The sequence below is a fragment of the Garra rufa genome, chromosome 1 (genome assembly GCF_049309525.1).
Source record: "Garra rufa chromosome 1, GarRuf1.0, whole genome shotgun sequence".
NCBI lineage: Eukaryota > Metazoa > Chordata > Actinopteri > Cypriniformes > Cyprinidae > Garra > Garra rufa.
The window spans coordinates 74,802,914-74,853,548 of record NC_133361.1 but is presented as its reverse complement, the minus strand read 5'-3'; the positions used below and the strand labels follow the sequence as shown (position 1 = coordinate 74,853,548).

The 50,635-nt window shown below is 38.4% G+C and overlaps 1 protein-coding gene, 1 long non-coding RNA gene and 1 pseudogene across 2 annotated transcripts in view; 1 reads left to right on the top strand and 2 right to left on the bottom strand.

The window, feature by feature from the left end:
* Positions 1-15,996, bottom strand: part of LOC141339345 (uncharacterized) — a 299,598-nt gene extending 283,602 nt beyond the window's left edge. Inside the window, exon 1 of the long non-coding RNA XR_012355950.1 lies at positions 15,958-15,996. This is a non-coding gene — a long non-coding RNA (uncharacterized lncRNA). The remainder of the gene's footprint in view (positions 1-15,957) is intronic.
* A 21,548-nt stretch (positions 15,997-37,544) lies between these two features.
* LOC141320007 (protein NLRC3-like) lies at positions 37,545-41,775 on the bottom strand. Its single transcript, XM_073833284.1, has 3 exons — positions 41,712-41,775; positions 41,500-41,628; positions 37,545-39,367 (listed from the first exon to the last, which is right to left on the bottom strand). Exons 1-3 carry the CDS (start codon positions 41,773-41,775, stop codon positions 37,545-37,547), a joined length of 2,016 nt encoding a protein of 671 aa, XP_073689385.1.
* Positions 41,776-42,111: 336 nt separating this feature from the next.
* On the top strand, positions 42,112-48,255 carry LOC141319991 (GTPase IMAP family member 4-like; annotated as a pseudogene).
* The last annotated feature ends 2,380 nt before the right edge of the window (positions 48,256-50,635 follow it).

Here is a 50,635-nt window from a genome sequence, read left to right as displayed (position 1 = left end):
GGATGTCTTCGTTTGAGAAAGATTTTCAACAATCTTACACACGTCGACAATGTGAGGAAGATCTCGAAGAGATGTGGTAAACCTTCGCGCATCCATTGCTACTGCAGAGCGGAAATCAGTTTACGCTACTATTCAGCAGCGGAAGTGACGACACGCGGACTGTGATAAAGGCCTATACCCTTAAAGGGACTTTATACGCCTTATTCAGCCCGCCGCCATTTTGAATCGAAAACGAGGCTGTGAGGGATAGCAGTCCAGCAGCGCCCACTGTGGCATATTGTTGCGTACCGGGATGTAGATTGTATAACCGTAAAATAATACGTCATTTCACATTTTTCCACAGGACAAAGAACTCCAGAAAACGTGGATTGTTCGACAGGACATATAACCTAACTTTCAGGTAACAATATTGCATTTATTTAAGAAAATGACTGTGGAAAGACTGCTAATTTCTAATGGGAGCATGTTTATCTTCCTTTAAACGCTTACATAGAGTTTTTCAAATGATGTTATATAGATTAAAATGCTTAATGGTTTGTGTTAAGAGTCTGCAGCTAGGTCATAAGCGTCTTCCCGACCTTTATTATGAAATTACGATAAACATGACGTTTTCCTTGTCTAAAGCAAAAAAGAAACAAAAAATAATGTTCTGAATATCATTTTGCGATTTTAAAAGGGGTTGACCCCAAACTCTACACGGCAAACTAATAAATAAATGTTATCTTTTGATCGCTTTGCATAAAAATAAACTTTCTACCCACTGTTTTTTGTATGACTTAACATGTTGTCTGAAAGAGGCTTACGATCTAACTGCAGGCTCTTAACACAAACTATTAAGCATGTTAATTTTTAAAACATCATAAAAATAATATCTTTTTCATTTACGATCGCAAGGTTTTCTTTTCGTGAGGTCTTTGAGTTCAGGTAAACACAGACGGAGCTGAACCCTCCTTAAGCGTCCTAATTCCAGTCAGTGTTTTTGAAAAACAATCCTGAGTAAAATGTTAGGAGCACACTCTTGTGTTCTTTGTAATCTATACAAAATGGAGATATTTAGTTTTGTTGTTGTAGTAAAACATAACATTTTAGCTCTGCGTAAACTTTTAAAGGAAGATAAACATGCTCACATTATAAATTAGAAATTAGCCAACCGGCTAGTTTCCACAGTCATTTTCTTAAATAAATGCAATGTTGTTACCTGAAAGTTAGGTCCTATGTCCTGTCGAACTTTAATAATACACATTTTCTGAAGTTCTTTGTCCTGTGGAAATTAGTGAAATTATATTTTCTCTTTATTTTTATGACTAAACAATCTACGTCCCGGTACGCAACAATATGCCACAGTGGGCGCTGCTGGACTGCTATCCCTCACAGCCTCGTTTTCGATTCAAAATGGCGGCGGGCTGAATAAGGCGTATAGCGACCATAACCAGATACTAGTTGTCATATTTTTATGTTTTTAGTCTTTCTGCAATCTTTCTCTCCCTGTAGGAGGTTGAATGAGTTTCAGTAAAGACTGCATTCAAGAAACACGATAAAAATGTATGCTGAATGCAATTCGTTGCCTTGTGTTTTTTTAAACATTATTTTAATCTTTTCTATTATGTTAAATGCCATTTTTGCTTGCCTTTTATAATATTCACTTATGTTGTATATTTGAATATCATAAAACAAGAGTAAATTACTTTTTTTTTTAATTTAACATTAAATCGTTAAATCGAAACATACTGTATAAAAAAGAGTGTTTGATCATGTCCAAATACACATGCAGATGTATTTAACCTTAAATATTACACTAACTGTAATCTAAATACTATATTAGAAAATGTTATCTTTTAAATGGTCAGGATCATTATTGCACATATTAAGTACAAAAAAACCTCCTCAAAATATTTACTAAATAGAACTTAACTATATATATTACAATTATTTAATTGAATAAAAGTTACACTTAAGGTGTTTGGTCACATTTGACTGCCAAAGAGTATGAGAACATATTAAGTCTCTTTATCACTCCCCAGAATAAAATGCGATTGTAAAGCGTATTCAGAGAAGTTATCAATACACAATCAATGCACATTATGTGTTAATAATTACTCGAAATTGCTGCAAATATAGTAAAACTGCTGTCTATCCTATTTAACTCCATTCAAACACATTGACAGCGCGGAGCTGATTGGAACTATTGAGAGCTCCATGAACCACGTGACCGTGCGGCGGCGAGATCAAAGCGTGTCGCAACTCTCTTTTTATATGGCTCTGATAAATACTAGACAGAATACAGTACCTTGGGTGAGTCCTGATATTTTACAGCTCCTAAAAAAGAAGGCCTCTTCCTTGAAAGCATACAGATTATTAAAAACATCTGAAGCTAAGCTTACTTTCATACAGTTTAGAAATAAGTGAAAATTTGAATTATACAAAGCAAAACAGTCTTATTATGAAAATCAAATTAGCCGAACAGTTTCCAACCCAAGAACATTATGGCCAACATTGAAATCAATAACTGGTGAAAATAAAATTTAAAATAATAATAATTTACAAATATCTATAAATGGTATTCTTCTTACTGATCATGATAAAATTGTATTTTATTGCATCTGTACAAGAATTATCCTCTAGATTTACTATTCCTCTGTCTCTCACATCAGTACCAACATTATCTCAGCAATTCTCTTTTTCTGAAATCGTACACAATGAAATAACTAATATTTTGTGTTCTCTGAATGCTACTCATGCTTGTGATATAAATAATTTAAACATGACTCATTTAGTTAATTTGTGTATTAGACAATCAGTATTTCCTGCCATGTGGAAAACGGCCCAGATCACCCCGATGTTTAAATCTGATGATCCAATTAATATTTCCAACTACCGTCCAATTGCAATTCTCCCAACCATTTCCAAGTTGCTTGAAAAATATTATATAATCAACTAATTAACCACCTTGAAAATAATAGCCTGCTCAGTGATTGCCAGCGTGGCTTTCGACCCTTGCGGTCAACTATGTCGGCTTTGCTGCTTCTCACTGAGCAAATACGTACATCTCTAAACAAGGGTCAGATTACTGGAGTTGTATACACAGATCTTCAGAAAGCTTTGGAAACAGTCAATCATCAAATTCTGTTAAACAAACTTCTTTCTCTTCATTTGTCATCTTCCGCAATAGAAATGTTTACATCGTATTTAAGTGGCAGATGTCAGATTGTAAGAATCGGCACAGTAACATCACAGCCACGAGTGTGTTCTATGAGTTCCTGAGTTCCACAGGGCAGTATTTTAGCTCCTTTACTTTTCCTTATGTATATTAATGATCTTCCTTGTGCTCTGAATTTTTCTAGTTCTTTGCTATATGCTGACGACACTGTTATTTTTCTTTCTGGTTCTAATATCGACACAATTAATTACAAACTTAACTGGCTGCAAGATAATCATTTAACACTTAATGTCAAGAAAACACAATGCATGTATTTTTATTCATCTAGGAGACAGTTATCCATATCCAATTCTATTACTTTTTCTAATCAAACGCTTTCAATTGTATCAGCATATAAGTATTTGGGAGTCTATCTTGACTCACATCTTACTTATCAAGAACATCTTCAAACCCTAACCAGAAAATGAAAATCAGTTTTATACTGAGCCAGGCCCGATTGTCCTTAATCTTTTCCTGTTTTAAAAAATAAATAAATAAAATAAAATAAATAAATCTCCATTTAAACACAGCGGTGTTTCGTTTATGAATGAACGTGCGTTTTTAAACAATCTAGTGAAATGATTCAATTTCCCATTCATAAAGAGAGTCATTTGCTTTATTCAGGAATGAATCAGCTGTTCGAACGAATCAAATGAATGATATGATTCAGTAATTAAGTGTCTTGCCGCCATCTGCTGGCAGGTCCTCTCAGTTATATAAATCATTTAAAAATTCTGTATTCAAAATTTTATTTAAAACATTAAAGTTTCAGATTAATCTCAAACTTTAATCTCAATCTCTTACATTTTTATGTAAACGATTAACAGTTTTTATTCCATGGAATGTCTGGATACTGGATTCTGATTGGCTGGCAGGTGTGCAGTAAAACCGTTTAATGCACAGGTAGTTCCAAGTCAGTTTAATCACCGTTCTATATTAATGCGCTGCTTTAATTGATGCACGCAAAAGCACAGAGAGAGAGAGAGAGAGAGAGAGAGAGTCATGATCCACTTGAGCTCCTAATTTTTTTTGCAATCTTTTATCTCTAGAGTGAAGCAGCCTAACAAAACATATATCAAATCAAAGAAAAAGTGCGAGGAATATTAAGGTGACCGTGATAGCTGTGAATTTGTTTGCGTTTTCTTCAAAAAAGGCAACTAAAGAGCACTGCAATCAGGAGGAAAACTGCAATCAGGAGGAAAACTGGATAAAGCAGAAGCTACTGGAATCAGTTCATTTCAAAATAACAGGCAAGACTGAATCTCCATCTACACTGCATCTTAAAAGACTATTACAAATTAGCAAAATAACTAAGAAGTTGTTTTAGTTAAGTTGACATATAGTAAAGTATAGAAAACTAGTCTGAGAGTGACAGTTAAAAAGTGACAGTTAGAGAAATACAAAAAACAACAACAATGGAAGCCACTGCAGGAGAGCCCCTCCCCCACTCAATTAAATACCCACAGACTATTAAGAGTGTAAAGGACAAGAAAGCCTATAAATACAGCCTGCTGAAGAACAACCCAGAGACCCTAATGGCAGACGTTTCACAAAAAGGGGACAGAGCCATCATCACTAATCTGCTCCTCTACACAACAGAGTGCAATCTTTGGCACACGGTCATCTGTAAATTCTACAAATGTTATAGAAAACTAGGCATCTGTAATGGCAGACAAATCCAAATTTATGAAGAAAATGACATTAATAACGCATTTCTAACAGTAAATATCTACCATAATGGAACCATAATGTTCCAGGGGACTGAAGCATCTCTCAGCTCTGTCCAGGCAAACTTCACCAGTCTAAAAGCTCTGGCAGAGGCTGAGAAACAAACACAAGGAGCAAACAGTGATGCTGCAGGAGGCTGTGACAGCCAGAGCTCAAGAGAGAAGCTAGAGGAGATGGAACTTAACTCTGCTGAACACGACCCACAGCTAAAACAGTCTGTCGATCAGATCAGAAACAGCCTCTCCCTACAAGAGGTAGAGCTGGTGGAGCTCAGGGAACTAACACTCTCCCATGCAACATCCAGTGAACGCCTACAACAGCTGGAAAATAAACTTAATCACCTCACACGTGACTTTGAAGCTAGTGTCAAGGAGCTAAAAGGAGAGATATGCAAGTTGCAACAAGATAGGGAGACCCTGAACAAAGAACTGAAAACAGTCAAACAGGAGCTGCTGCTCAAAGAAGGAGTAATACAAAGCCTGAGACAACAAACAGAGAGCCTCACACACACCTGTAAGCAGCAGCCCAGCTCTCCCACCACCCAGACAACAGCAGCCCACAGTCCAACACCTGAGTCCAGCATCACAGCAGCAGCACCACTGACACCACAGACAGAGGCCCCTGAGGGACCCCAAGAGCAAGGAAATGACCCACAGAATGCAGAAGTCATCCTCTTAATTGATTCAAATGGCAAATTCATCAATGAAAAACAGCTCTTCCCTGGCCACAAAACATTAAAACTCTGGTGCCCAAAAACAGATATTGCCCTACAACAATTGAACAGGGAGAATCTGGGTGAACCCAACCACATCATCATCCATGTGGGCACAAATGACCTGCGGGCACAGCAAGAGCGAGTAGCAGACTCCTTGATACGGGTGGCCATAAAAGCAACACAAACCTTTCCGACTTCAAAAGTAGTTATCTCCACCATCCTGCCCAGATCAGACTTCCATCCTCGCACCATACAAAAAGTAAATGCAGACATTTCACGTAGATGTGCTGGACTGCCAAATGTTCACTTGGCACATCATCCCACACTGGACCTCTGCCATCTCTACGACCATGTCCACCTCCATAAAGACAGTGTTCATGTGTTTGCCAAAACTCTTAAAGACGTGGCCCTGGGTCGAACCCCAGGCAGCCCCCCAAAGAACGCTAGAGCAGCCACTACCTTTCAGCCAGTGAGACGCTTTCCCCCAACAGCACCTCAAATCATCACCCCTCCAGGCTCTACAAACCATACCCACAGGCCTGCACCCTATGGCCGAGCCACTATGTCCCCACCTCACTGCCCTGGACCTGTACCTCGACCTGGACCTATACTTCGACCTCAGCCTCCACAACCTGTTCCCTACTACCATCAGTCTATGCCGCAGCCGCTTAGATCCCAACAGCAGCAGCACCCTACACCACAGGGCACTCTCTCCTTTGACCAACATCCGCAAAACCACAAAAGACCCAGAGCAGCTCCAGCGAGGAACAACAGCATCTCAACAGAGCAGCAGCCTGGTCCACATCCACAATCCCACCGGCCAGAACATCAGGAGCAGAGGAGTTATGCCGCAGCCCTAAAAGGGCCAAACCACACCAACCTAGTAGAGATTAAGGATCTGCTCAGATTTATATGCACACGACTGGAACAGTAGTAGTGAGTAAAAGACATACACACAAAATATGTATACAAAAAAAAAATGTATGTCTGTTTACACATGTTCTCGTTGATCCTTGATACTGTGTTGAAGATGGGTTTGTTTTACTCTAGAGCAATATTAAGATTGTTGAATTTTACATTTGTTGACAAAATGAAATCATTAATTATTACAATGTGGAACATACAAGGTATTAATTCATCCAGTTTTGGTTACAAAACCCAAACCTCAGATTTCAGAAAAAACATATCAGGCATGGACATAATAATACTACAGGAAACATGGCGCAAAACTGATGAAGTCACTCTCTGTCCCCCAGGATACTGCGAAATATTTTTATCCTCTAGAAAACATGAAAAAATCACACGTGGAAGAGATTCAGGGGGCATCATAATCTGGCATAAACAAGAAATTGACAAATACATCCAAACAATTAGAAAAGAAGATTCACATATCTGGCTCAAAATCAACAAGCACCTTACACAAACCACTAAAGATGTTTTCTTATGCGCCCTCTATATTCCTCCCTCTGAGTCTCCATACTATAATGAGGACATCTTTGAATCTCTCCACAGTCAAATTAACCACTTCCAGGCCCAGGGAAGTGTGTTGATCTGTGGAGATCTAAATGCCAGGACAGGATCTCTTCCCGACTACACCACAGATAATGGAAATAACTATATTTTTGGACAGAGCTTCCCACAAAACATTGTAAACTCCCCAAGAAATAATTCTGATGACCAAGTGAATAAAAGTGGAAAGCTTCTGATCGAGCTCTGTCGAAGCCTCGGTCTGTACTTCATTAATGGCAGGGTGAGAGGGGACTCTCTTGGAAGGTACACCTACGGTTCATTTCATGGTTGCTCAACAGTTGATTACATGATCACAGATCTAGATCCATTCTTTTTCGGAGCATTCACAGTCAAACCACTAACACCCCTATCAGACCACAGTCAAATTACGGTTTACCTAAAAAGGACAACAAATACAAACTTACACTCACAGCCCAGTAAGCTATACAACATTAGACAGAATTACAGATGGGCACAAAACAGCACAGAAAAATATGTGACAGCAATTGGCCATCCAAACATATGCTTACTTATAGACAACTTTCTAGGCAGAATGTATCCTCACAATCGAGATGGTGTCAATCTAGCTGTAGAGAACATAAATTATATATTTGAATATTTGGCCAATTTATCTAACCTCACATCCTCTAAGAAAATCCATAAAACCACACAAGAAAATGAAAAATGGTTTGATTTAGGCTGTAAAACCATGAGGAAAAAATTAAGGCAATTATCAAATCAAAAACATAGACAACCAAACAATGCAGATTTACGCCATCAATATTGTGAAGAACTTAAACAGTATAAAAGTACACTCAGAAAAAAGAGAGAACAGTACATTCAAAATCAACTAAAAACTATTGAAGAATCTGTAAATTCTAACAATTTCTGGGACAACTGGAATTACTTGCATAAAAAACATCATGAACAAGCAGCCATACAAAATGGAGACACCTGGAAAAATCACTTTGAACAACTTTATAGTGAAATTAAAATGAACCCAGAACAAACCCAGGAATATGAAAAAATGATTCATATGGAACACACATTTGGTAAATATCAAAACCCATTAGACTACCCTATTACAGAAAAAGAACTGATTGATAAAATCCAGGCCCTAAAAAACAAAAAAGCAAGTGGACCAGATGGCATTCTCAACGAAATGCTCAAGAACACAGAGCACAAATTAAGATTGGCCCTTCTAAAACTGTTCAACTTTATTCTGAGTGTTGGTCATTTCCCTCAAACCTGGAATCAAGGACTCATAACGCCCATATTCAAGAGTGGAGACAAATCAGACCCCAACAATTACAGAGGCATCTGTGTAAGCAGTAATCTGGGGAAGCTGTTCTGCAACATCATCAACACAAGACTTGTACACTTCCTTACAGAGCACAATGTCCTCAGCAAAAGTCAAATTGGATTCTTACCAAATTATAGAACAACAGACCACATCTTCACCCTTCACACCCTAATTGACAAATACATTAACCAAAACAAAACCAAAATATTTGCTTGCTTTGTAGATTTCCAAAAGGCCTTTGATTCAATCTGGCATAAAGGTCTGCTGTCAAAACTTCTAGAATCAGGTATTGGGGGTAAAACATACAATATTATTAAAACAATGTATTCTAACAATCAGTGTTCAATTAAAATTGGAAATAAACAAACAGAATTCTTCACTCAAAAACGAGGTGTGAGGCAGGGCTGCCCACTATCACCGACCCTCTTCAATATTTACATCAATGAATTGGCGAAACTCCTAGAACAATCAACAGCACCTGGCCTCACACTACATGACTGCAACATAAAGTTCTTGTTGTTTGCAGATGATCTGGTTCTGCTGTCTCCAACAGAAGAGGGTCTACAGCAGAACCTAGACATTCTGAACAAGTTTTGTCAGACCTGGGCCCTGACTATTAATCCTAACAAAACTAAAGTACTAACATTCCAGAAAAGACCCACATGTCAGGGAAAGAGATACAATTTCACCCTTGGTATGACCAAAATTGAATATGCCCCAAACTACACATACCTTGGGGTGAAAATAAGTGCAACTGGTAAGCTGAATTTGGCTGTGAATGAAATGAAGGAGAAAGCAAGAAGGGCCTTTTATGCCATCAAAAAATCTATCCAAATTGAAATACCAGTTAGAATCTGGCTCAAAATATTCCAATCAGTCATAGAACCTATTGCATTATATGGCAGTGAAGTATGGGGTCCTCTCCTAAATCACGAATTTGAAAAATGGGACAAAAATCCGATTGAAGTTCTGCATACTGAGTTCTGTAAGAGTATTCTCAGAGTACAGAGGAACACACCGAACAACGCATGCAGGGCAGAATTAGGCCAATACCCTCTACTAATGCGCATTGAGAAACGAGCCATTAAATTTTGGAAACACCTAAAAACGAGTGACCCCAACTCTTACCATTTTAAAGCCCTTAAAAACCATGAAGTGAACCCTGAAAAAAGTCCCCTGATTCAGATGCTCCTGAAGCTGCAAAAACACACTAACATAAATAACAACATCCAGAATCAGGAAAATGAAATATCCATTCACAAAATTCATCCCAACCAAATTATAAAAGCACACAAAGAAAATTATCTATCCTATTGGAATGAAACGACAGAAAAACAAAGTAAACTTGAATGTTATTTGGCCCTACATAGAGATTACGCAACTGCAGATTATCTGAGTACAGTGAAAAACTGTAAATTAAGAAGACAAATGACGAGGTACAGACTGAGCAATCATTCTCTGACTATAGAGACGGGCAGATATCGACAGCACTGGCTGCCCAAAGAGAGCCGCATCTGCCCATACTGTAATCATGGGGAAGTGGAGACAGAGCAACACTTCCTCACCAGCTGTCCTAACTACCAAGAAATTAGAACAAAATTTTATCCAAAATTTGAAACACTTTGCCCTGGCTTTAAAATGTTAAACAAGAAAACACAACTTCAATATTTATTAGGTGAAAAACAAGATTGTATCTTACTAGCAGCAAGATACATTGATGCCTGTCACAAAAAGAGGGAGGAGTCAACAAATCAGTGATGCGCCCGCCACATACACGCATGCACACCCAAACACACTCACACACACACACACACACACACACACACACACACACACACACACACACACACACACACACACACACACACACACACATCACATTGAATTTTAAATTGTTCATAGAATTCTAATGTGTTCATTATTTGTCCTGCTTTTTAAAAATGTATATACATGCATGTTTCTGTTGCATACATACCTGTTTTACATTCAATGTAAACACTCTGCTTTGGCAATACACTGTAATAATTGTCATGCCAATAAAGCACATATTGAATTGAATTGAATTGAGAGAGAGAGAGAGAGAGAGAGAGAGAGAGAGAGAGAGAGAGAGAGAGAGAGAGAGAGAGATTGAGAGAGAGAGAGAGAGAGGTCGGAGGTCGCATTGTGCTGCGCACATACATAAACTTCTTGTCAGCGTTTGCCTGCGATCCTTATTAAAATAGCCTAGATACTAGATCGCTACATTATATTCCTCAGCAACGGGGCGGTAAAGCTGCTGTTTGTGAATGAATTGTTGTTTGTAGAGAGAGACGCACAGCATGCAGACAGGTAACGTTACGCACACACACAACTGTCATCTCTCCTGTCTTCACACTCTCTCTTGGTCGATCGATAATCTACTGAAGTAAATGCTAAATTTCATTCAAATAAATGTGATTTTACCGGACTATTTAATCTCTGTGTCTGATTTGAAGCGGACAGAATGCTAGAGCTGTGTGTCATAACTGACAAAAATAACCGTTTTTTTTATCCATTCAGTCAAATTTTGCGCTGCAAATATCAATCCTAGTTTTAATTTGTCTATAACCATGGAATAAGCGGGATAATCAACGGCTTGCCGTGCGTTAAAGGATTTAAAATGCACTTCGCGGAGGGCGGTCGGAAAACCGTTGATTATCCCTTACTTATATTATCTGTTTTATATATTTAATACGGTCACACGTTATATTAGGTGGCCTTAATGATTATGTGCTTAAAGAACAATGTACTTAATGTGGTCATATTGCATTGCAAAACACTTTTGCTTCTATTAAGGTGGGATATGGGTAAGGTTAGGGGCAGGTTTGGGGGTATGGATAGGTTTGAGGGTGGGTTAGGGTGTAAGGGTTGGTTCAACAGTGGTAAATACAGAAATTAATTACTAATGTAATTACATATAGGTTTTTAAAAATATATAAATACAATGTAAAAACATGTACACAATAAGTACACTGTACCAAATTATTAAATTAAATGTAAGTACATAGTTGTTAAGGTCACCTAATGTGAAGTGGATACTTGGTCAGTTCGATTTGTTTGGTTAACTTTGGTTAAATCTTTTATTATAATACTGTGCAGTGCACAAAATCAAGATCCGAAAGATGGTTCATTGTGTTCATTGTTCTTGATGTTAAGTTTAGAAATGATGGGCATCCACTTATTATTAGTGTGACATTTTAGCATGCAAATAAAGGGAAGAACTTCAAGATATCGGCCCTAAAAATCGGCCAAAAACATCGGCAGCACATATCGGCTGACCCTGACCTCTAACCTCATTACCTCATTACCTATCGTCATTACAACAAATGTAATAAGATCATTCTTGCTGAAATTGCTCAACTGCAATACACAATCTATTCTCTGCTCTAGTTTTACTCGTCCATGTCTCAGTCTGCCGCTGTCTAAACATCGATTATGAAACTGGTTCCACATGTGTATCACACTAATGTACATACTATATTTCCTACAGCAAATCAAAAAAGGTATTAATAACTATGAAGGCACTATAAAGTATGCCTATAGAAATAAATGATGCTATTTTGATGTCATTTAACGACTTTTAAGTCCCAGTCACATCATGCACCATTACTGTCTGATCAATTTAGTCACGCAGCATCGTCTTTTAGTTTCACTCTCTCTGAAAATCCTGCATCAAACTGTGTCTTGTTTAAAACAAATATGTGATAAAATGAAGCGAACAAACGACCAGATTCTTACAGACGCGGTCAGACACTTTATTAAAGATAAAGCAGCTCGTTTTAGCAGCTTGCCTTCAATATAAGCTGCTTTTAGACTCTGTGTTTTGAGAACGTTTCATTTCTTAAAAGTACAGTGACCTCTTATGTCAAAAGGTCAAGGAAATTTGATTTCTCAGCTCATATACCACCTGTTTTACTACTGGTTTGATCAGTCATTACAGTCCTTCTGAAGCAGAGTCAAAAGTGAGAGTGAGAGTGTGTGTGTGTGTGTGTGTGTGTGTGTGTGTGTGTGTGTGAGAGAGAGAGAGAGAGTACATACATTTGTGTAGTCCTGCTGTAATTCTGGATTCTCCTCCATGATCCACACTATAAAACACACACAGAGTCATATTATTATTAATTCAGTTATGATCTTGGCTTCCAATGATTATAAAAACAATATAATCAAGATAAAACAACATGTTAAACCATGAATTAAAAATTCTAGCAATATTCTAGAGCTTAGCAACATGCAAAAGGAAAATAAGCTGAAATGTTTTTCACAGAACCTTGCTAAAGCAGCATGTTACAATGGTGAGGGAAAAGCTGATCTCTGTATTGCGTGTTATCACAACCATACGGTCTTAAAAAACAAAACAAAAAAGAACATACAGCCCATGATCACAACAAACGATTGTTGGTCGTCTACATTGTCATCTGAGGAGATTATGAAGATTAAACACGTGTTTTTGTTTAACTCTGAAACATAAGATGTGGAGTTGTCTGTTTTTGCTATGAAACAAACTTTTGAGATAGTTCAGGAAATGAAGAAAGAACATTTATATTCTGCTTATTTGTTTATTCAAGTCAGTCCACCCAGGAGTTTGTGCACTATAACCCTGATAACTTAATCTACATGATAAAGTAAAATGGCATGCATTGGCTAACTATGTCCATCTCATCATTGCATGAACATGCATTAACAAGCTGTAATGCTGCCTGATGATGTAATTACGATATTTGCTCAGGTGGATGCTGGGGTCTTATCTATCGGATTCAGTGGTGTCAAAAGTATTCACATTCATTACTCAAGTAGAAGTATAGATACTAAGATTTAAAAAGACTTTTGTAGAAGTTGAAGTATCAACTCAAGCTTTTTACTCAAGTAAAAGTATTAAAGTACTGGTTTCAAAACTACTTAAAGTAAAAAAGTAAAAGTAATGTAAGGAAAAAAATGCCATTGAGGACAAAAGCTTAGGCCGCTCCACAGGGGCATATTGTGCATTACCCCACCTCCCCAAAAAACATTTCTAAAGGCCATAGTGACTATGTTATATTAAAATGTTAATGTTGAAAAATTTGGAATGCACTAGGCTACCTGTTTTGGCTGCATATTTGCCCATTGAAAATAAATGCATTTTATTACAATGCAAATACATTAAAGAACCATAAATGTGTACTACTGAGCATTAACATGTGTTTCTTGGAGCGGAAGATATGATCATTAGTTGCTGCCTATAAGTATTGTTATCGCAACATTGTCAATCGCGTTGTCAATCGCAAACGTTTATTTATTCAAACGACTTTCTATCAAACTACCTACTATAGCTTCATTTGCAGAGGATGAAGAGAAAGCACCCGTTTGATAAATAAGCAAGTAGTAGAGAAATAAGAAGTAATCTTTTTTGAGTAATGACCCTAACACTGGCTATATCCTTGCTGGAGTGCAGGGCTGGACTGGGGTTAAAATTTGGCCATGGACAAATCCAGCCCTTCCAGCCCACAAGTTCCCCCGTGAGTTTTGTTGGATTATAGGCAAGCCACGCAGAGCCGACGCTCCCTGATCCGCCATGGCCTCCTGCTCTGCCTGCAATGCCAACGCTTCCTGCTGTGCCTGCTCCGCCATGGCCTCCACTGTTCCACTGTCTGCCACTGTTCCATGGCTCAGGGCCTCCACTGTTCCACTGTCTGCCATTGCTCCACGGTCCAGGCCCACCTCTGTTCCATGATCCAGGTCTGTAATGCCAGGCCAGCAGAGGGAGCCCTTGCTCTACACAGACTGTTACTGCTCCCTCTGCTTCTTTGGTTATTTCCTGTTTGGCAGCCATATAAGGCCATGCCAAACAGGACATCGCAAATTATTGTTTTGCTGTTGCAGACTCTACCAAGCGTTTTTCCCTATTGCCATTGCCATGTTCTGTTTTGTTTTGTTCCATAGTTATAGTCATAGTTATGGTCTTGTCTGGTTTCATTGTTTTATTGCATGTTACTATGGACTGCCCACTTGGATTTTGACCCTCGCCTGTATTATTGGATTACTTTTTTGGAGAACCCTGTTTGTTCCTGTTTGCTGGTTTTTAACCCTGCCTGTTTTGACAACGATCTGTTTAATAAAGTTTGCGTTTGGATCTTCAACGCTGTCGTCAAGTCCCTGTTACATCACTAAAAACGGACACAGTCATCACGTTTTCAAGCTATTTCATGTTTCATTTTGACATGACACAAATCAGTGGGAGAGTTGTTTACCTTTTTTTCAAAATTTAAAAAACAAGTAGGAAGTAGTTTGATTGTGTGTTGTCATTTAACTAAATGAAATCAACATAGTTGCTTCTTATTTATTTTATGCGTGTTATATGCATTTAATGAGAGAGGACAGTGGAGATCAATGTATCTTACACTGAAACTATCTAAGTTATTTTTGTTTATTTGGCTCAGACTAGTGCTCTTTAAATCTGTTATATTGTTGTGTCCTCTAGAAACCCTTAGACTTCTATGTACATAGAGACACTGAAATCTATAAAAAACGTTGCTGCTCAACATACTTGAGTTTGTCCAGATTTTTGCATTTTTCAGAGAGCAGCCTCTTTCCTGAATCTCCTGGGTGGTTGTAGCTCAGATCCAGCTCTCTCAGGTGTGAGGGGTTTGAACTCAGAACTGAAGACAAACAATCACAGCCTTCCTTTGTCACCATACAGCCAGACAACCTACAGACACACACAGAAACAGGTCCACGTTACATTAGTTTGGCTGTCAGACATCACTAAGACAGTCATTTCAGCTGTTATTTTCTGTAGTTTCAGTCACAAAAGTAGCATAATCAGAAACAGTTATATTCCATTAAAGTACAAATGTATTTAGGAACAGCCACAATGTATTTTAACTAGACACCCAGGGTTGACTGGGAGAATCACTTGCATTTTTTCCTGATTACCTAATTTTTTATTGTATATTTAAGTGCAATTTATTATTTGAATTACTTTTATTTGTGTATGCTCAGCAAATCAACAAAACACTGTGCTTTTGTAAAATAATGAAAATAAACAGGGTGCGCTTTCAGCCGTCTCAGTCTCCGCAAATATGTTTTTGAAACATGGCAACAAAATTAAAAAGCTCAGACATTCTCAAAAGTCTCAAAAATATCTCTGTTATGACACTAGGAGTCACTCTTGGGAGCCCAAACACCTCTAATATCTTGAGAAAAGGCCAATGAAATGGGGTGTGCAGATTTTGTATAGTCAAGTCAAGTCACCTTTATTTATATAGCGCTTTTAACAATACAGATTGTGTCAAAGCAACTGCACAGTATTTAAACACAACAATAGTGTGTAAGTAACGCATTATTGAAGATAATCAATTTTCAGTTAAAGGCAGTTCATCAATGAATTCAGTGATATCATCGTCAGTTCAGTTCAAAGAGTATATGATATCGCTGGAAAGTGTCCCCAACTAGACCAGAGGCGACAGCGGCAAGGAACCAAAACTCCACAGGTGACAGAAATTGAGAAAAAACCTTGGGAGAAACCAGGCTCAGTCGGGGGACCAGTTCTCCTCTGGCCAGACGAACCCAGCAGTTTGTACCAATGTCCGATTGTAGAGATAGATAAGCTATACATGTGGCAAGCAGTGCAGACAACAATTGTAGGAGAAGAAGCCATTACTCACCGTGATTGTGGAAAGATTCCAACTTACCAACTAATGTTGTTCGAATTCCTGAAAAAACGTAACGAACTGGCTAAAGGAGTCCTAACGATATTAAACACGAGAGAAAAAACGTGAATGGAACGCAGATGACAAGCTAACCGGCTAACGCAATGCTAAAGATAGTAAACAAGAGTTTAACCCCTTACACTCTGCGGCAATTTGGGGGATTTCCGCCTGCATTTGGCCTACCTAAATTCAAATGGTTCCCCTATACACATACAATGGAGGAAATAAAAAAAAATGGTTTCATTGTATAGAAAACCTTTTAAACTACATAATATCAGTGTAATTCTTTATAAATAACATTATATAGATTTCAAATATTACAATAAAAACAAAAAAAACATAGGCGCTTTTTGATTTTTTTTTCAAAAGTTTTTTTTTGAAAGTCTATAACTCAGGATTTAGGTGTCTCAGTTCTTTGCAAATTGTTTTGTTTGATTCCACTAGGTCTCAGGATATACCAGAAAAAAGATTTTTTCATATAACAGTTTCTAATTGAAAGTTATTGAATTATAACCGAAGGGAGTCGCATTGCCCTTTTTCCCCCTAAAAGTCTCCTTCTGTTTCTTTGCAAAAACAGGCTTTATAAAGCACATTATTGAGAATAGAATAGAATACTATTTTACTATGTACCATAGCACTTTTCATGATAATTGACTGAATTATGTTTCATTTTTATGTTTGCCTGTGTATTTACTGAAACACATACTGTACTTTACTGTCAACATTCAATATACACTCAATACATAGCTTAGCAGATTGTTTTGGTGTCTTTTACGGTTCAAAGTAATTATAAGAATAAAACAAACCTGAATAGAAGCACTGTTATTCTTATAGACGCGCTTATGAGCCGCGGATCCTCTGCTCTCCATGGAAACGGCCCGTTATTTATTCATTTAGCGTCTATTTTGGATAATTGAGACCGCTATATTCCTCTGAGACGCCAACAGACGCATATCTCCGGTGTAAGAGTCCAAAAACTACATATCCCACAATGCCCGGCACCGTCGAAGCATCTTTTGTGACCCGGAACCTCTCCATGGCTCTGCTTCTTCTTCGCGTCTGGAGAGGCTGAGCTGTCATCGTTCACACCTCGGAGCAGCACGGCATGCGGTCGGAGGGTGTAATCTGATCTACTGACACGCTCTAAGTGCAGCCGCAGACACACACACACACACACACCTGCTTGAGCGGTTCAGAGCGCGTTTGGAAAGCCGCGCCCGAGCGCATCTGGCAAAATAACGGATTTCTCAGCAATGGTGCAACGCAGAAACGTGAAAATGGTCTTGTTTGAAAGAAGAGATCCTAATCTAAAAAATAAAATGGAGTTTATGGCTATTTGCGGCTAACTGAAGCAGTAGTATGTGGAGGAAAGTAATAGAATTTATTATCATATTCTTCAAGTATATTCTGACATCACGATTCAATTGAAGATAATTTGATCTGTGTTTGTCACACAATAAAATGATTTATATGGTCAGAATCTTGAGAATGAGCACTTTCTTGTGATATATGATTTGTCTGTTTTGTGAAAAATATAAGAAATACACATTCTTTGTAATAATTCTTCATAATCGTTAGGCGGAAATTTGTGTGTGGAACAACATAAATTCTAAGCATAATTTTACTACTTTATGTATCATAAAACTAAAAGTTATGGTATTCCTAGTAAAGAGGAGACTCTAAGCTTTCAAATGAGATCAATTATGGGCTGATACTATATGAGGAAGGTCATGTAAATGAAGCAGCAACATTTTGAAACAATTTTGAAACACTTTTTATTATATTCTGACATCGCGATTCAATTGAAGATTATTCGATCTGTGTTTCTCACACAATAAAATGATTTACATGGTCAGATTCTTGAGAATGAGCACTTTCTTGTGATATATGACTTGTCTGTTTTGAGAAAAATATAAGAAATACACATTCTTTGTAATAATTCTTCACAATCGTTAGGCGGAAATTTGTGTGTGGAACAACATAAATTCTAAGCATAATTTTACTACTTTATGAATCATAAAACTAAAAGTTATGGTATTCCTCGTAAAGAGGAGACTCTAAGCTTTCAAATGAGACCACATATGGGCTGATACTATATGAGGAAGGTCATGTAAATGAAGCAGCAACATTTTGAAACACTTTTTTCAGAGTTTATGAGTTTAAAAGCGTGAAAGGAGTGCGAGTGGAAAGTTAACTGGCTAATGGAATGCTAACATGCTGCACTCGTACCGTGATTATAAAATAATGCGAACGATCAAATTAGTCAGATTAGTTTGATGGATAAGATCAGAAATCAAGTTAAGCTATATCTATCAATTTAAAACGGCAGAATTAACAATAAGATCCAACAGAAAACCGAAGCTGCAGGGAACAACAAACACAGACCACTCTGCAGCAAGGCAAGGCAAACAGGAAGCAGGGAAAACGCACTGGCCGCATAGGCTCATTCCTCGAAGGCAAACGTAGGAACTAACTGCACTTTGAAAGGATTGGGACACGTAATACACATCTTTCCGGTCTATTGCCACCAACCTCTTGTTGTTAACACACCCAGCAAATGTGTAGTGTTTTAAACACGAACAGGACCCGATTCAGAAAGTTTTTTTTTTTTAGTTTTTTTTTTAAACCAAGGTTGGTCTGAGTCCACCATCCTTTCTGATAATAATGAAATAGGGGCTGTAGAACCCCTGCTCCATTCCAGCTGAGGGGACTGGCTCTATCGCACCCTTCAAAAGAAGAGTTACAACTTTCCACCCAAGGACGGCAGCACTCTTGCCCTGAACAGAAGTAGTAGAATGCCACAGGGCTCAGCTGGTGACTCGCAAACCAATTGCATAGCCGAGTGGATGGTTCTTGAAAAACCTACAAGAGGGATTAACCAATCCTTTAGACTCTCCGTCAGCAAACTCAAGCACAAGGGACAGTAAGATGAAGAGAGGAAGCAGATTGAAGAGAACGAGAAGGAGTATGGATGTGGAGAAGATCAGATAGGTACAAAGGAGCCAGATTATGAATAGCTTTAAAAGTTAGCAAGAGAATCTTGTGAAGTCAATCTGAAACTTAACATTAAGCCAGTGTAGCTGCTGCAAAACACGGGTGATGTGGTGAGAGGAGGGGATTCTGGCAATAATGTGGGATGCTGAGTTTGTGATATATGATTTCATACAACAGTTAAGTAAATAAGAAGTTGATATTGTGTTATATTTTAAACATTATATTATGTGTTTTGCTTTATATTGCAGAGAACATATTACCTTTAGTTTAGCATATTACTTTTAGTTCCTTTTTTAAAGTAACATTTAATTTAAAAAACAAAATAATTCGCATGTCGTGCGTGTAACACGGGTGTTGTGAAAACAAGTGTTATGTCTGTGAACTGTCACAGTCGTAAATTTTGGAGTTGCATTCTAACAAACACAGAAAATCTCTTATCTGTAAACTGTCTAATCTAATTCTGACAAAAAACATAATTACATACTGAGACTTGGTTACATACAGAGGTCCCTGAAGGTTTAATTGAAATAGAGGGGTTTTCACACATTCGCTCCGATAGGAGTGTGATGTCAAGAAAAAGTAAAAGGGGTGGTCTTTGCTTGTATGTAAATGAAAAGTGGTGCAGACAGCATACGGTCCGGGAGAAAATCTGCAGCTCTGATATAGAACTGTTATGTGTAAGTCTCAGGCCATTCTACTTACCCCGAGAGTTTGGTAACATTCTTATCTGTTCTGTTTACGTACCCCCCAACGGCAACGCTTTACGGGCTGCGACACGGGTGGCAGACTGTGTTCATGAACAATTACAATGTACCCCAAATGCCCCTATTCTTATTCTGGGAGACTTCAATCACTGCGACTTAAACACTGCTCTGCCGGGTTTTGAACAGTATATAAACTGTTATACCAGGAAAAATCGGACTTTGGATAAATGCTATGGTAATTTAAAACATGCTTATACAGCCATAGCTAAACCACCTTTGTCTAATTCTGATCACAATACTGTTCATTTAATCCTTACCTACAAGACTGCCCTCAAGAGCTCTAAACCCCTGGTTAAATCTATTAATGTATGGTCAGAAGAGAGCATAGAAATGCTGAAAGGTTGCTTTTTATGCACAGACTGGGATCTATTCTCTAGGGAATCTAGTCTGGACAATGCCACAGAAGTCATTACAGATTACATCAAATACTGTGCTGATATTGTGATTCCTAAAAAGAAAGTCAAAGTCTACCCTAACAATAAACCCTTTGTTACAAAGGAACTGAAGGACTGTATTAAAAGGAAACATCAAGCATTCAAGAATAAGGATCACTTACAACTTAAAACTGCACAAAAGGAGTTAAACCAGAGGCTAAAAGAGGCAAAAGAACATCACAGGGGACTCATAGAGAAAAACTTTCAAACTATGAACTCTAAAAAACTATGGGACTCTATGAAAATAGCAACTAATATGAAACTAACGGAGAAGTCTTTGCATGTTACAGATGAACTGGCTAAAGCAAATGAGTTGAACTATTTTTATAAAAGATTTGACAACAATGATTTCTCTGCTGAATGTAATATGATGCTAGATAGTATGGTTATTGATGATGCTGATAGGTTGGAGATTGACCTTAAATCCATCAATAAGGTTTTTAAGCAAGTTAATGTAACTAAGGCCACAGGTCCAGATGGCATTTCTCCTTTTTTATTAAGAACTTGCGCAGATGAATTGACATCAGCTTGGTGCCCTATTTTCCAGAGGTCCTTATACTCTCACACTGTACCAGCTTTATGGAAGAAGGCAATCATCACTCCTGTTCCTAAAAAATCTTGTCCACAGGAGAATAATGATTTTAGACCTATTGCCTTGACTTCTGTTGTAATGAAGTGTATGGAAAAGCTTATTATGAGCCAATTAATAACAGAAGTAGGTTCACAGTTGGATCCTTATCAGTTCGCCTATAAACATCAAAGAGGCACTGATGATGCAATCAACAGTTTAGTGCACCTAGTGACTAAACATCTTGAGAATCCTATGGTATTTACTAGACTATTGTTTGTAGATTTTAGTTCAGCCTTTAACACCTTACAGCCTCATATTCTTTTGAAAACAATGCAGCGGATGAATGTCAATCCCTTTATTGTTAAGTGGCTCCACTCATTTCTGACCAATCGTAGGCAGCAGGTCAGGGTGAATAAGACGTTGTCTGAATCTACGACTATTAGCACTGGCGCCCCACAGGGGTGTGTCAGTTCTTCAGTCCTGTTCACATTATATACTAATCAATGTACATGCAGTACTGGTAACAATTATATGATTAAGTTTTCTGATGACACAGCAATTTTACGTCTCATATCTGGAACATCAGATGTTGCTACTTATAAAGATGAGGTTCAGAATTTTGTCCAGTGGTGTGATACACATTTTCTCAGTATTAATACAAAGAAAACAGTGGAAATGATTTTTGACCCTAAATCCATTGAAGATCACTTACCATTGGTCATCAATGGTCAGAATATAGCATATAGCATAGCATTCTCCGATATGGTATTTCACCCTGGTTTGGCAATCTTAGTGTACACTTAAAAGCCCAAATTACACGGTTAATGCAGAGAGCCATGAAAATAATGGGAGTTAATCAGCATCCCACACTTCAGGCTCTTTTTGAAGAAACTGTTATCAGACAGGCTCAAAAAATTGTCTCAGATCCCACTCATGTCCTCCACTCTGAGTACCAACTATTACCTTCGGGAAGGCGTTTCAGAGTTCCTCAGTGTAGACTTAACTGTTTTAAGCAATCATTTGTCCCACTGTCCATTAAAGTATTAACCCTTTAGGCACCAGGATTTTTTTATGAAAAATGCAGGATTTTGACATCAAGATTTCAAAAGCTTGTGGCTTGAAAGAGCTTAAAGATAGAGATCTACTGTAAATTAGAAAAATGTTGGGCATCACCAAAAGTTGATGTGGGGTGTAAATATTCTCATCTAATTTGCATATTATGACGTCATCATGGGGGCGGCATTATTGAAATTCATAATAATCAGGAAATAGTAGATATTGAATTGATGTTTTTTAGTTTTTTGTCATTTTATCCTCATTCCAAATTATCAGAAAAGAGGAAGGCAACAATATAACAGGAAAAAGTACTAAATTATTACTATTCTATATAGTAAAATGCATCTGTACAGTAGCCAACTGTTTGATCAGTTCATAATAATATTCAGGGAATAATAAATATTGAATGGATGTTTGAAGTTATTTGCTCATTTTTTTGTCTTTTATCCTTATTTCAAATAATCAGAAAGAGGAAACCAACAATAAAACAGGAAAAAGTACTAAATTTTTACTATATTACTATTTGATGTAGTAATGAAATGCATGTGAACAGTAGCCAACTGTTTGATCTTTTCATAAGTAATATACAGGAAATAAAAGATAATAAATGGATGTTTGAACTTATTTGCATGTTTTTTTTTTCTTTTTATCCTCATTCCAAATGATCAAGAAAGAGAACACCAATAATAAAACTAAAATATTACTTATTACACTACTATATAGTAGTAAAATGATCAAATGGATGAGAATAGAGGAAACCAACAATAAAACAGAAGATATTACTAAATTATTAGTATATTACTATACCCCTGTGTACACTATGACCACATTCATCCCTGCCACCCCCATTCCTTTTGGGCAAAGAGACAAAATGATCGCTGGTTTGTTGTTTGTGATCACTTTCTCATGGTGCGCGGCGGCACCATTGTTATGGAAAGATGTACCGGGAGACGCGCATGGCGCGTCTATTAGACGGCCGATCGTCACTTCCAAAAGGCAAACATTCCCCTTCAGAGTGAGAATCGGCAAATAATATTTGCAACATTTGTTTGTGCTTTATTTTTTCGTGCTTCATGAACAATCTCGTCTTACACAGCAGCACAACTGCTCCGCAAAGATGTACCGCGAGATGCGCGTCTATTAGATGGCCGATCGTCATTTCCAAAAGACAAATATTCCCCTTTAGAGTCACAATTAGCAAATAACATGTGCAACACATCCTCACGGTACAACTTTTTTATCAGCCGTTTGGTGCTTTTCTCCTCACAAATCTGACAATTTACTCTATTTACGCTATGAACTGTACTGCTTCCACATCAATGAAGATCGCTCGCTTTCTCTCTGATTTCCTCCAACACTTTAAATAGGAACAAGACGTAATTTTGGTCTAGAATCGAAGTACTACATGTCTGCCATCTAGTGGTAAGGAATGCAAATGAGAAATTACACCGTATTAGGAACTACAGTCTATTTCATTAGGTATGACGTCTTGTCGCAATTCTTCGACTTTGGCGCTTAGAGGGTTAAATGATAAGTTAGCCAGAGGTCAACAATCCTAATTATTATTATTATTATTATTTTTTTATGATTATGGTGACTAAAGGTGTATTATATAATGGGTAGGGTGCAATTTAGTTGCTCACTATATATAGTAAGGTTAGTGATGGACCACTGATTGTATGTATCACATGAATGTAATATGTTATTTGTATGAAACGGCAGATTATAATGTACTGAGTGTGTCCAATACGAATTTCCTTCGGGACAATAAAGTTTATCTTATCTTATCTTATCTTATCTTCCTGTTACTTCAATAGATTCATAGCAATTCTCATTACAGATTTGGAAATATGTTTGGTGCATTTTATATTTTCAAATGTTTATCCATGTTGATTTAAACTCATAAAACTTGTATTAAATGGAGTTTGTGTGAAGTTTTTCAATTTTCCAGTGATGTCGTATACTATTTGAACTGAACTGACGATGATATCACTGAATTCATTGATGAACTGCCTTTAACTAAAAATTTATTATCTACAATAATGAGTTACTTACACACTATTGTTCTGTTTAAATACTGTGCAGTTGCTTGGACACAATCTGTATTGTTACAAGCACTATATAAATAAAGGTGACTTGACTTGACTTGATTTGAAGTAGCATTTACTTCAAACTGAGTCTCTCTGAGACATCATGCTTCACTCTCAAAAAAGATGTGGTAGCATGTTGTTAATTATTTTATGGAAAACAGTTTACCTCAGTATCTCCAGCTTAGAGTTTCTCTTCAGTCCATCAGAAAGCAGTTTCACTCCATGATCCTTCAGGTCATTGTTACTCAGGTCCAGCTCTCTCAGAACAGAGTTTGAAGATTGTAAAACTAATGACAAACTCTCACAGGACTGAGCAGTGAGATTACATATGGAAAGTCTGAATGAGTAAAAACAGTAATTGCACACAATATAAGTCTTGGAAATGTGATTTTTATGATTAATTTAATGGTGAAAAAAAAAATCAACTAAAGCGTTTGAACTCAAACCTCAGTATCTCCAGCTTAGAGTTTCTCTTCAGTTCATCAGAAAGCAGTTTCACTCCTGTATCTTTCAGGTCATTGTTACTCAGGTCCAGCTCTTTCAGACCAGAGTTTGAGGATTGTAAAACTGATGACAAACTCTCACAGGACTGGGCAGTGAGATTACATATGGAAAGTCTGAATGAGTAAAAACAGTAATTAAACACAAAATAAGTCTTGGCAATGTGATTTTTATGATTAATTTAATGTTGGGGGGAAAAAATCAATTAAAGCGTTTGAACTCAAACCTCAGTATCTCCAGCTTAGAGTTTCTCTGTAGTCCATCAGAAAGCAGTTTCACTCCTGTATCTTTCAGGTCATTGTTACTCAGGTCCAGCTCTCTCAGGACAGATTTTAAAGATTGTAGAGCTGATGACAAACTCTCACAGGACTGAGCTGTAATAAAACAGCCATATAGCCTAAGTGGAAAACAAAACAAACAGCCATATTAATGTGTATTAATATTTTTGTATTAAAGACATTAAACTATATGCAACAACTGAATTGACGCTTCTAAAAGCAACGCAGTTTATTGGAAGACTATCCATGCCCGCGCGCCTGTGTATTTTACGGGAACACGCACGTCGTACAGCCTTTTGCGCAGAAGTACTTGGTTAAACAAGTTTGTATAGTTAATTGTGTTGTAAATGCAATTGTCAAGCAGTTTGTAATGCATTTTGGAAACAGGAGATGAGCGCCTGGTCTAATGCGCCACCTGGCTTGAGAAAACCGTTCTCAAAGACTTACTTTTAGTCATTATTTCGGTAGCACACATATTCTAGATTAATCTAGATTAAAAAAAAATAATCTATGCCCATAATCTATGCCCACCACTAGTATTATTTAATTGTTCTCATATCTGGAAAACTGCATTACAAAATTTCAGGTTTTTGAGGATGGTTGAAGAACTCTGACTGTTGACTCCTCAGGTTTTTGAGTAGGCATTGCCTGCCTTGTGTTCTTGGAGAAAATGCCACTGAAACAGTCATACTACAATATAGACGGGAAATATCTGCTAGTGATAGTTATGAAGCTCCTATGCATCCGCATATTTGAACATAGTGATTCAGTGAATGTGAATGTCAAACCTTAGTATGTTTAGTCGACAGTGTAGAGAAGGCTGACTATAATCAGCTTGCTTCCAAGTACTGAAAAAAGTGAAAGTCGTGACGTATTGTCAAGTACGGTGACCCATAGTAGAAATTGGTGCTCTGCTTTTAACTCATCCAAGTGCACACACACAGCAGTGAGAAGTGAACAGACACACAGTGAACACACACCGGAGCTCAAGGGCACCTCAGACATAGTATTGAAGGTGGAAAGAGCGCTGTTCATTCACAATTCCCACCTTCAATTCCTGCCAGTGTGAGAATCGAACCGGCGACCTTTGGGTTACAAGTCGACTCTCTTACCATTGGGCCATGACTGCGCCATAATGAAGATAAGCCTATACTTGTGACCTGAATTACAAAAGCTCTTCTGGTCTTCAGTGATGCAAAAACAAGCTTTGAGCAACACACTCAATATCTGAGAGAACAGAGCCAATTTCTAAGAGAACACTGTGTATTTAAAAGCACACAGTATAGAAGGGAAATATCTGATAGCTATAGTTATGACACACCTAGTTTTGGGGATGATTTTAGACTCATATTGATTAATAGATTCACGCACAATTATTCATGTACTGCATACATCTTATCCATGCATCTTACTAACCACAAACAAATGTCTTTCAATTTTGAGATTTGTGAATTAGGTGACATGCGTACATTTATTGACGTCTTGTTCGAGTCAATCATGTTCAGTTCATTTGGAATTTGAGACTTCATTTTCGTAGTTTATGTACAAGATTTGGAAAAATTGCAAATTTGAGTCACTACACTGAAACAAATGCTTTCCACCTGGTGTCTGCAGAGTTAAGAATTACATTAATGTGCAGCATTTTGTTCAAACAGAGAGACATATTTGTGAAAACAAATGTTATAGTTTGTACGAAAGTATCATCATTTGGGCATGTAGCAATTAAAATGTGCATTTGTGGATCAGGCGACACGCGTACATTTCTTTACATTTCTTTACATTTATTCAATTATATTTGATTCTATTTGATTCATTTGAATTTTGAGACTTTTGTTCTACTTAGATTTGCTCAATCCACACAAACAGAGCTCGCGATCCACACGCAGCTGAGATGAAGAAAATCAGTGACCACTAGATGACTGTCACGATGCAGACAGGAACGTACAAACGGAATATAAACTAAAGTCTTTAATAAATCCACATGGAGGGACAGGAAGTGCAGGAGAACACAGAAACAACGGCGGTAACAACAACACCAGACAAGGAACTGAGCAAACACACCAACTTATAAAGGCACACTGATTAACAAGGACAGCTGTAGGGATTCACACTAACGAGGGGGAAGTCCAAATATGGGCAAGGGAGAAACCAAATACACACAGTCCAGCAGGGGGAGACACTGGGAGAAACCAACATAGACAGTCCAGGGGTGTGACAATGACACTATAGGTGCGTTCCGATCGACAGGGTCCCTACGCAGTGTTCACTGCTCCCTACTCCCTTAGCATGGTATATCCGTTGAAGTGGACTTCGCTGACAATAATCACTCATTTGGAATGCCCTGAAACGTCATCAAAGCAAATCATGGGAAGGGTCACGCAGATTATGATTTAACATAAATAAATATTGTAATTGGTTTTAATTTCAAATTTAAATACATATAAAATACATATAAACGTATGTATCTAAAAAATATATCTATCCTGTGAAAACAAATGTTATAGTTTATATAGAATATATCTATATATATATCCTGTGATAACATTAAATAAAACAAGACAGATCTTCACCTCGCCAGTTTTACTTTCATTCATAAAATACAATATGCAAATGTACATGAATCGCCATAACCATTCATAAACACTCTAATTTGCATAATAATAACAACATTTATTGCAACCGCTCCATTTCAGAACCTTTAAAAAAAACTTTAACGGCTCTGCTCCATCATTATTTCAAACTGGTGACGCGGTGCGCAATGACAGTTGGGTAGTTTTCCCCGTCCACTTCCTGTGAAGTGAAGTAGCGATGTTCCCTTATTCCCTATGCATTTCGCAGTGCCCTTGGAACTGAACATGTTCGCTCCCTTCGGTTTGGAATCACACTTAAGATGGCGGAATACCCTGTGAAGTCCACTTCGCAGTCCACTTACGTTCGAATGGAACGCACCTTATAGCTCCAGTCACATGACGACACCTTTTTTTTTCTGTAATTCAACGGCAGGTTGTCAGTTATTCATTCCTTGCCATTAGCAATTCCACATTTATATTAAATTAATTATACTATATTAAAGGTGCAGTGTGAAATGTGTAATATTTAAGATTATCTCTAGACAGAAATGCAATATCATATACATAACTGTCACGTAAAACAAGGGAGGTCTGGGTCCAAATGCAGGTTAGTAAAGATTTTAATAATAAAACAATAAACAAACAAATCAAACAAAGCCAACATGGCAAACTAAGAACTAAAACACAAAATAAACAAGATCTAGAACATAAACTTAAAGAACTTAAACTTAACTTAAACTTAAAGAACATAAAGCCAGGGAATTCAGGAACCGAAAAACAAACATGACACGAGACAATGCAGACATCAATCAGAATGAACAGTGAAGATACTTATAGACCTAATGGTGAACAGATGTGGGTGATTAGTGCTAATGACAAGGACAGGTGACAATCTAGGGAGTGCAGTGCAGGAAAGCGACCTCAGGTGGCTGAGGGAAACCCCACAGCCCCGATCATGACACATAACTATGTTTTCAGGGGTGAATAAAGACCTTACTTAATTAACCATTATGTTTTTATTACCGTACAATTACCAGTTTATATCTACATAGACCGCGGGTCCCCCCACATGGAAGCCGCCGTTATGTTTCTACTGTAGCCCTGAACGGTCAAACTGCTCTACAGATCGCGTTTCATCACTGCTGTTCTTGGGAAAAAACACTGACACAATGATGAACAAGTAACTGCAATATTCACAATAACATCGTTTTATTGAATTATCAAGTAAATATAATTCCCTTATTTACGTTTTAAAAGAAAGATTATTCTTTGCTGTCTGAAACGACGACATCTTAATCGCGTGTCGGTTGCCGTAGTTTCTGTAAAGGGAGGGGTGAGCGGTGGACGGAGCCGTTGGTTGCAATCAGGTTGCAATTCAAAACTTCACCGCTAGATGCCGCAAAAATCTACACACTGCACCTTTAAACCAATGAGCCTTTTATAGGCTATAGTACATAGTCTATTCTCAAGTGGACACATAAACCTTGCTGGCTAAAGGAATGACAGGAATAATAGCTAGAATATATTTTATTTACTTTATTTACTATTTACTAAAGTGTTTTCTCAGTCAGTGTTGATTGCAAAGATAAATTTGTTTATAATGATCTCCGCAGTACAAGAGAAATGCACCTTTCAATGAGATAGTGTTTGTATTTGGTTCTTTCGAAGTAGACATTTCAAGCTTCCTATAGATAGCTGTATTTCTCATGTCCTCGAATTATCCCTGAGCTTCCCGTCATTTTTGTTCTGCGTTCCAGTTCGACAGAGACAGCAGAAAGAGCAGCTTTATTTTTCAAAACCTCAAGTTTTGTTGCTATTGTAAGTGTAGCCTACAAAAATAAAAGACCCTTTACAGTTTTAAGTGATCTATATGACAAAAAAAATTATGGCATATTTAATTTACACTGTTTAATCGCACCGTCGCCTTGCTGTCACAGTTCTGTCAGTCAGTGTGCTTTGGTCTCTCCCTTTGTCTCCTCCGTTGTTCTGTTTGCTTTGGTTTCTCCCCATTCAGCGTCATTGTATTCACCTGTCTGTGTTAATCAGTGTCCTTTTATCAGTTTGGTTCAGTTCTGTGTCTTGTTGTCCGGTAATAACGTTATGTTGGTGTGCTTGTCTTTCTTCCCGGTTGGATATTGTTGGATTATAATAAAGAAGCTTTGTTTGCAGGTCGTTGCCCTGTGCTATCTCCATCCAACCGTAACACATGCACTGCATTGCAAACATTGCAGCTTGTTCATTAACTAAAACATAGTCAACCAAACATATAATAGCCCAGATACATCTAGTGCTTAATTAAAATAGCTCATCGTACAAGCACATACGTATTTGCCAATGTGAAGAAGTTTTTTTTTGTTTTTTTTTAATTATTTAAGCCTGGGGAGCATAAGAAATAATATATTGTAGCAATAAAATTCAAATAGCCAACATTGTGAATTTGAAACATTTGGAAAAAGGATTATAGCACTAAACAATAAAAAAAACATCTCCAGAATTAAGTCATTATAATGTGAGATTAAATATTATCTAGAAAAATTTTGCAATAAAATGTTGAGAATAAAATAAACGAATTTTGAGAATAAAGTCGCTGTGTTTCAAGAAAAAAGCAAAAATTTGAAGGTAAGTCTAAATCAAATGCTGAGAATAAAGTCATATCATGTTCATTTCATCTCGTTGGACCGAGGTAAAAAGCGTCTTCAGTGTTTTAATAATAAACACTGAAGTTTTTAATAATAATGCATTAATGGGCTTACATTTACATTACATTTAGTTTTAGTCATTTTGTAAATGCTTTTATCCAAAGCTACTTAAAAATGCAGACAAATGTAAGCAATCAGATTCAACAAAAGAGCAATAAGTGCTATGACAAGTCTCAGTTAGCTTAATGCAGTATATACGTGGGAAGTTTTTTATTATTATATAACAAATAAGAAAACAGAATAAAAAAAGAATACAGCAAGCTAGTGAGTTTTTTTTTTTTTAAATTATATATAAAAAAAACTGATAGGAAAAAGACAGACAAAAGACAATATCTATTTTTTAAATAGTTTAGGGTTAGGTAAGGAGAGATTTGTTGCCCATAAGTAAATGAAATATGTTCTAGCTATTATTTCTCTAGACATTCATTGTCATTCCTTTAGCTAGCATGCTTTATGTGTCCACTGGAAAAAGCTATTCTAGAAAAGGCTCATTGGTTTACATTTAGCAGATTTTATCCAAAGCGACTTACAAAAGAACACAAAGGAAGCAATCAATATCAACAAATGAGCAAATAACATGCAAATGCTATAACAAGTCTCAGCCTAACGTAGTACATGTACAAAGGTTTTTTAATATATAAATTATATATTAAATAAAAAGAAAACAGATAGATTAAAAAACCTTAATATAGTATAATTCATTTAATATAAACGTGCAATTACTAATAGTTTAAATGAGCTACTATAAAAGCTTGTTGTTTGGCAAAATTAAAAGGCTATAAGCTATTATGTCTTATAACAAGTTCAATAAAATGTCGGTAACACTTTCTATGAAGCCCGTATTTATAATACACTATAAGGGTATTCTTAAGGCATTATAATGAATGCATAATGCATTATAAAAAACCTTATAATATGTTATATCTTCTCATGAGTATTCATAAGAACAGTTTTAATGTATTATAATTTGTACTTTTTTTGTGGTTATAGCTTTTAAGAGAATGATTACCTCCTCATAGTTATAACATATTATAAGTCTCATATCTTGCCATGTTTCTCATGTCACTTTACTTAAAGCATACAAAGACCACTTATAAGTAATTATACAAATATTTCCCAAAGAACCCTAAGATCAGGTATCAGTTTAGATAAATGTGTAATATTTACAGTTTGATGATTTTGATGGTACTCTTCAGACAGCTTTTGAAAAGGAACTCTGCAACTGCATGTCAGCTAGCAGTAATTATTATTATGCTGAATATATGCTAACACTAAATTTCGATGTTTCCCCAAAAGACAAACTATTATGTTATATTATAGTAACTTTGCAAGTACATGAACATTCTACCTAGCCCAACCATAACCTAAGCCTACTAATACTCTAAGGAGTGTTAGTTGGCATGTAGTTAGAAAGTTTAAGCTTATAGTCAATAGACTTAGGGGACCATCAAAATAAAACGTAATATAATGTAAAAAATAAATGTAATATGATATAGTCCATTATAAATTAAGAAGATTTAATATGCCGTTCATTGTGTGTTATAAATGATCATAATCTTAAAAGTTATAACCTCAAATACTCAAGTATTATAATGTATTATAATTGTTGTTATGATTATTCATGAGATGGTATAACATATTATAAGGTTTCTTATAATGCATTATGCATTTATTATAATGCCTTAGAAATACCCCTATAATGTGTTATAAATAGGGGCTTCATAGAAAGTGTTACCAAAATGTCTGTATTATATTTCTATGGACAGAGGAGGATAGCCCAACCAAAAAGAAACAAAGAAAACACAATATAACGTTCATTAAACCGTACGCAATGGTCACGCACATGTGACTGGAGCTATAGTATCATCTAGTGCTTGCTGATTTTCTTCTGCTCAGATGCATGTGGTGTCACGGTGCATGGATCGGCTGTGTTCTCAGGTCTCGTGATTTGGTGTCTTTCATGTGGTTACGTCATGCTCATTCGATTCAGCTGCTAATCAGTCCCCGCACCAGGTGTCACACATTACCGTCAGCTACATATACTCACCTCATTCTCTTCTTCCTTGTCTGATAGTTGATCTGGATGTTTGACTGGTTCGTTGGTTTGTCTTGGTCTTGTTCATTGTGGATTGTGTATTTTGTCGTTGATCGTCACTGGATTTGTATTTCATCACGGGACATTCACGCCACTTCATCACCAGCCATCAAGCCCCTGCACCACCCAGCCGAGAGACATCATCACCACGGAGTTTTGTGTTCACTTCATCTGTCTTTAATAAATATTCGTGTTTCACTTGCATTTGCTTCCTACTCTCATTCTTCCCGTCACAGAACTATCAGACCACATCATAGAAGCAGCAGGCTCCACCCCACTCACGGCTGAGGAAGCTTTACGTTCCTGCATCTCTCAGCTGGAGACCCCGGAGAAGAGCTCGGGGAATACAGGAACTGCGATCCGAGTTCTCGTGGCGCAGGTGTCCGAGCTAACCCAGCGGATGCAACACTGGCAACTCCCCACTGCGCCAACCCCACCACCCATGCCGCCCGCCCATCCTGAACCATCCGGGGCTGCTCAGTAACCCGAGCCCCGCCTTCCCCCAAAGGAGCTTTACAGCTGTGAGCTGAACTTCTGCCGGGCTTTCCTCACTAGATGCTCCATGCATTTTTCCCTTCAACCACGCACTTTTCCTAGTGAGAAAAGCAAGGTGGCGTTCGCGCTCACCCTGTTAACGGGGAAGGCGGCACTTTGGGGCAAGGCGGTATGGGAAAACCAAGATCCGTGTTGTGCCTCGTTCTCGGCGCTCTCCGCCTCATGAAGCGGGTGTTTGGGACTGGGAGGGAGGCCGCGCGGAGATTGACGGATCTCAGACAGGGGGAGAGATCTGTCTCGGACTTTTCGATTGTGGAGGGGAGGCGGAGATCTCAAGGCCTTTGCCTGTACTGCGGGGTGGCAGGGCATTTCGCCTTTAGCTGCCCAGTAAAAGCGCCAGCCCGGCAGTAAAAATGGGGCTACTGTCGGGTGGGATCTCCGCTATCAAGTCCTCGTCGGGATCTACCTCCACGCTCCTCCCGGTTAGGCTTAGATGGCAACGTCTGGACCTTCACTGCACTGCACTGCTGGATTAGGGGGCTGAAGGTAACTTTATGGATTTTTTGTTTGCTCATCAGAATCATGTTCCCCTCCTCCCCCTCACTAATTCTATAGCAGTCCACACACTCAATGGCCAGACCCTTCCCACCATCACGGAACCCATCACTCTCACGGTGTCAGGTAATCACCGTGAGAGTATCTCCTTCTACATTCTGGACTCACCCCATGCACCCGTTGTATTAGGACATCCATGGCTCATCAAACACAACCCCCTGATTCATTGGCAGCTGAGTGGAGCATCAAGTGTCATGAGTCTTGTCTTGTGTCTGCCTGTCTGTCTGTATCTGATTCTGTGTTTCAGGAGAAGGCGGCGAATCTGTGTAACGTGCCTGCGGAGTACCTCGATCTGAAGGAAGTGTTCAGTAAGTCTCGGGCTGCTTTTCTCCCTCCTCACCGTCCCTATGATTGTGCTATAGATTTACTGCCAGGTACGTCTCCGCCTAAGGGCAAATTATACTCATTTTGTATTCCTGAGAGAGAGACTATGGAGAAATACATTTCTGATTCTCTAGCAGCCGGGTTCATTCGACCCTCCTCTTCTCCAGCGGGGGCGGGGTTCTTTTTTGTGGGGAAGAAAGATGGGTCTCTGCGACCTTTTATTGATTACCGGGGGCTGAATAATATCACGGTAAAAAATACCTACCCTTTGCCGTTGATATCTTCAGCTTTCGAGAGGTTGCAGGGAGTGTCTATCTTCACTAAATTGGACTGAAGAAACACTTATCATTTGGTTCGCACCAGGAGGGGGGATGCATGGAAGACCGCCTTTAATACCCCGAGGGGGTACTTTGAGTACTTGGTCATGCCCTTCGGTTTGTCCAACTCCCCAGGTGTCTTCCAGGCACTCGTTAATGACGTGTTGAGAGACATGGTTGATCAGTTCATATATGTCTACCTGGACGACATATTGATTTTTTCTTCTTCTCTACAGGAACATGTTCAACACGTCAGACGAGTGCTTCAGAGGCTGCTAGAGAATGGGCTTTTTGTCAAGGCGGAGAAATGCGATTTTCATGCACAGTCTGTTCCTTTTCTAGGGTACATCGTGTCGGCAGAGGGTATGCGCATGGATCCCAGGAAGATCAAGGCTGTGGTAGAATGGCCAAGCCCAGATTCCCGTAAGGCCCTACAGAGGTTTCTGGGTTTCGCCAATTTTTAACGGCGTTTTATTCGCAATTACAGCCAACTAGCCGCGCCTCTAACTGCCTTGATCTCTCCCAGAACGGTGTTCAGGTGGTCAGGCGCAGCGGAAGCTGCATTTGCCAACCTTAAGCGCCGCTTCGTTTCGGCTCCCATCCTTGTTACCCCTGATCCATCACGTCAGTTCGTGGTAGAGCTCGACGCATCAGAGGTGGGGGTAGGTGCAGTGCTTTCCCAGCGCTCACCCTCAGACCACAAGATGCATCCCTGCGCGTTTTTCTCTCATCGTATGTCGCCAGCTGAATCAAATTACGATATTGGTAACAGAGAGCTATTGGCAGTCAAGCTAGCATTGGAAGAATGGCGCCATTGGTTGGAGGGATCGGGGGTACCCTTCATAGTTTGGACCGACCATAAGAACCTAGAATACATTAGAACCGCTAAAAGACTGAACTCTAGGCAGGCTCGGTGGGCACTATTTTTCGGACGTTTTGACTTTACTCTTTCGTACCGCCCGGGTTCCAAAAATGTCTGGCCCGATTCTTTATCTCGGATTTTTGACCACTCCGATCGCCCGTCCACTCCCGAGAGTATTTTTTCCGAGACACTTATTGTTTCTACTCTCAGTTGGGAGGTCGAATCGAAGGTTAAAACAGCCTTACATGGGGTAACACCTCCGGCCGGTTGCCCACCTAACCGTTTGTTTGTGCCAGAAAGTCTTCGGTCCGAAGTGATACGATGGGGTCATTTTTCCAATGCAGCATGTCATCCAGGGGTAAGTCGCACCTTACATTTGGTCAAGCAAAGATTTTGGTGGCCATTCATGGCTCGTGAAGTTCGCAGTTTTGTATTGGCTTGCTCAGTTTGCGCCACTGGTAAGACTTCTAACAGACCTCCAGATGGGCTCCTACAACCGCTGCCAATCCCTTCGAGACCCTGGTCTCACATAGCGCTAGATTTTGTTACCGCCCTCCCACCCTCCCAGGGTAACACGGTAGTTTTGACCGTGGTGGACCGGTTCTCGAAGGCGGTTCATTTCATCCCCTTGCCCAAATTACCTTCAGCCAAGGAGACAGCGGTGGCGGTCGTTGACCACGTCTTTCGGTTACATGGCCTCCCGACAGACATGGTCTCTGACAGAAAACCCCAGTTCGTGCCCAAATTTTGGCGAGAGTTTTGTAAACTTCTGGGTGCTACTGTTAGTTTCTCTTCGGGGTTCCATCCTCAAAGCATTGGGCAAACTGAGAGAGTCAACCAGGATTTGGAAAGAACGCTACGATGTATGGTCGCTAGAAAGCCTTCCTCCTGGAGTCAGCAGCTGTCAATGGTGGAGTACGCACACAATTCCTTACCAGTATCAGCCAGGGGCCCATCCCCAGTTGAATGTAGTGTAGGGTACCAGCCACCAATTTTTCCCAGTCTGGAATCCGAAGTCGCGGTCTCCTCCGTTCATGCCTTCATCCAGAGGTGCCGTCGCAAATGGTCCAGAGCCCGTGAGACTCTGGTCCAGGTGGGAGCGTGCACCAAGGCCAAAGCCGATCGCCAGGTTCAAAAGTGTGGCTTTCTACCAAGAACATTTCTCTCCGATCCGTTTCGAATAAACTTGCTCCCAAATTTATTGGCCCGTTTTCTGTCACCAAAATCATTAGTCCGGTGGCAGTCCGCCTCAACCTCCCTCCAGCGTACAGGAGAATTCATCCCGTGTTCCATGTGTCAAAAATTAAACCCGTATTTTTTGCTCGCATTAATCCGTCTGTCCCGGTTCCCCCACCGCCGCGGCTCGTAGACGGGGAACCCACCTAATCGGTTAACCGTATTCTGGACTCTAGGCGGAGGGGACGCGGATTCCAGTACTTGGTTGAATGGGAAGGTTACGGTCCGGAGGAGAGAATTTGGGTACATGCTAGAGACATTCTGGATCACTCCCTTATTGATGATTTCAATCAACAGGTACAGGAGGCTGGGAACGTCAGGGGACGTTCCTAGGAGAGGGGGTACTGTCACAGTGCATGGATCGGCTGTGTTCTCAGGTCTCGTGATTTGGTGTCTTTCATGTGGTTACGTCATGCTCATTCGATTCAGCTGCTAATCAGTCCCCGCACCAGGTGTCACACATTACCGTCAGCTACATATACTCACCTCATTCTCTTCTTCCTTGTCTGATAGTTGATCTGGATGTTTGACTGGTTCGTTGGTTTGTCTTGGTCTTGTTCATTGTGGATTGTGTATTTTGTCGTTGATCGTCACTGGATTTGTATTTCATCACGGGACATTCACGCCACTTCATCACCAGCCATCAAGCCCCTGCACCACCCAGCCGAGAGACATCATCACCACGGAGTTTTGTGTTCACTTCATCTGTCTTTAATAAATATTTGTGTTTCACTTGCATTTGCTTCCTACTCTCATTCTTCCCGTCACATGTGGATCGTGAGCTGTGTGTGGATTGAACAAGGATAAAGAGTCTCAAAATTAAAATGAATCAAATACAGTTGACTCAGAAAAGATGTGAATAAATGCTTTTGTGTCACTTGATCCATAAATGCACATTTCAATGGCTACATGTACAAATTATGATACTTTAATACAAACTATAACATTTGTATTTACAAATATGTCTCTGTTTTAACAAAATGCTGCACATGAATGTAATTCTTAACTCTGCAGACACACAAAGGTGTCTTTTTTTTTCCCAAATCTTGTTCACGTTAATGAATCACACTGGGCCTAGTTCATGTGTGAAATGCTGTAAACTGTGAAAATGAACTGAACAAGATTGACTCGAACAAGACGTCAATAAATGCACGTGTGTCACCTGATCCACAAATGCACAGAATCCTTTTTGCATGAGTAATTTATGATATATTAATGCAGAACAGAACATTTTAATTTGCAAGCATGTCTGTGTTTGTACAAATGGCTGCACGATCATTTAATCCAGAATTACACTGACTCCAATTGAAAGGCATTTGTTTGTGGTTAGTAAGATACATGCATAAAATGAATGCAGTACATGGATAAATGTGAGTGAATCTATTAATCAATTTGAGTCTAAAATTTTCCCATAACTAGTCCTCCACATATTTGAACAGTGATTCAGCAAATGTGAATGTCAAACCAGACAGAAGACAGAAGACATTACTCACAGGGCTTTTCTGCAGCATCTCACAGCTGGAATGAGTCTCTCATAGTTGTAAGGTTTTGACGTGAACCTCTTTGGGTTGAACTCATCCAGAACCTTCTCTGACATCAGCAGTACATAAGTCAGCAATGTGCACATTGAAGAGGAGAGATCTCTTCCTGGATGTTCATCTGAACTGATGTAACTCTGGATTTCCTCAAATAATGAATGATCTTTGAGCTCCAGTAAGCAGTAGAATAGGTTGACTAAAGCTTCATCTCTGATATCCTCATTTTGTTGTTGTTGTTTAATGTATTCAGTGGTTTGTCTGATGCTCTCTGTGGTGTCTTTAGTGTGTTTGATCAGGCCTTTGAGCAGCTTTTGACTGGACTCCAGTGAAATTCCCATCAGAAACCGCAGGAAAAGGTCCAGATGTCCTCTCTTACTCTGCATTGCTTTATCAGTGGCACTCTTTGTTAACTCATGAAATTGGACTATTTCTCTTCCAGAGAAGAAATTATGTTTTTTTCTGGGTGTAGTTTGTGAATCTTCAAAGAAAAACTGAAGCTCCTGCTTGTTCTTGTTCAGGTAACAGAGGAACACATGCACTGCAGCGAGAAACTCTTGAACACTCAGATGAACAAAGCAGAAAACCTTTGTCTCATAAAGGCCATCTTCCTTCTTAAAGATCTCAGCGATCATTCCTGTGAACTCAGTGTCTTTACTCACATTAATACCACATGCTTTCAGATCTTCCTCATAAAACACAATGTTTTCTTGCTTCAGCTGTTGAAATGCTAGCTTGGCTAATTTCAGAATCATTTTTCTATTTGATTCCAGGAGCTTTGTACGTTGTCTTTGTTTTTTTCCTTCATACTTCTGGTTCTTCATGTTCATCTGTATCAGCAGGAAGTGGATGTACATTTCAGTGAGTGTTGTGCTGATGTTCTCTTCACTGCTCCGAATGAGAATATGCTGAAGTACTGTGGCAGTGATCCAGCAGAACACAGGAATGTGGCACATGATGTAGAGACTGCGATTCGTGTGAATGTGTTTGATGATTCTGTCGGCCAGAGTCTGATCTGTGATTCTCTTTCTGAAGTACTCGTCTTTCTGTTTGTCAGTGAATCCTCGCACCTCAGTGAACAAACCTACACATCGAGGAGGAATCTGATTGGCTGCTGCTGGTCGTGATGTCACCCAGACCAGAGCTGATGGAAGCAGAGTCCCTTTGACCAGATTTGTGAACAGCACATCTACAGATGATCTTTCCTCAACAGTGTTCACTGACTTACTTTCAAAATCCAGACGCAGGCGACTCTCATCAAGTCCGTCAAATATAAATGCAAGTTTAGATTCTGTATATAACTGTGATTTCTCCAGGTCCTTCAAATCAGGATAAAATCTCATCAGAAACTCATGGAGATTGATCTTTCTGTCTTTAATCATGTTGATCTCTCTGAATAGAAGCAGAAACACACAGTCTATATCCTGACTGGTTTCATCTTCTGCCCAGTCCAGGATGAATTTGTGCACAGAAACAGTTTTCCCAATGCCAGCGACTCCTTTGGTCAGCGCTATCTTCTCCTCATTCTTTCTCCTCAGTTCATTAAATATATCTTCACATTTGATTGGTTTGTCCTGTGTTTTCTGGGTCTTTAGAGCATCGTCAATCTTCAGAATCTCATGTTCCTGATTGACATCTTTCATATCTCCCTCTGTGATGAACAGTTCTGTGTAAACAGCCTTCAGATCTGTGTAACTGTCATCTTTGTTGCCCTCAAAAATACATTTCGCTTTATTCTTCATTTTGGTTTTGTGAGTTTTCAAAAATTTTTCCAGCTCTATAATAAAAAAGAGAAAAAACATTAAACAGTTTTGACAATTTTTCATATCATAATTACTAATAACTGGTACATTATCAATTCATACTCCTTAACATAATGGTTTTCTAGCACATTAAACAGGATGTGATGCTGTACAACATGGGTTGACCTGCTTAAATGAACTTTTGCCTGTGTGACTGTAATCATGTCTTGATGATACCCAGCCCTTGTTCACACTAATATGTTTTTGTTTGAAAACACATTTTTCTCTCCATTTTGTCCTTCCATCCACACTGAGATGGCATTTTTGTCGATGACATAGAGCTTTTTGAAAGTGCAATCTGGATGTGTTAGTAAATTAAGATATTTCCATAAATAAAATTATCATGCCAAAAGAACTGCAACTTACTATGACTGTTTCGTCAGTAACAGCTCAGTGAGGTTTTATGAGGTTTTACACATGCGCGGTAAGAAGAATTGAAAGTTTTTTAACGATTCAGTGTGGATGAGAAATGTTTGGAAAACACTAGTGCAGATGAGAGCATTTTATAATAAAAATGCTGTCCCAGCAAACACAAAACGTTTTTACAACTTTCCACAACGTTGCATTTTGGTTGCAATTAGGTAATGTTGTAGTGCAACGTTTTAAAAATGTTTTTAAAACGTTTGTTTAAATAAAAAAAAATAATGTAACCAAAATAAAACGTTTTAGAAACGTTGTAAAAAGATTAGACTAGATGAGAACAGATAATTAGAACGCTACATTCTGATAGTTTCTGATAGTAATCATTAGCAAGCAAACCAAATCATCTGTTCACATTTTCTCTCACTGTTTTTGCCATAACAAACATCCAAAGACACTTATCAACATAATAGTGAGAATAAACCAAACTATTACTTTCAAACAGACATCAACATCTAAACCTCTGTTCACCTCAGTAAAAAACTTGTGTAAATGTATGACAGTAATAAAGTCAATCTGGTTTATAATAAGTAAAGCTGGTAATGCAGTTCACATCCAATGTCCAATAGGAAGATTCCCACTTAAATCTTTATTAAAATGTTAGTGGATAATGTTCTAATAAATAAATCATGAAACATTTGTATAATGTTTTGAGAATGTTATTCTACCTTTCAGGAGAATACTCCTAAATAAATGGGAACTAACATAAGACTTGCTGCTGAAAACATTACCGGAACATTCTTAGAACCAAACCATTCCTAGCTGGACAGATGCTCTCAGGACTGTGTTTGTGCAATAACCGGTCTAGGCTGAAAAATAAGCTTTTTTAATGCTATCTGAGCATAAGAAATTACTAATTATAAGACAGTTGTCAGATTTAATTGTCTATTAAATTTAGTCATAAGCCTGGAGAACAGTTTTTGGAGAATGTGATGTTTGCTCATTCAGAGACACAGGAGCTGCACTTTCATGACTGAAACAGCTGAACGAGAGGCATTTAAAAGAAGGTCACCAATTGAAATGACTTGATTTAAAGAGAATTGGTAATACAGTCACAACTGTGTCTTATGCAGTAAAAAAAAATGATGAAAACAACATAGTTTTGAATACGACTGATAAGACTGCACCTTGTTCTTCTGTGTTTTTCTCTGCTGTCTTTTTTTGTGGCTCTGTGCGGAGAGAGAGAAAAGACAGAAGTAAAAATGTGTGACAAAATACACAGATACACAAATGAAAATACTGTAGTATGTCTGCGTAAGAACAATATGACCATAAATGAACTGTGAGATTCATCTCCCTGTTATTATTCTCCTTCAGTCACCATAGAAGTAATGTCACACAGCCTCCTGTGTATTTTTATGAGAAGTTATTTTTCAAGTGAAGCATTATTGCTTTTCTTGGTTCAAGGTTATATTCCATATTTGATATTTCCAACTGTGTAAATGAGTAAGACAGTAAGAAAGAAATAAAGACTGAAGATTTAGGACACGATTGTGTTCATGTGACAGTTCTTCACACATCTGTGCAGACCATTGATGACTGAGACGGACTGAGAAACATTTATTACTGAACTGATGAGGAAGAGGAATCTAATTCTTAGGTCAACTTTTATAAGAACTGGTTTACAATCACTCAGCATTATTTCACTGCGGGCTAATAAGCAGTGTCTCAGTTACAGTCACAGTACCGTGTCCTGCAGTGGTGATGTTGAAAGTCACTGGGCCTGTGATGGTGTTTTTATTGAGTACAGGAGCATATGAAGTTCCTCCCCCCTGAGCATTCATATTAACACAGACTTCACTGCTGCTCATCTGAACTGGAACACAGACAGAGAGATTCATTACATTTCAGCATAAAGACAGACAACTTCACCATCACTGATATTCTGTTCTTCATTACCTTCCTTGTGTTTTTTATCTTCCGGCTCATCTTGTGTGTCACTATGCTGCTCAACAGATGCCATCGTCCTTCACCGACTCGCTGCTGTTGGACAGGAAGAAAAGCTTTTTAATCACTCCACTGTTAGACACTTTACTGAAATAAATAAGCAACTCTATGAAAATGAACGAGTAAATTAAATATAGCAGCAGTAAATAACACTGGATAAAACATATCTATACCAGCATACAGTTAGTTTGTATCCAGATCATACATGTTCTGGTCATTTTTAAATGATTTGTTCAGATGTTTAATCAACTAATTGTTTAACAGTTTTGAGAAGTTATCTTGTTACAATGGCAGTTGCACAGCAGACGTACTGTTCTGAGATCAAACTAAATCTTTTGTGTACTTCTCAAGAATGAGTGAGGGAATAGTGAATGAGGCTGTAACCAACTAACCCTTTGTGGGAATATTTGCATAACGCCGCCCAAACGTATACTCCTAGAAAGAAGGCTTTGTTAGAGATTGTCTTACTAAGGGGAGATGAGAGGGTCTGTATTGATTACTATTGGAGAAAGCAAACCAGCTAACTCCTTATTAACCAATCACACTACAGCCTTGACGTCACTGAATTTCAGAGATGTGCGACACTCAATCACCGTTTGGGAAGTGCTGGAAGCTGAATCACACCTATTGCAAAAAAGTCACTGACTTCTCTTATAAAATGGCTTTTTTTCCCCGTGGTAAACTAAAAAAGTTAAACCCAAAAGTAGTGTTTGGTGTAAAATATGTTGAAGGTTAGCTGATGCTGTTGGTTTATTCAGTGAAAAGCTGCTAGTTTCTATGCGAAAGCAAAAGCACTTTATTTAGCCTTTATTTGGCAGCTACTTCTGCCAGTCATTGACAGCTTTTTAAAAATATGATCTTTAAACATTATTTCCATTAAAGGCAAACTGTGCTGCCATGTATTTCAACATGTTTTATGGGGTTTTTTTTTCTTTACAGTGTGACAAATAGTGGATCCTGAAGCTATTCTAACTAACTCCTCACAGTTTTAAAACAAATGAAAATACCTTTACCTGGATCATAGAACAAACTGATTATTTCAGTTTTGTCATATCTGACAGTCACTTTATGTTGACAAGGCAGTCCAGCAAAGACGGATAAGTCATTGGTTTTTAACATTCAGCAACTCAATTAATTCAACTGATTTGATCCATACTGTGGAGATAGGATGTATTTGTATTTTCCAGTACTAGCCCTAACCACTAGGGGTCAGCAGTGTTATAGTCTTACCAGTACAGTGTTGATTACCAATCAGAAGTGGAGCTGTGCTGCTGCTGCTCTTCCTGTTCCTGTCCTGAAAACAGGACAACAATCAGTTTGTTACAGAAGATTGTTCATCTGTTCAGGTAGGGTGACCATATTTTAGTTTTCAAACTAAGAGGACAGTGGGGGCAGGATGTAGATGGGGGATGTTGGGTTTGAGGGGGTTAAAAATCCCCCAAAGTAGCGCAGTGACCATATCCCAAATATCAAAACTCAACATCAGTCATTTCCACACCTAAAATACATATTTTACATCACCGTTATGTAGACTGATCAACAGGTTTCCTAACAGTGGCCATCCTTCACAAGCTTAACATACATAATGGATATTTGTATTATTTAACATTTAGTTATTGCAGGTTTGCATTGAATTTCACAGTTTTTATTCATTTTGAGCAGTACTGTATCTGTTTCTGCAGAACTAAAGTAACATCTCACTCACAATTTCTCTCAACATGGGGACAGGAGAGCTTTTAATGAATAAATGGGCAAAGTAAACCCCAACACTGGCTCTGTCTAGAGTCCATTTCCACGTCACACACTCTGACATCAGCACAATGTAGTTTTTAGACCCCAAACATGAAAATAGCGCAAAACAGCTAAAGATTGTGAGAGTTCAATTTAAGTGCTTCTTTTGTCATTTGATCAGCTTTCTCATTTCCAGGTATATCAACATGTGCTGGTACCCACACTGACATTTCAGAGGAGGATCTTCTGAAACTGAAGACCAGGAAGTGTATAAACATGACGGCAGCTGCACCTCTCACCATCATCCTGGTCATTAAACTGGACACGTTCACTGAAGAAGAGAGACTCTCGGTGGAGAAGATCAGAGCCATATTTGGAGAAGAAGCAGATAAACACACAGTCATCCTCTTCACTCATGGGAATCAACTGGACAAACCTATTGAAGAATTCACTAAAGACAACGAGGCTCTGAAAGAAATCCTGAATCGCTGTGAAGGAGGATATTCAATAATAAAGACATGGAGGATCGCAGTCAGGTTGTGGAGTTCCTGCTGAAAGTAGACGCTGTAGTCGCTGCTAATGGAGCTGAATATTACACTAGCGACTCTTACCAGGATGTGGAGAACATGCTGAAAACTAAACCAGAGGAACTGAAGAAGCTGTATGAGAACAAATTACGAAACTTACAGAGAGAACTGGAGGCCAGATTTGCTGAAGAGAAGAGGAAACAGCAGGGGAGAATAGAGACACTGACAGCGTCTGAGCAAGAGAAAGAAAAGCCGATCAAAGAGTTGGAACGACTGAACAAGTGTACAATGACCAAGGACCAGCGATATTATAAAGCAAAGCTCAGAGAGGCCAGAACAGACCTGTACTCATCCAAATATAATAAAAAAGATCTTTCAGAAGTTCTGCAACATCAGATCTTCATCACATTCACATTATGGAAATATGTGTGTATGTATTTATGTGTATATAACAGGGGTCACCAACCCTGCTCCTGGAGAGCTGTTGGCAGAGTTTAGCGCCAACCCTAATCAAACACACCTGAAAAAGCCAATCGATGTCTTCAACATCACTAGAAAGCTGGAGGCAGGTGTGTTTGATTAGGGTTGGAGCTAACACTTCAGGACAATGGCCCTCCAGGACCGAAGTCGCCCATCCCTGAGCCAAGGTGTTTGTGTTTCTTGATCATTACAGACAGGTGTTGAACTGAAGTCTGCAGGACACTAGCTCTCCAGGCCTGACATTTTCTTTATTTAAAATATAGATTTTTATTTATTCATAGGCTATATGGCTGCAATAATATTTTAGTGGCTTAGGAGTTCCCCTAATAGGCATTGATTGTTTGGGATATTGTGTCCCAGGCGCGCCTCTTGCCTTGGCTAGTGACAGTTGGGCCAAATTTTCCTCGTAACATACCTTTATGTTCGTTCACCAACTGGGCCAGCAACAAACCTTGCTCCTCAGTCCAGTTCAGCTTGCAATTCCTTTTTTTCTCCATTTTCTGTGTTTGTAGGATATTTGTTAACAAGCCTTCATAAATAGACCAGCCAGCAATCACAGACATTGATAAAAGCTGAGCCGTGTTTCCCTCGCTAAGACCACACTGAGTTGTAACGTTGCAATTTCTACTTCATTAAGGACAGCCCCTTGAGATACTGTAGGCCATCTTGTTTTCAATGGGGTCCATATGGGAGTGAAAGTACAAAATATGCCAGCTAGGATATTAATATGAGCAAATAAGACACAAATCATTAATTGAACAGGGAGTAATGAGCTTAAGTTTTCACATATTTTAGATTCTAATGTTAGGCTATAACCCCCACAGCTTACTATTCATTTTCCAGATATTTTCTTGAATGTGAAATATTATTTACAATTACAGTCTGCATGAGATTAGAGTGTATAATTATGTTTATTGATTTGAGGGTACATCCTTTGCTCATTATCACCAAAAGTTCATTTTCATCAAACTTGTAGGATCAACCAATCACGGCTTTTGAAATGATGACTCATACCTAGCAACGGGGTCAACCACACCTCCTCACTAAGATAGGATTTTCAGGTAAAGTTAGGTGCTCTCTGAGAGGATTCTCAGAATCTTTAGGGATACGGGTCCTGGAGTTTACAGAAAGCAGCTGTTTCATTCTCATATTTCACAGATCTGCATTTAAAAATGAATCACACGATGGAAAAACATCTTTGTAATATATATATATATGTGTGTGTGTGTGTGTGTGTGTGTGTGTGTGTGTGTGTGTGTGTGTGTGTGTGTGTAAAGCTTAATTGGATTATTAAGTTTGGCTCATGTCCAAGATTAGATTACATGGAGAGGGCTGGGTTTATGACTTATACTGCAGCTGGCCACCAGGGGGTGACCGAAAACAATTGGCTTCACTTTTCTTTTTCTCGGGACTCTTGCAGCACACTTGATACAGACACAGTATTTCATCAAAACTGTCTGCAGACGCATGAAGCTGTTGATTGAAAGTTTCTCTCGAAGAGTGAAAAGTTCACGATAAAAGAAACTGTTTGAGAATCAACCAATATAAGAATGAGCAGCGTTCTGTGATTGACTGACAGAGACACACTTGATCATCTGTTTGATCACTACATAAACAGCCTTCAATAAAACCATCAAAATAGCTTCAGCACAGCATTAAAGAAGCAGAAACGGATCAATGACGCATCATAAGATGACACTCAAACAATGAATGAAAAACCAACACTCACCTCAAATTAAATGTGTAGATCTTTCTGCTTCGTCTGAACTGTCGTGTTGAACAACAGATCTGAAATCTCTTTCACTTCTAGCAGAACCAGAATGAGTCATCTGAACTCTGATTCGTCAGTTAAAAGGAAAGGTTGTTCTCAGGAAACGCTGCTGAACTTAGAACTAGTTTTACAAATTTGTGCCTATATGCTTTGAACATGTGTATGTAAGATATTTATACATGCGTGTCACTGTTGATTGAACAGCGATGCTTTCCGTGTTAAAAGGTGATTGTGTGAGAAAAATAAAAATCATAACTACATTATTTAATCTTTACTATGTGTCGGTTAGGATTCATTCAGGTTCTATTGTTTAGTAGTTTGTGATTCATTCTGCAATGTTTCATGACAAAAAAATAAATAAATAAATAAATAAAAAAAAAGACTGGCTCAATTTGTGTAGTATGAGTGACATGCTGACTGCTAGAACATTTTATTTATAAAGCATTTTATAAAGCAACTTTTTGGCTCAAGGTCTGCATTTAAAGTCACACCAGAGGTGTTCAGAAGAGATTAGGACTTTACTTTCTGCAGAACAGTCAAGTTCTTCCACACTGACTGAATCAATCCTTTCCTTTTGAACCTTATACACAGAGGCATTGTCATGTTCAAATAGAAGAGGGTCATGTCCAAACTGTTGCTATAAGATTAGAAACACTCAATCCTCTAGAATATCATTATGTGCTTAACATTGAGATTTGTACTCATGGAAATTACTAAAGTAGTCCAACAAGTTCATTAAGTATATAAGCAATATAGTGTAAGCTGAACAAAGTAAATCAAGACACAAACATAAATAATATACAACAATATAAAATAAATCCTGTAAAACGCCAGAGAACAGGGAGGTGTTTAAGTGTAGATTTACAGCAAGTATGAGATCTATAATGTAAGATATAGGGCTTTATCACTGAACCCTTTAAAAACAAATGACAATAACTTTAACTCTGGCTTGCTTAGTTGGGGACACTTTCCAGCGATATCGTATACTATTTGAACTGAACTGGACGATGATAATCACTGAATTCATTGATGAACTGCCTTTAACTGAAAATTGATTATTTACAATAATGCGTAACTAACACGCTATGGTGCTGTTTAAATACTGTGCAGTTGCTTTGACACAATCTGTATTGTTACAAGCGCTATACAAATAAAGGTGACTTGACTTGACTAAACTGAATTCTAGAATAAACGGCTATTAATTAATTATTTCAGTGTTGTTATTATTTTGCTGGAGGAAATTATTTGACAACCACTTGTTTTTATTTGCCAGATCTCTGACTGTCTCAGATCCACTCGATGCTTCCCACTTCACCACATACCAGTGTTCATCAAAACAAGGGAGGACATGAGTGAGAGCAGACGAGAAAAACAACCCTCAGAGCATTTCATCACAACAGGTCAAACAAGTCTGCAACACGGGGGCGCCTCAAGGGACAATACTCTCCCCATTTCTGTTCACCCTGTACGTATCTGACTCCTACCACTGTCACCTGCAGAAGTTCTCACTGCATTATTGGCTGTTTGTCTGGGGAGAATGAGCAGGAATACAGGGGGGTCATCTCTGACTTTGTGAGCTGGTGTGAGAAGGAGTGCTACCGTCGATCTTTTCTCCCCACAGCTAGAAGACTTACAATATTTCACTGCAGAGACATACACATGCTGTGAATATTGCTTGTTTTTGCTGTTGTGCAATATTTCAGATTATGTGCAATATAGTTTTATAAAGAGTTTTATAATGTCTATATTGTTACATATTGTTTTTTGCTGATCCTATGGATCCTGTTAAATTGCTGCTGCTTCAAAGGAATTTCCCCAGTGTGGGGTAAATAAAGTCAATCCAGTCCAATCCAAACTGGTTTTCAAGATGATATGAGTGTTTTCTGCTATTATGAACACTCATTGGTGGCATTCAGATTTTACCACACAACTGTCGTGGACTTGCGTGTGGGACGGATATCAGGAGATAAAACCACCACAGTGTTGATGACAACCTCTTGTGTTTGAAAGAGACCGTTGAAGCAAGACTGAGTAAAAAAGAATTGATGAAATGTTGATTTTCATGGGGCTGATGAGTCCTCAACAGATATTGGCATTGTTCAGGCTGTCAGTCCAAATCCGATTATTGTTCTTTTCAGATAAGTGTCCTGTGAGCCTTTTTATTTCACTGAATATCTACAATGGTTTGTATGGCAATGGCGTTGCGTTAGTACGCCTGCACTAAAAACAACAGTGTGCAATACATGGATCTGTTCTTCCTACCCTTTGATTTGACAGTTTGACAGCAAGATCTTCTGACCCTCATAACTGATCTCTAGCTACTTTGGTTCTTCCAAACTAGTTAGCGCATTTGATTAAAACATCAGTTGTCTGAGATTACTGTGCGTTGTCATGTTCATTGGAAAAGGCAGATATATTGATACTCAAGACCATCTTAAATATGGTAGTAGGAGGCTAGCAGACATTTTAGCTGTTTGTTTTACTAGCGTTATGATTCATGGTTTGTTTCCAGATTTAGTGGTGTCTGTTTCGTTGGTTTCAGTTTTCAAGGATATGCTGGTGAGGCAGATGGTCTAAATAATTACAGATTTATAGCTTTAGCTAGATTCCTGGCAAACATTTTTGCTGGATATGATAGAAGAGTTCATTCATTCCACAGATAACCATCAAAATACAATGAGAGCGATTCAAGAGCAATTAACAAATGTGCCACCAGGGGGCGGTCGAAAACATTTGACTTCACTTTTCTTTTTCTCGGACTCGTGCGGCACACTTGATAACAGGGCCGGCGCTAGCCATTTGGGTGCCCTGAGCACAAATGCTTATTCCGAATTTCTTAGTTAGGTTCTCTTTACTTCCAAAATAACTGCTGCAAATAAATAATTTTACATTGGCACCAAACAGTGATGCGCGGGTGGGTGTATAAACAACCCGAACCCGACCGACGTTTTCAACTAACCCGCCGCAACTCGGACCATTATACCCCACCCGCTTCCTGACCCGCATGTTTAATATTTGCGACTGACACCAGCGATTATATGCGGTGGAGATGCGTTCACTGTCAAACATCATTCGGCATTAATAAGCTAATTTTGTCAAAATAAATGTTCTTGATTACAAGAAAAATACAGATTGTTCTTGTTGTGATTTATTTTGTCTTTGCTTTATACAGATTTAAATTGTTTCGTTTTCAAAGTACTCTGTCAGTGATTCTCCGATGTTAAATATGATCAAGAATTATTTTATTTCGATCTACAGTTTAATAAAAGTTAAGAAAAAGATTAGCCTATAGCCCTATATATATATATATATATAGACTACAAGCCAATTCCTTTTTTCTTAACTTTTAACTTTTTTCTAAAAATTATCAAGAATATTAAATCAACTTAATAGGCAAGGTTAACGAATTTTCTTATACAAACACAACGAATGCACTTCAAAACGAAGTTTTCATATTTAAATTTAGGAATCACGAATATGACAAAATAATATTATTTGGTAACACTTTCTAATAACTACACACTATGAATCATTAGTTAAGCATTGGTAAATAGTTAATTAATCATTTATTAAGGATTATTAGTACCTTAATAGACATTTGTAAGCAGTTTATAAATACAGCTATAAATGATTTATTCTTGTTTTATAAGCATCTGTATAATATGCTTAATAATTGTATTTTCATACTTTATTAAGGATCAGTTAATCATTTGTAAATTAAGCTGTCACGTATTGGTCGTCTTGTCATCATGAACTCTTGCACTACACATCATGGACTTCATTCCCCACAAGCCACTGCACTAATCACTGCATTCACCTGCTCCTTGTTTCTCACTGCACTGATTACCGCTCACAGCTGCACCTCATCACACTGACTGCATTTAAGCTTCTCACACACACAGCCACCTGGCGAAGTCTTATTGTTCCGTATGGTCTTTATTTCCGAGCGTTTCTTTCTGTGTTTGTTTTCCCGTGTGTTTGATTCCTGGACTCCTTCCCGTGTTTGATTCTTGCTGCCAGCCCTGACCTTTCTGCCTGTTTTTTGACGACGATTTCTGCCTGCCCCTTTGTGTTTGTTTGTTTGAATAAAATGCTGCAAATGGATCCGCACGTCTCTGACCCTCCTTGTGACATAAGCATTACATTATTTACAGATCAGTTAGTAGTAGTTGTAAGTGGTTCATGAGATCATTTAGAAAGTGTTGGTAAATGAGTCATAAACCATTTGAATGCACATTTATACATCTTATTATTCAGACATATATTAACAGTTAGTCAGTGTGTTAAAGGTTGTATCAGCGATTTCTAGCCTGAAACATAAAGTGTCAAATTCAGCTGACCTTTCATCACGATCCGCTCGCTGCCTG

Coding starts and splice junctions, on each gene's coding strand:
- LOC141320007 (XM_073833284.1), bottom strand. CDS start 41,775: ATGGCATCTGTTGAGCAGCATAGTGACACACAAGATGAGCCGGAAGAT. Junction 41,629..41,711: donor AGATAAAAAACACAAGGAAG/GTAATGAAGAAC, acceptor TCTGTGTTCCAG/TTCAGATGAGCAGCAGTGAA. Junction 39,368..41,499: donor CATCACCACTGCAGGACACG/GTACTGTGACTG, acceptor TTTTTATTATAG/AGCTGGAAAAATTTTTGAAA.